At 42.9% G+C, this 72089-nt stretch overlaps 1 protein-coding gene and 1 long non-coding RNA gene across 3 annotated transcripts; both read right to left on the reverse strand.

The window, feature by feature from the left end:
- Positions 1-27581: 27581 nt before the first annotated feature.
- On the reverse strand, positions 27582-29352 carry LOC115152651 (uncharacterized). Its single transcript, XR_003867551.1, has 3 exons — positions 28755-29352; positions 28307-28391; positions 27582-28202 (listed from the first exon to the last, which is right to left on the reverse strand). It is a non-coding gene; the product is annotated as an uncharacterized LOC115152651 (long non-coding RNA).
- Positions 29353-42465: 13113 nt separating this feature from the next.
- Positions 42466-59415, reverse strand: gprc5c (G protein-coupled receptor, class C, group 5, member C). 2 transcript variants are annotated; one of them, XM_029699034.1, is made up of 5 exons: positions 59096-59415; positions 52154-53234; positions 44897-44997; positions 44567-44698; positions 42466-43702 (listed from the first exon to the last, which is right to left on the reverse strand). In XM_029699034.1, the coding sequence occupies exons 2-5, from the start codon at positions 53142-53144 to the stop codon at positions 43670-43672; spliced, it is 1257 nt and encodes a 418-aa protein (XP_029554894.1). In that variant the 5' UTR covers positions 53145-53234; positions 59096-59415; the 3' UTR covers positions 42466-43669. The 2 variants fall into 2 exon arrangements, with proteins under 2 accessions (XP_029554894.1, XP_029554892.1); XM_029699032.1 differs by having other exon boundaries at positions 44567-44704.
- Positions 59416-72089: the final 12674 nt, after the last annotated feature.

Here is a 72089-nt window from a genome sequence, read left to right on the forward strand (position 1 = left end):
AACAAAAAGTGGCTAAACTCTGGTGCCCAAACTCTAGGCATGCCCTGGAGCTGTTGTCAGAGGACAGACTAGGGTCCCCCAGCCACATCATAATTCACACGGGCACAAATGACCTGAGGACCAACAGGAAAGGGTGGCCACAGCAATCAAGGGAGTGATTGAACAAGCATCTTCCACTTTCCCCAACAATTGGTTATCTCCACCCTGCTACCACGAAAATACTTTCACCCTGCCACCATACAGTGGGTGAATGCAAGCATTTCGAGAGACTGTGCCTCAAAACCGAATGTCTACCTGGCCCACCACTCCACCCTGGACTTGAACAACCTTTATGACCAGGTCCACCTTTACAAGGCACTAATCCCACCTTTTGCCAGGACCCTGAAGGACGTCACTCTCAAGCATAGCCCCAGCACCTCACACAGGGGCACAACGCAACGGACACCCCGCCAAGACCAGAAAGACACCCTACCAGACCTGCAAGACCCCCTCCCAAAGGACCTGCACCGAGAGAACATTTACATTTAAGTCATTTAGCAGACGCTCTTATCCAGAGCAACTTACAAACCCATGCCAAGAGGACCAACACCCAGACCACAGCATCACCAGCCACACCCCAACCAGCTAAGACCACCCCAAGTAAACCTTGGTCACACCCTATATAGCCCCCCCCCCATATCAGACCTATGCCCCATATGCCCACCCCATGGCAAGGACCTCAACATGACAGCAGGAGATATGCCCAACCCCGCACTATTACACCTGCCCAAGCCCCATCCTGCGGTCTAAGAGGTATGTATCAGATGCTCAACATGCTCTGCTCACACCTACTGTGATGGTCTGGGCATAAACCACACAAAAAAGAACACTAGACACTATAGAACACAAAGCTTTTACTATCTCATCCTGGAATACACAAGGTCTGAGGTCATCTGCCTTTGGCCTAAAGAGCAGGATCCCAGACTTCATTAAAGAAATGGGAAATACAGACATTGTCATCCTACAAGAAACATGGTATAAAGGAGACGGACCCACTGGTTGCCCTCTAAGTTACAAAGAGCTGGTAGGCCCATCCACCAAACTACCAGGTGTGAAACAGGGAAGAGACTCAGGGGGTATGCTAATTTGGTATAGAGCAGACCTAACCCGCTCTCTTAAATTAGTCAAAACAGGAACATTTTACATCTGGCTAGAAATTAATAAAGAAATTATCTCAGCAGAGGAAAATGTCTTCATGTGTGCTACCTACAGTTGAAGTCGGAAGTTTACATACACTTATGTTGGAGTCATTAAAACTAGTTTTTCAACCACTCCACAAATTTCTTGATAAACTATAGTCTATGTCGGTTAGGACATCTACTTTGTGCATGACACAAGTCATTTTTCCAACAATTGTTTACAGGCAGATTATTTCACTTATAATTCACTGTATCACAATTCCAGTGGGTCAGAAGTTTACATACACTAAGTTGACTGTGCCTTTAAACAGCTTGGAAACTCAGAAAATTATGTCATGGCTTTAGAAGCTTCTGATAGGCTAATTGACATCATTTGAGTCAATTGGAGGTGTACCTGTGGATGTATTTCAAGGCCTACCTTCAAACTCAGTGCCTCTTTGCTTGACAAAAATGGGAAAATCAAAAGAAATCAGCCAAGACCTGAGAAATTTTCACTATTACTTGAGTCATTTTCTATTAAGGTATCTTTACTTTTACTCAAGTATGACAATTGAGTACCTTTTCCACCACTGCTGTGTGGTCCCAAGTATGGTTTAAAGGGTCTATTTTCCAAGCTTAAAATGATAAACATTCAACATTGGCCTTGCTGTCAATCCAGCATGAATTCTGCCGCGCTCAAAATAACTGTTCAAATCAAATCAAATTGATTTATATAGCCCTTCGTATATCAGCTGAAATCTCAAAGTGCTGTACAGAAACCCAGCCTAAAACCCCAAACAGCAAGCAATGCATGTGAAAGAGGCACGGTGGCTAGGAAAAACTCCCTAGGAAAAACTCCCTAGAAAGGCCAAAAACCTAGGAAGAAACCTAGAGAGGAACCAGGCTATGAGGGGTGGCCAGTCCTCTTCTGGCTGTGCCGGGTGGATATTATCACAGAACATGGTCAAGATGTTAAAATGTTCATAAATGACCAGCATGGTCAAATAATAATAATCATTGTAGTTGTCGAGGGTGCAACAAGCACGTCCGGTGAACAGGTCAGGGTTCCGTAGCCGCAGGTAGAACAGTTGAAACTGGAGCAGCAGCATGGCCAGGTGGACTGGGGACAGCAAGGAGTCATCATGCCAGGTAGTCCCGAGGCATGGTCCTAGGGCTCAGGTCCTCCGAGAGAAAGAAAGAAAGAGAGAATTAGAGAGAGCATATTTAAATTCACACAGGACACCGGATAAGACAAGAGAATACTCCAGATGAAACAGACTGACCCTAGCCCCCCGGCACATAAACTACTGCAGCATAAATACTGGAGGCTGAGACAGGAGGGATCAGAAGACACTGTGGCCCCATCCGATGATACCCCCGGACAGGGCCAAACAGGCAGGATATAACCCCACCCACTTTGCCAAAGCACAGCCCCCACACCACTAACTGTTAACTCCGATGGGAAAGTTCAAGACAACTGGGAACTCGGGGAAAAAACGAGCTCCGACTGGGAAAAACGTTTTGAACGGTCATCCAACTCGGAATTGTAAGTCGTGAACTGGGGCCTCTTTCTAGAGCTACGACCTCATAATGATTTGACCTTTTTCTGAATTCCCAGGTGTCTTGAAAGCACCATAAATCCAGAGAATGACAGACTTTGATGACAAAGTTTGATGACAAAATTTGCCCATGAAGGACCGCCACTGTAAAGGTCCTGTGTGTAGCTGGTGTAGAGAGTCAGGCGCAGGACAGCAGATATGAGTAATCAACGTATTTTACTCAAAATACACAAATACAAAGCAATATAGCGAGCCCACAATAACAGACCGATTTACAACGAACAATTACTCACAAACAAACATAGGGGAACAGAGGGTTAAATAATTAACAAGTAATTGGGGAATTGAAACCAGGTGTGTAAGACAAAGACAAAACAAATGGAAAATGAAAAGTGGATCGGCGATGGCTAGAAGGCTGGTGACGTCGACCGCTGAACGCCGCCCAAACAAGGAGAGGGACCGACTTCGGCGGAAGTCGTGACAGCCGCACTGTTCAAGTAGGCACAGCACAACAAGGTGAGTCCAAAACTGTTTTGTATGCTGCTGCATAAATAATACTAAGTGTATGTTGTGTTAGTAGCCCATGTTCCTCACCCTAATATTTTGGTCAATTTTCCCTTCTTAATTTCACCTTCTGTGCTGACTTGGTGGTACACATGTAGCCTATAACCTGTTTTAGAGAAATGTAATCATTGAATATTGTAAGAGCTTTCATTGTCTGCTTATATGCCCCCTTTATTTATCCTAGGGTTCTGACTTGGTATACATGGAGAACACTATAAAAACGGCCCATGTTCTGAATTCTGTCGCTGAACATTTCAAAAGTGCTGAACAAATAGTTATATTGACTACGTCCGTCCTAGCTTGCTCATTAATGTCTTAATCGAAATTATGGATTGCCTCTTATCCGCTTGTCATCCCCTTATGCAATAGTTTGTTCATCTCAATTGTCAGTAGAAACAACATTTGTTTAAAAAGGCAGTAAATGAGGCTGAATGAGCTGTTTCGCTGCCAGACAAGGCTCTGCTGATAGCCAGTTGTAGCAGAGGTAAGGTGTTGGGACTCTGCTGTTGGCACAGCTTTATCTAGGCCCTAACAGTTTGTGGGACCGTTTATCACCGTATAGTGCAATTAATGTATTGTTTAGTGTTGTGTAGTGGGTTTGCTGGCATGCATCCCCCCCCAATAATTGTTTTTGCCCCACCAAGATTTACATGCTAAAATTTCCACTGAGTGCACATCAGATTTGGTTCTGGGTTGTGAGATGAGCTGTTCAGGGGATGACACTGTGGTTGTCCGTAGTAGCAGGACAGGGGGCTGTTGTGGTGTTCAGATGGTGCCCTTCCTCAAAGTCCTGCCGTCAGTAGAATTTCTCCCGTGGCCCTGCCTTCCCCTGGCTCTCTTCTCTCACAGGACCAGCTTTGTCCCAGACACACAAAGACCACACTGTTCATCTCATCTCCTCTGGCAGTGGAGTAGCCACAGATCCAAAATGACATCTTAGTGACACCCCAGACTCCTCACCTGTCAGGATGGCCACAGCCCACAGTGTTTAAAGCATGAGGGAGGATAGACAGGATTAGGGGAAGAGGAGGACACAGAGACCTGTCCTGAGGGGATATTTTTGAGCATGTCTGTTCCTACAGAAGTTGGCAGTATTTTATATTTTTTTGCATCTAGAGCATTCGTTTGGATTTTTATACAATGTGTGGGTATCTATTATTCTCATGCATCAAGACCATGCCATAGATATGTTGATATGGTGTAACTCGGTGGTTATCACCCCACAGTTATGGGCTCCCGAGTGGCACTGCATCTCAGTGCTTGAGGTGTCACTACAGACACCCTGGTTCGTATCCAGGCTGTATCACAACCAGCCGTGATTGGGAGTCCCATAGGGTGGCACACAATTGGCCCAGTGTCATCTGGGTTTGGCCGGTATAGGCCGTCACTGTAAATAAGACTTTGTTCTTAACTGACTTGCCTCGTTAAATAAAGGTAAAATAAAAAGATCCATCAATAGTGTGAAACAGTTAACGGTAATGACTGTGGTGGTGATGATCTGGTACAACAAAGCCCTTCTCCACAGAGAGGTAGAGCCCAGAGCAGATAATGAGGTAAACAAGGGAGGGAGTCATCAGAACACTCCAATTAAGCACATGAATAGAGAGACAATCACATGGACAGTTAGTAGTGACTAGAGCTCTCTACCCCCGAAGGGATAGAGAGCAGAATGAAAATCCTCACAGGGATAGGTGTTATATTCCCCTGAACTTCTTTCTCCAAAAGCATCTGGTTGATTACCAAGGGTTTGCTTACAAAAAAGTGGTCTAGCACTTGGTTCTGGGTTCAGAGATGAATTAAAAATAGACTTGTTTTTATTGCTCTCTTTAAAATGAAAAAGCAGTTCAAGCATTTCAGTGTCAACTATACTGTATGACTCACTCGATATCACAGGTTCTAGTGTTGCTATGGTTTCCTCCGTGAATTGACTGTTCATCTCACAGGTGCTTATGTTTGCTGATGCAGTGAGTGGAATGCCCTTGGCCTTGAAATAACCCTACCGTACTATCAACACAATAAGTCAAGTTACATACAGTTGATGTACACAGTAACAGCTTTAATGGACCATAGCCATATACACTGAGTGTACAAAACATTAGGAACACCTTTCCGTGACAGACTGACCAGGTGAATCCAGGTGAAAGCTATGATCTCTTATTGATGTCACATATTAAATCCACTTCAATCAGTGTATATGAAGGGGAGGAGACAGGTTAAATAAGGATTTTTAAGCCTTGAGACAATTGAGACATGGGTTGTGTATGTGTTCCATTCAGTGGGAGAATTGGCAAGACAAAATATTTAAGGAACCTTTGTACAGGGTACAGGGTACTGTACTAAGCCAGGCGCACCGCTTTGAGTGTGTCAAGAACTGCAATACTGCTGTGTTTTTCAGGCTCAACAGTTTCCCGTGTGTTTCAAGAATGGCCCACCACCCAAAGGACATCCAGCCAACTTGACAAAACAGTTAACATGGGCCAGCATCCCTGTGGAACTCTTTCGACACCATGAAGAGTCCATTCCCCAATGAGTTGAGACTGTTCTGAGGGCAAAAGGGGGTGCAACTCAATATTAGGAAAGTTTTCCTAATATTTTGTACACTGAGTGTAGATTTGCACTGTATATGTAACATTTGGCTCTGATATGGACAATTAATTACTGTAGTTGTGAGACAAATGTGTACTCCTATATCACATGCTTCAACAGGTCTCTCTCTGTTTGCCTTGACCACAGAGCTGTTGTAACTGTCACCAGCTTTATGCAAACTGCTGGTAAATCATTCCTGAGGGTGAGAGACTTACCTTCCCTCTAGTTCGTCTATGTCTTTTTTCTTTGACCTTTATTTAACCAGGTAGGCCAGTTGAAAACAAGTTCTCATTTACAACTGCGACCCGGCCAAGATAAAGCAAAGCAGTGTGACACAAACAACAACACAGAGTTACACATGGAATAAACAAACGTACAGTCAATAACACAATAGAAAAAATCTACAGTTGAAGTCGGAAGTTTACATACACCTTAGCCAAATACATTTAAACTCAGTTTTTCACAATTCCTGACATTTAATCCTAGTAAGAATTCCCTGTCTTAGGTCAGTTAGGATCAGCACTTTATTTTAAGAATGTGAAATGTCAGAATAATATAAGAGAGAATGATTTATTTCAGCTTGTATTTCTTTCATCACATTCCCAGTGGGTCAGAAGTTTACATATACTCAACTAGTATTTGGTAGTATTGCCTTAAATTGTTTAACTTGGGTCAAACGTTTAGGGTAGCCTTCCACACTCTTCTCTGTGTCACGGAGGCTCTCCGCACTGCTAAAGCTAACTCTCTCTCCTCTGCTCTCATCCTTCTAGACCTATCTGCTGCCTTTGATACTGTGAACCATCAGATCCTCCTCTCCACCCTCTCCGAGTTGGGCATCTCCGGCGCGGCCCACGCTTGGATTGCGTCCTACCTGACAGGTCGCTCCTACCAGGTGGCGTGGCGAGAATCTGTCTCCGCACCACGCGCTCTCACCACAGGTGTCCCCCAGGGCTCTGTTCTAGGCCCTCTCCTATTCTCGCTATACACCAAGTCACTTGGCTCTGTCATATCCTCACATGGTCTCTCCTATCATTGCTATGCAGACGACACACAATTAATCTTCTCCTTTCCCCCTTCTGATAACCAGGCGGCGAATCGCATCTCTGCATGTCTGGCAGACATATCAGTGTGGATGACGGATCACCACCTCAAGCTGAACCTCGGCAAGACGGAGCTGCTCTTCCTCCCGGGGAAGGACTGCCCGTTCCATGATCTCGCCATCACGGTTGACAACTCCCTTGTGTCCTCCTCCCAGAGTGCTAAGAACCTTAGCGTGATCCTGGACAACACCCTGTCGTTCTCCACTAACATCAAGGCGGTGACCCGATCCTGTAGGTTCATGCTCTACAACATTCGCAGAGTACGACCCTGCCTCACACAGGAAGCGACGCAGGTCCTAATCCAGGCACTTGTCATCTCCCGTCTGGATTACTGCAACTCGCTGTTGGCTGGGCTCCCTGCCTGTGCCATTAAACCCCTACAACTCATCCAGAACGCCGCAGCCCGTCTGGTGTTCAACCTTCCCAAGTTCTCTCATGTCACCCCGCTCCTCCGCTCTCTCCACTGGCTTCCAGTTGAAGCTCGCATCCGCTACAAGACCATGGTGCTTGCCTACGGAGCTGTGAGGGGAACGGCACCTCCATACCTTCAGGCTCTGATCAGGCCCTACACCCAAACAAGGGCACTGCGTTCATCCACCTCTGGCCTGCTGGCCCCCCTACCTCTGAGGAAGCACGGTTCCCGCTCAGCCCAGTCCAAACTGTTCGCTGTTCTGGCACCCCAATGGTGGAACAAGCTCCCTCACGATGCCAGGACAGCGGAGTCAATCACCACCTTCCGGAGACACCTGAAACCCCACCTCTTTAAGGAATACCTGGGATAGGATAAAGTAATCCTTCTAACCCCCCCCCCCTTAAAACATTTAGATGCACTATTGTAAAGTGGTTGTTCCACTGGATATCATAAGGTGAATGCACCAATTTGTAAGTCGCTCTGGATAAGAGCATCTGCTAAATGACTTAAATGTAAATGTACAAGCGTCCCACAATAAGTTGGGTGAATTTTGGCCCATTTTTCCTGACAGAGCTGGTGTAACTGAGTCAGGTTTGTAAGGCCTCCTTGCTCGCACACGATTTTTCAGTTCTGCCCACAAATTTTCTATAGGATTGAGGTCAGGGCTTTGTGATGGCCACTCCAATACCTTGACTTTGTTGTCCTTCGGCCATTTTTCCACAACTTGGGAAGTATGCTTGGGGTCATTGTCCATTTGGAAGACACATTTGCGACCAAGCTTTCACTTCCTGACTGATGTCTTGAAACGTTGCTCCAATATATCCACATAATTTTTCTACCTCATGATGCCATCTATTTTGTGAAGTGCACCAGTCCCTCCTGCAGCAAAGCACCCCCACAACATGATGCTGCCACCCCCGTGCTTCACGGTTTCATCAGACCAGAGGACATTTCTCCAAAAGGTACAATCTTTGTCCCCATGTGCAAACCGTAGTCTGGCTTTTTATGGCGGTTTTGGAGCAGTGGCTTCTTCCTTGCTGAGCAGCCTTTCAGGTTATGTCGATATAGGAATCGTTTTACTGTGGATATAGATACTTCTGTACCTGTTTCCTCCAGCATCTTCACAAGGTCCTTTAATGTTGTTCTGGGATTGATTTGCACTTTTCGCTCCGAAGTACGTTCATCTCTAGGAGACAGAATGCGTCTCCTTCCTGAGCGGTATGACGGCTGCGTGGTCCCATGGTGTTTATACTTGCGTACTATTGTTTGTACAGATGAACGTGCTTCCTTCAGGCATTTGGAAATTGCTCCCAAGGATGAACCAGACTTGTGGTGGTTTCTGAGGTCTTGGCTGATTTCTTTTGATTTTCCCATGATGTCAAGCAAAGAGGCACTGAGTTTGAAGGTAGGCCTTGAAATACATCCACAGGTACACCTCTAATTGACTCAAATGATGTCAATTAGCCTATCAGAAGCTTCTAAAGCCATGACATCATTTTCTGGATTTTTCCAAACTGTTTAAAGGCACAGTCAACTTAGTGTATGTAAACTTCTGACCCACTGGAATTGTGGTACAGTGAATTATATGTGAAATAGTCTGTCTAAACAATTGTTGGAAAAATGACTTGTGTCATGCACAAAGTAGATGTCCTAACCGACTTACCAAAACTATAGTTTGTTAACAAGAAATTTGTGGAGTGGTTGAAGAACGTCAACTGTATATACAGTGTGTGCAAATGAGGTAAGATTAGGGAGGTAAGGCAATAAATAGGCCGTAGTGGCGAAGTAATTACAATCTCAGTAATTAAACACTGGAGTGATAGATGTGCAGAAGATGAATGTGCAAGTAGAGATACTGGGGTGCAAAGGAGAATAAAAAAATAATAACAATATGGGAATGAGGTAGTTGGATGGGCTATGCACAGATGGGCTATGTACAGGTGCAATGATCTGTGAGCTGCTCTGACAGCTGATGCTTAATGTTAGTGAGGGAGATATGAGTCTCCAGCTTCATTGATTTTTTTCCAATTATTTCCAGTCATTGGCAGCAGAGAACTGGAAGGAAAGTCGGCCAAAGGAGGAATAGGCTTTGGGGGTGACCAGTGAAATACACCTGCTGGAGCGCGTGCTACGGGTGGGTGCTGCTATGGTGACTAGTGAGCTGAGATAAGGTGGGGCTTTACCTAGCAAAGACATAAATTACTTGGAGCCAGTGGGTTTGGCGACGAATATGAATCGAGGGCCAGCCAATGAGAGCATACAGGTCGTAGTGGTGGGTAGTATATGGGGCTTTGGTGACAAAACGGATGGCACTGTGATAGACTAGAGTGATAGAGTAGAGTGTTGGAGGCTAGCCTGTTGGAGGCTATTTTGTAAATGACATCACCGAAGTCAAGGATCTGTAGGATAGTCAATTTTTTGAGGGTATGTTTGGCAGCATGAGTGAAGGAGGCTTTGTTGCGAAATAGGAAGCCTATTCTAGATTTAATTTTGGATTGGAGATGCTTAATGTGAGTCTGGAAGGAGAGTTTACAGTTTAACCAGACACCTAGGTACTTGTACTTGTCCACATATTCTAAGTCAGAACCGTCCAGAGTAGTGATGCTGGACGGGTGGGCAGGTGCAGGCAGCGATCGGTTGAAGAGCATGCATTTAGTTTTACTTGCATTTAAGAGCAGTTGGAGGCCACGGAAGGAGAGTTGTATGGCATTGAAGCTAGTCTGGAGGTTTGTTAACACCGTGTCCAAAGAAGAGCCAGAAGTATACAGAATGGTGTCGTCTGCGTAGAGTTGGATCAGAGAATCACCAGCCGCAAGAGCGACATCCTTGATGTATACAGAGAAAAGAGTCGGCCTGAGAATTGAACCCTGTGGCACTCCCATAGAGACTGCCAGAGGTCCGGACAACAGGCCCTCCGATTTGACACACTGAACTCTGTCTGAGAAGTAGTTGGTGAACCAGGTGAGGCAGTCATTTGAGAAACCAAGACTGTTGAGTCTGCCGATAAGAATGTGGTGATTGACAGAGATGAAAAGCCTTGGCAAGGTTGATGAATACAGCTGCACACTATTGTCTTTTATCGATGGCGGTTATGATATCGTTTAGGACCTTGAGCGTGGCTGAGGTACACCCATGACCAGCTCGGAAACCAGATTGCATTGCGGAGAATGTACGGTGGGATTCAAGATGGCCGGTGATCTGTTTGTTAACTTGGCTTTCGAAGACCTTAGAAAGGCAGGGTAGAATAGATATAGGTCTGTAACAGTTTGGGTCTAGAGTGTCTCCCCCTTTGAAGAGGGGGATGACCGCGGCAGCTTTCCGATCTTTGGGGATCTCAGACGATACGAAAGAGAGGTTGAACAGGCTAGTAATAGGGGTTGCAACAATTGTGGCGGATACTTTTAGGAAGAGAGGGTCCAGATTGTCTAGCCCAGGTGATTTGTAGAGGTCCAGATTTTGCAACTCTTTCAGAACATCAGCTATCTGGATTTGAGTGAAGGAGAAATGGGTGAGGTTTGGACAAGTTGCTGTGGGGGGTGCAGGGCTGTTGACCTGGGTCGGGGTAGGCAGGTGGAAAGCATGGCCAGCCATAGAGAAATGATTATTGAAGTTCTCAATTATCGTGGATTTATCGGTGATGACAGTGTTTCCTAGCCTCAGTGCATTTGGCAGCTGGGAGTAGGTGCTCTTATTCTCCATGGACTTTACAGTGTCCCAGAACTTTCTGGAGATGCACATTTCTGTTTGAAAAAGCTAGCCTTTGCTTTCCTAACTGCCTGTGTATATTGGTTCCTAACTTCGTTCCTAAAAAGCTGCATATCGTGGGGGCTATTCGATGCTAATGCAGTATGCCACAGGATGTTTTTGTGCTGGTCGAGGGCAGTCAAGTCTGGAGTGAACCAAGGGCTATATCTGTTCCTGGTTAAATTTTCTTTGAATGAGGCATGCTTATTTTAGATGGTGAGGAAAGCACTTTTAAAGAATAACCAGGCATCCTCTACTGTCGGAATGAGGTCAATATCCTTCCAGGATACCCGGGCCAGGTCGATTAGAAAGTCCTGCTCGCTGAAGTGTTTTAGGGAGTGTTTGACAGTGATGAGTGCTGGTCGTTTGACCGCAGACCCATTACGGATGCAGGCAATGAGGCAGTGATCGCTGGGATCTTGGTTGAAGACAGCAGAGGTGTATTCAGAGGGCAGGTTGGTCAGGATGATATCTATATGAGTGCCCGTGTTTACAGATTTGTGGTTGTACCTTGTAGGTTCATTGATAATTTGTGTGAGATTGAGGGCATCAAGCTTAGATTGTAGGACGGCCGGGGTGTTAAGCATGTCCCAGTTTAGGTCACCTAACAGTACGAGCTCAGAAGATAGATGGGGGGGCAACCAATTCACATATGGTGTCCAGGGCACAGCTGGGGGCAGAAGGTGGTCTATAACAAGCAGCAACCGTGAAATACTTGTTTCTGGAAAGGTGGATTTTTAGAAGTAGAAGCTCGAATTGCTTGGGCACAGACCTGGATAGTATGACAGAACTATGCAGGCTATCTGCAGTTGATTGCAACTCCACCCCCTTTGGCAGTTCTATCTTGTCAGAAAATGTTGTAGTTAGGGATGGACATTTCTGGATTTTTGGTGGCCTTCCTAAGCCAGGATTCAGACACAGCTAGGACATCAGGGTTGGCAGAGTGTGCTAAGGCAGTGAGTAAAACAAACGTAGGGAGGAGGCTTCTAATGTTGACATGCATGAAACCAAGGCTTTTATGGTTACAAAAGTCAACAAATGAGAGCACCTGGGGAATCAGAGTGGAGCTAGGAGCTGCAGGGCCTGGATTAACCTCTACATCACCAGAGGAACAGAGGAGGATTAGGATAAGGGTATGGCTAAAGGCTATAAGAACTGGTTGTCTAGTGCGTTCGGAACAGAGTGTAAAATGAGCAGGTTTCTGGGCGCGGAAGAATAGATTTACATTACATTTACATTTAAGTCATTTAGCAGGCGCTCTTATCCAGAGCGACTTACAGTAGTGAATGCATACATTTCATACAATTTCATACATTTTTTTTTCTGTGCTGGCCCCCCGTGGGAATCAAACCCACAACCCTGGCATTGCAAACACCATGCTCTACCAACTGAGCTACAGGGAAGGCGTAATGTACAGACAAGGGTATGGTAGGATGTGAATACGGTGGATGTAAACCTATGCATTGAGTGACGATGAGAGAGTTTTGTCTCTAGAGACATCATTTACACCAGGTGAGGTCACCGCATGTGTGGTAGGTGAAAGGGCTAGCTAAGGCATATTGAGCAGGGCTGGAGGCTCTACAGCGAAATAAGACAATAATCACTAACCAAAACAGCAATGGACAAGACATATTGACATTAGGGAGAGGCATGCGTAGCCAAGTGATCATAGGGACCAGTGGGTAGCTAGGCGAGCTGGAGACACGGCGATTCAGACAGCTTGCGGTCCAGGGCTAGCAGGCGAGCAGAAGAGCCTTAGGGGGACGTCACGACGAAAGAAGTCTGTTGTAGCCCCCTCGGACGGTTACGTCGGCAGATAAGTCGTGTTGCATCAGCAGGGCTCCGTGTAGGCAGTAAAAGGGTCCAGGCCAATTGGCAAAATAGGTATTGTAGCCCAAGAAATTTGCTGATGGTCCTCTTCAGCTAACAGTCTGATATGCTCAAGACAGCTAGCGGGCCTCGGCTAGCAGGCTAGCAGCTGGGCCTTCAAGGGACGTCGTGACAGAGGAGCCTGTTGAAACCCCTCGGGCGGATTACGTCGGTAGACCAGTCGTGATGGAATCGGCGGGGCTCCGTGTCGGCAGTAAAAGGGGTCCAGGCCAATTGGCAAAATATGTATTGTAGCCCAAGGAGTGGCTGATGGACCTCTTCAGCTTGCCGGGAGATGGGCCTAGCATGAGGCTAGTTCCAGGCTCACTGGTGCTTGCTTCGGGACAGAGACGTTAGCCAGGGGGTAGCCACTCGGATAGGAGTTAACTAGCTGCGATGATCCAGGTGAAAAGGTTCAGAGCTTGCGGTAGGAAACCGGAGACGTGGAGAAAAAGCAGTCCGGTATGATCTGGGTTGAATCGCGCTGTGCAGACTGGCAGGAGTTGACCGGGCTAAGGTTAGCTGATGACCGCTAGCAGTGGCTAACTGACTACTAGCTAGTAGCTAGTTAGCTGACTGTATGTATTTTTAGATGTAGGCCTATTTTAAATGTGTACAAGTACAAACATAACTTTAAGCTACATATTATTTTGACAGAGGTAACACTTACAGAAATCAGGAATGAAGACAGACTCCATCTATCTGAGCTTCTGTGTCCATCACACCACCACTTGTTGCTATGTTGGGCACCTACTGACTAAAAAAGGATGTTATTATGATCATTATTTTTCAATTACATGTATTGCTCTAATAAAGTTTTAAGGAAATACAGGCACGCTCCACATTACTACAAGACAAAACAGCCCAATCAAGCCAGATGGTCTTGTAAGTATAAAAGTAAAGCTTGCTTAGGTAGCGTAATGGGATAATGTCTTACTGTGGTGTGTGAAGGATCCAATACTTGACCTTGTATGTGGTACAAATCACATTATTGTGGAAGCATCTCCTCTACGAGTATGAATTAGGCTCTTTGAGGTTTGAATCCTAAGCATCCTGTCTACAGTGTGAAGTAAAATACCAACATAGCTACTGTAGCAGGTCAAAGCTATGTGCTGGAAAACCTTGGTAGAACATGGGTGGAATTGCTCATGTGAATTTGGGCTGGGTAGTAGCCTAGCAGTTAAGAGGTTGGGCCAGTAACCGTAAAGGTTGCTTGTTTGAATCCCTGAGCTGACTGGGTGAAATCTGTCGATGTGCCCTTGAGCAAGGCACTTAACCAACCCTAATTGCTCCTGTAAATCACTCTGGATAAGAGCATTTGCTAAATGACTAAAAGGTCAAATGTCCTTTCTTTTTTGGCTTCAGACCAATGCCTACTTCTCACTTGAAACCAAAAAATATATAACATTTGGCTCTGATATACACAATTAATGACTGTATTTGTGAGGCAAATCTGTACTCCTATATCACATGCTTCAACAGATCTCTCTCTGTTTGCCTTGACCACAGAGCTGTTTTAACTGTCACCAGCTATATGCAAACTTCTGGTAAAGCCTTCCTGAGGGAGAAAGAGTCGCCTTCCCTCTAGGTTGTAACTGAATTCCAAACCGATCCCCTTATTGTTTCAGCAACTCGCACTGAGGGGACTAAAACTCAAGAGTGTTTTACTAATATTAGTAATATGTTTTTTTTCTCATTCACATCTATTTTTTTTTAAACCTGTGCTGTTGAAGTTTGGAGAATAAGAATTTCACTGTACCCTGTGATTACATCTGCGACCCAGTGCATGTGACTAATAAACTCATCTAATCTAATACAAAATGGCACCCTATTCCCCATGATGTGGCTCATGGACCAATAGCTCCGGTCAAACCCAGTGTACTATATAGAGAATAGGGTGCCATTTGGTAAACATCCTATGTTTTTCCAGTGATGTACATGTTGACTAGTATTGTATATCCTGATTGACCAGTGACCGCACAGCAGCCCTACATAGCAATGCTGTCAGTCGTCACTTCTCACACCAACAGTTAGTTCACCCTCGGGGGCCTCTGGCAGGGCAGGGGCCGCGTGGAGCAGCTAGTGGTAGTGATGTAAGCCTGTTGGTAAACAGGACAGAGGTTCAGGCCAGGTTCATGAGTCCATAATGAGAGGCTTTTTGTTTATATAGAGGGGGAACAGGTTGCCTATATGTTCTGGGTCGACGGTCGACAGTCAACGGTCCCGTGTGGCTCAGTTGGCAGAGCGTGGTGTTTGCAATGCCAGGGTTGTGGGTTCGATTCCCACGGGGGACCAGTATGAAAAAAAAATGTATGAAATGTATGCATTCACTCTGGATAAGAGTGTCTGCTAAATGACTAAAATTTCAAAAAAATGTTCAGGAAGAGCATTTGTCAAACACCACTATATCCCGCTAACCTTGAAATCCAAACTGAATGTGGTATGTTTCACTGACATTTCAGAATTGTTTCTGATAAATAATAGGTAGGATTAGTGGAAAAGCCAGTACTTTTTTTTGTTAATTCATGTCAAAGTATTGGGAAGAAGAGATTTGTAAATCTAAACAATCCTATTACAATAAACAAAAACACTACAATCGATGTCTCACTATCACTGATTCATTAGTCCAGATTGTGCCATTTAGTTTATTGCCTGGCTTTATTTTATAGATCAGTTATGCCCAGGTTTGCAGTTGCAGAGGAGGACTGTTCATCCGTCCAGAATGTTCCGGATATGTTTGCCTTGGATGTGTAGTGTATTAGCTAGTTCCTGATGTTACCACATTCATCAATGGCTGCTGGTGATTCTCAGTTTGTTTGCTGAGGGGCCCTCGGCCCTGGCCTTAGGCCTGGGGCAGTGGACAAGAGGTGGGCTGGAGGCTGGCTGAATGGGGGCTGGCCTGGACGGGACTGTTATTGCACTGGGACAGAGGGGCTTTGATGGCAAGCCTGGTCCTGCACTACCATAGATTCTGTGCGTGTGTGTATGTGCGTGTATGTGCGTGTGTAGAGGTGCAGGTGCCTGTGTGTGTGTCTTACTCTCAGTCAGAGAGATAAACTTAGTTCAGGAACATGTTATCAGGCAGAGCTCTACCTGGGTAAACGTCAGACCACAGAGGCAAAGGTCCTCTCTCACGTAGGCCTACACTCTTAGAAATAAGGGTATGGTATTGTTCCCTGGGGTACAAAAAGTATCACAATACACATAATGTACCTTCAGAGGTACACATAATGATGGCACATGGTACTGTTCGGTACCTTTTAGGGTACATGTGTGGATAAAGAGTATAATGGTCCATTTTTGTAACCCATATTTTGAATATAGTACAATATAGTACAATCATCACACTCTCACTCTCATAAGGTATAATGATGCATTTTTGCTAACTTAAAGGAACTAACAGCTTTGTCACTGGGGTGGTACCCTAAAAAGGGAAATTTGTGCCATAATTATTATCCTCATCATATTACCCAGCATGCTCTACTGCAGGTATATTATTCTGAATTGGTTTTAACATCTGTGTTTTTCTATGTACATTGATTGATTGATTAATCTAATGCTACACAATGATAAATAACATACATTGTTCTAAACTAATCCAATCAGTTAAATGTTTTACACCTGTTACTGAAATGGTTGTTCCAGTTTAAATCCCTTAGTTGGTCTACTCACAATGCTTTCTAACCCTGACAGTCGCTAGGGATGTGGGTTCGCATGCCCGCGCTTCAATGTTAGGCAAGTTTTTCTTGAAAACAATCTCATGGAGAGGTTGGTGGTAAGATGGTGGACATGAGGAAAGTGAAACATATGTGTAAATATGGAGTGGGGGACAAGAAATAAAGGAGGAAAGTGGAATATGTTTTGAGTGAATATGGAATGGAGAGTAACACAGAACTTTTGGAAGAGCTACAGAAGGAAATTGAATGTGGCGAGAGTGAGGTTGAATTAACTGCGGTGGCAGGTACAGAGATGACCGCAGAGAAGGAGCTGAGTGTAGTGGTGCGGTGAGGAAGTTTGGCATCAAGAGCAAAAAGAGGAATGAATACACGCTCCAGTAGCTTAGAGATGGAACCTGACGAGAGTGAGGATGAAATACCTGAGGACCGCCGAGTTTAACTGTAATGATAATATATGCCTAGGAACTCACTACAGGGCTGTATATAAATTAATTCAACAACCATGTCTCTGTCACTAACAAATACAGTCATGGATGGTAACTCTACAGTTATCTTAAAGGCAAGGCATACTGGGAAAATATGTTGGAGGCGTGGCTTTCCGATAATTATTTTGGGCCACCTGCTAGTGGAAGTGTTGTGCCACTTTAATTGTTCTATGATAGAGGTACATTTTTGTCACGATCAAGAAACATAGCTTTGTCACTGTGTTGGTACTCTGTAAAGGCAAAAAGTGTGCTTAAGTAGTTGTGGAGAATGTTACTGTCTGAGAAATGAACTTGGGTACAATTAGTTACATAAAAGTACAAAGGAGGATCCTACACGATACCACCCCAGTGACAAGCAGTTGTACCTCTTTGGGATCTTGAGCTCTGATAAAACATTTTTGTGTGTGTTTGCTGGTGTTTTTCTAAAATGTTCTTAATCAGTTTGTTTCGTGCATTACTACATACACTTGAATAGAACTATTAGAACCATCCACCTGCCTCCCCAAATGTGACTAACCACCTGGATTCGGTCTTATGTTGCAAAATTTGAACTTGGGTTTTTTACATTGGTAAAAAGTAGAGACTCAGAGCTACAAAATGGTATATCATTACACTGTATTTTTGAGGAACAATGGGAAAGTAATTCTGCTTTGAAAGTTGATACACTTGTAAACTCACTTTTGAGAAAAGGGCCTTTAAATGTTTTGGTACCTACTGGAGAGCTCTCCTTTGTCTACACCCATTCAGCATTGTTCACACCCTCTTAAGCCAGCCCCACCCATCTCTTTAACGATTCACATGTGAGGTCATGTGCTAAACAGTGAGTAGTGTAGTAAAGATGAAGACTAAAAGTGGTAGTAGCCTACAATAAGGAAAAATTCCAGGTAAACAGAAAGTGTCCAGATGTAAAGATACCTTAATAGAAAATGACTGAAGTAAAAGTAAAAGTCACCCAGTAAAATACTACTTGAGTAAAAGTCTAAAAGTATTTGGTTTTTAAAAATACTTAAGTATCAAAGTAAAAATGAATACGCTATTGTCCGGTTGGAATATTATCGCATTTTTACATTAAAAATACCCTATAGATTGATTGTAAACAACGTTTGACATGTTTCTGCGAACGGTAATGGAACATTTTGACTTTTCGTGTCTCGAATTACGCTCGCGCATTATGCCTTTGGATAGTGATCTGAACGCACGAACAAAACAGAGGTATTTGCACATAAATATGGATTATTTCGAACAAAAATACAATTTCTTGTGGAAGTAGCAGTCCTGGGAGTGCATTCTGACGAAGATCAGCAAAGGTAAGAGAATATTTATAATACTAATTCTGAGTTTAGTTGACCCCAGAACTTGGCGGGTGTCTGTATAGCTTGCGTTGATGGCGAGCTATGTACTCAGAATATTGAAAAATGTGCTTTCTCTGTAAAGCTATTTTAAAATCTGACACAGCGGTTGCATCAAGGAGTAGTGTATCTATAATTCTTTAAATAATTGTTATGTATTTTGTCAACGTTTATGATGAGTATTTTTGTGCTCATTCACCGGTAGTTTTGGTGGGAATACATTTTCTGAACATCACGCGCCAATGTAAAAGGCCGTTTTTGGATATAAATATGAACTTTATCGAACAAAACATACACGTATTGTGTAACGTGATGTCCTAGGAGTGTCATCTGATGAAGATCGTCAAAGGTTAGTGCTTCATTTAGCTGTTTTCTGTTTTTGTGACACATCTCCTTGCTTGGAAAATGGCTGTGTGGTTATTTTTGTCTATGTACTCTCCTAACATAATCTAATGTTTTGCTTTTGCTGTAAAGCCTTTTTGAAATCGGACAATGTGGTTACATTAAGGAGAAGTGTATCTTTAATGTTTGAGAAATTGAAATTATTAAATTTTTGATGTTTTGTATTTCGCACCCTGCTGTTCTATTCCGCTAGCGGAACGCCTGTCCTCAATTAAACCTTCCGAGAGAGTTCTCAGGGATTATTGCCATGGCTGTGTACATCCAGCACCAAACTAACACCAAAAATGCTCTCTAAGATCTTCATTGGACCCTGAACAATCTGGAGACTGCATTCCCGTGAGGCAGCATTCATTGTTGCGGGGGACTTTATCAAAAGCAATTTTAGAACCGTGCTTCCAAATTATTACCAGCATATGGACTGTCTGACTCGTGGAAATTCTACTCTTGACTACTGCTACATGCCTTTTCGACATGGGTATAAGGCCCTCTCCTGTCCTACTTTCAGGTGAATCTGACCATGTCTCCATCTTGCTCCTCCCCGCCTACAAACAAAAACTCAAGAGGGAAGTTCCGTTGGTCAGGGTTGTACAGCATTGGTCCGACCAATCAGAAATCACGCTCCAAGACTATTTTGATCACGTGGACTGGAAAATGTTCCGGGTCGCCTCTGGAGAAAAAATCTGTGAATACGCCGACTCAGTTACCGGATTCATAAAAAAATGCATAGATGACGTGATACTGATAGTGTCTTTCAAGCATTCCAAAATCAAGAAACTTGGATTGATAGCAGCCTTGTAGGAAAACTGAAAGAGAGAGATGCTGCTTATAAACAGGGCAAGGTGACTGGGGACAATAGTTTTGTTTTTAGTTTTTATTTAACTAGGCAAGACAGTTAACAACAAATTCTTATTTACAATGACGGCCAACCAAAAAGTAAAAGGCCTCCTACTGTAAAAACACAAAATCACGACGAGAGACACCACAACACTACATAAAGAGAGACCTAAAACAACAGCAGCTTGACAGCAACACATGACAAGACAACATAGTAGCAACACTTAAACAGTACAAATACGACCTACACAGATTGATCAACATGGCAAAACACAAGTATAGGGACAAAGTGGAGGAGCAATTCAGCGGGTCGGACCCAAGGCATATGTGGTAGGGGATCCTAACGATCACGGATTATAAAAAGAAAGCCAGTCACATCGCGGTCACTAACGCCACCCTACTAGAGGAGCTAAACACCTTTTTCTCATGATTCGACCACAATGACCCTGAGCTGCCGAGGAGAACCTCCCCGATGACATCGTGGGCTACACACTCAGCCTCCACTGAGAACGAATGTAAGTCATTCAAATGTGTTAATCCTTGAAAGGCAACATTTTTTATAATAATACTAATAATAGTAATAATAAAAACAAATTAAACTTCGCAAGGCTCCCGGCCCAGATGGCATCCCTACCTGTCTGGGCCGGCTAGGGATGCCGTCTGGGCCGTCAGAGCATGTGCAGACCAGTTGGCTGTTGTGTTCTCTGACATTTTCAATCTCTCCCTAGCTCAGGCCGGTATACCTACTTGCTTCAAGATGTCCGCTATCATCCCTGTTCCCAAGATAGGGAAATAAACTGAACTGAATGACTACAGACCAGTAGCACTTACTTCGGTCATCATGAAGTGCTTCGAGAGGCTAGTCAAAGACCATATCACATCCTCCCTTCCCGACACACTCAACCCGCTCCAATTTGCCTACCACCCTGACAGATCCACGGACAACACAATCGCCATTGCACTGCGCACTGCTCTTAGCCACCTGGACAAAAGGAATGCATATGTGAGAGTGCTGTTCATCGACTACATCTCAGCCTTCAATACCATAGTGCCCTATAAGCTCATTACAAAACTCACAGTCCTGGGTCTGAACTCCTCCCCATGCAACTGGGTCCTGGGCCACCCCTAGTTGGTGAAGGTAGGCAACATTACCGGGGACCCCACAAGAATGCGTCCTCAGTCCCCTCCTGTATTCCCTGTATACCCACAACTGCGTGACCTCACACAGTTCCAACTCCATCATCAAGTTCTGTCGACACAACAGTGGTAGGCCTGTTTACCAACAACAACGAGACAGCCTACAGGGAAGAGGTAGGCACTCTGACGGCATGGTGCCAGGTAAACAACCTCTCCCTCAATGTTAGCAAAACAAATGAGCTGATTATGGACTTCAGGAGGAACCAGGCTGGACACGCCCCCATCCTCATCAACAGTGCCGCCATGGAGACGGTCAATAACTTCAAAGTCCTTGGTGTACACAGCTCAGAGAAGCTGGAATTGTCTAACCACATGGACACCGTGGTGAAGAAGGCACGACAGCAAATCTTCAACCTCAGGATGCTGAAGAAAGTCGGCCTGTCCCCGAGGGCCCTCACAGTGTTCTGTAGGAGCACCATCGAGAGCATACTGTCGGGTTGCATCACAGCCTGGTATTGCAACTCCACCACCACGGGCCGCAAGGAGCTTCAGAGGGTGATATGTGCAGTCAAACGCACCATTGGTTGCAAACTCCCTTCTCTACCGGACACCTACTACACCAGGTGTCGCTGGAAACCCAAGAAGATCATCAGATCACCCAGAGCCACCAAGCCATGCCCCGATCTCCCCGCTTGAATCAGTCAGCAGTACAGGAGCATCATGGCAAAAACTGGAAGACTGGCCAATAGTTTCTACCCTCAGACCATCAAGCTGCTGAATAGCCACCACCAGTCAGAAACCTGCTCCCCCCTCCCCCTGCTACTCCTCCTATGGACATTTCCCCCCCACACCCCATCAAACGTCACTTACCTTACATGCTGCTCTTCCTATGGACATTCCCCTCACCAACTGACCTTTATTCTGGCCCAACTCCAATGACATTCATCACTGTTGCAGTTGTTAATATGTATATTATTGATTTGTTTTTATTATACTTTCTTTTGTTTTTATTTCACTTGGCCCCCACATCCCCTTAATGCTCATGCTGCTCCCCCTATGGTCATTCCCCCCTACCCCCTAAACAGTGCTTACTCCGCCTCCACCCCAATGGACATTTATTTATTCATCAATGCTACAGTTAGGATGTATATAGTGCTATTTGTATTCATATTGTTGTTGTTTTTATTACCATTTTCATTATTTTATTTAACTTAGTCCTGCATGTTGAAGCTCGGGGCCTAAGATTTTCACTGTACCCTGCAATTCTCTATACATGTGACCAATAAACACTCTGAATCTCTGAATCAGAACCTTAACCTTTGTGTGTAGGCTGAAAACAAATATACCATATTAATATTTTTCAATGTGTTTATCCAAACTGTGTCCAATGTGGTGTGTGATATGTTGTCCAAGTGTACCATGTTTGAGGTAATTTCGCAGACACTTTCATTCAAAGTCTGTGTCCAATATGCTGTCAACTGTGGTGTCCAATACGGTGTCCAATGATGGTGGACTCAAATTAGGATATTTTTTAATTTTTTACATTTTTTTATTTCACATTTATTTAACCAGGTAGGCAAGTTGAGAACAAGTTTCATTTACAATTGCGACCTGGCCAAGATAAAGCAAAGCAGTTCGACAACATACAAAAACACAGAGTTACACATGGAGTAAAACAACATACAATCAATGATACAGTAGACAAAAATAAGACTATATACAATGTGAGCAAATGAGGTGAGTTAAGGGAGGTAAAGGCAAAAAAGGCCATGGTGGCAAAGTAAATAAAGTATAGCAAGTAAAACACTGGAATGGTAGATTTATAATTTGAAGAAAGTTCAAAGTTAAAATATAAATAATATGGTGCAAAGGAGCAAAATAATAAATAAATACAGTAGGGGAAGAGGTAGTAGTTTGGGCTAAATTATAGATGGGCTATGTACAGTTGCAGTGATCTGGGAGCTGCTCTGATAGCTGGTGCTTAAAGCTAGTGAGGGAGATAAGTGTTTCCAGTTTCAGAGATTTTTGTAGTTCGTTCCAGTCATTGGCAGCAGAGAACTGGAAGGAGAGACGACCAAAGGAGGAGTTGGCTTTAGGGGTGACCAGAGAGATATACCTGCTGGAGCGCGTGCTACAGGTGGGTGCTGCTATGGTGACCAGTGAGCGGAGATAAGGGGGGACTTTACCTAGCAGGGTCTTGTAGATGACCTGGAGCCAATGTGTTTGGCGATGATTATGAAGCGAAGGCCAGCCAACGAGAGCGTACAGGTCGCAGTGGTGGGTAGTATATGGGGCTTTGGTGACAAAATGGATGGCACTGTGATAGACTGCATCCAGCTTGTTGAGTAGGGTATTGGAGGCTATTTTGTAAATGACATCGCCGAAGTCGAGGATTGGTAGGATGGTCAGTTTTACGAGGGTATGTTTGGCAGCATGAGTGAAGGATGCTTTGTTGCGAAATAGGAAGCCAATTCTAGATTTAACTTTGGATTGGAGATGATTGATGTGAGTCTGGAAGGAGAGTTTACAGTCTAACCAGACACCTAGGTATTTGTAGTTGTCCACAAATTCTAAGTCAGAACCGTCCAGAGAAGTGATGCTGGATATAATTAACATATAAGATATAAGATAAGATATAATTAACATAGACAAAGATTGTATCCGTATGACCTCTTTGCATGTGTTACAGTGAGTTGTGATGTAATACAGTATGCTGACACCTTACATTTCATGGGAACACAGACATTTGCACACAGTAAAAAATCAATTTAACCAATTGCTTTATCAGCGTTATTCTGTGAGTTGAGTGGACTTCAAAAGAACAAGAATTTGAGCTAATGTGTTAAAGTTTGTTTACTCAACAAACTCTGCTCGAAGTGAACTGAATTTGAAAAAACGTGTGTAGTAAAATTACAAATTCATGTTTGCCTTTGGAAGGCAACACTGTAAAAAAGCCAACTCAACCAATTGCATAAAAGCCCTGTGTTTTACATATATTTCCACACTATGAGGTTGGAATAATACTGTGAAATTGTGACAACGATGATAATGCTCTTTAAATGTAAGGGCTGTTTGAAAAGACCCTCTGAAATTTCAGCCTGTTTAGTAGGATGGAGTTTTTGCCTGCCTGGTGATGTCACCATGAGTTAATAGACCAATAAGAAAGAGAGTTTTCCAAACCTCTTTGCTAATAACAGCTAGTTTTCAGTTTTCCCCTCCCCACTTAGATCACTCCCAGACAGTCCTAGCAAAATTCTTGCTTGAGAAATTTCTCTTTTCTAAGAAGCTATTTTGGTTTCTTTATGAAAAGTTGAATTGAAAACAATCACAGTAAGGTACTTAATTGTAACCCAGAAATGATTTGATATTGAGATAAAACGGCTGCATTGGACTTTTAATCCGCATTAATATGCGAGTTGAGTGTAATTCATAAGGACAAGAGTTTTAGCTAATTTGTTCCAGTTTGTTTACTCAACAAACTCTGCTCGAAGTGAGCTGAACTTGAACAAGCTTGTTGAGTAAAATTACAAATTCATGTTTGCTCAAAACTACATCCATCATCATCATATTTCCCAGCATGCTGTATTGCAGGCTGATTTTCAGAATGGGTTCTTTCAATACCTGTGTTTTTGCATTTACATTGATTGGTTGATTAATCATATGCTACACAAACATAAATAACATACCATTTTCTAAATTAATCCAATGTGTTAGTAGATGGAAATATTGCACCCATTACTGAGAAGGTTGTTCCAGTTCATATGATAACTTAATTTTCCCTGGCAGTCATTCTCAATGTATGTTTCAGGGCCTGGATTTACAAAACCATCTTAAGTAGAAATGTTTTTTGTAAGTGCTGTTTTTTCCTAAAGTTAATGCTACTCCTCAATTTAGTTGTTGGAAATGATCTCAAGTTTTTTTCATATGTTTATATTTAAGAAAAAGCAAAGAAATGGGGTTCTTGAGAATAATGTTTGAGGATTTCTTCTTGGAGATGTACTTAAGTTTAGGACAGGTAAACCCTTTTCTTCTGCAGACTGGTGTCAGTAGGTGAGCGTTTAAAAAATACATAACTAAAAACATCAATGTAAACCTTCATTTGAAAAACTTTTAATTACAAATTTGACTAAATAATGAATATTATAATAATAATTGTTGAAATGGTCATAAAATCAAATGATGACAAAGCTGAATGTATTGATTATAAATGTTTATTAAATTACAATAGTCAAACAAAACAGCAATAGTCAAAAATAATGATAATCAAACAGGAATATTTTGTGATTCAAAGCTTACTATGATATTGTAATTAAAGGATGGAAGTTATTTGGGTAGTTGCTAGAGAGGGGGAGAGAGAGAGGGAGAACCCACAGAGACACCTCAGAGATCAGACGGATCCTCTACATGTCCCTGAGCATGTTCTACTGAGGCAATATCGACTACCACGACACTCTATTATGTACTTGGCTGACCTTCTAAATGAAAACTTCAAAAGTAAGACCATGAGATCATGACCTTTTTCAATCATCCTAGAAATCATGATAGCCCTGAGATTCCTAGCATCGGGATCCTTTCAAGCCTTGCTTGCAGGGACAGTGGGAGTTAGAAAGTCATCTGTGAGTCAGGTGGTTAGGGCAGGTAGGATGCACTGTGTCATCATGTGCAAAGAGTTATCAAGTTCCCATCAACTGTAGCTGAACAAATAAGCACCAAACAAGCGCTTTTTGAGGTAGCTAAATTCCCCAATGTCCTTGGTGCAGTGGATGGGACCCATGTGGCAATAAAGGTCAGTGACGATGACAAGCTTCTGTCAAAACATGTCTACATAAGTAGTTTGCACTCCACCAAAATGTATTATTTCAGCAGGCCTTATAAGTAGCTGATGTAGTCTTACCATTTCTCCTGATAGGGTCCACGTGATGAGGAGGAAATGTATGTTAATCGAAAGAACTTCCACTCTATCAATGTGCAACTAGTCTGCAATGCCACACTAGCCTTCACAAATGTTTTTGACAAATGGCCCAGGAGCACACATGACTCCTTCATTGTATCAAATTCAGCCCTGGGAGTTTGAGGAAGGTCACATTGCAAATTTTTTTATATATTTTTTTTTATTTAACCAGGCAAGTCAGATAAGAACAAATTCGTATTTACAATGACGGCCTAGACCGGCCAAATCCAGATGATGCTGGGCCAATTGTCCCTTTGGGACACCCAATCACAGCCAGTTATGATACAGCCTGGAATCAAACCAGGGTGTCTGTAGTAATGCCTCCAGCACTGAGCTGCAGTGCCTTAGACCGCTGCGCCACTCGGGAGCCCCCAAATGGCTGGCTATTAGGTGAAGAAATCTTGAAATCACTAACCCTTTCCTTCCTTTACCTGTTTCCTGTGTAATTGTTTTGTAGTCCACAGCATACTTAAAACAGTGTTGCTTTTTATGATATCAATTTACTACTTTGTATGTTTGGGGTTTCAAGTGATCAATCAATTAATCAAATGTATTTATAAAGCCCTTCTTACATCAGCTGATGTCACAAAGTGCTGTACAGAAACCCAGCCTAAAACCCCAAACAGCAAGCAATGCGGGTGTAGAAGCACGGTGGCTAGGAAAAATTTCCTAGAAAGGCCGGAACCTAGAAAGAAACCTAGAGAGGAACCAGGCTATGAGGGGTGGCCAGTCCTCTTCTGGTTGTGCCGGGTGGAGATTATAACGGAACATGGCCAATATGTTCAAATGTTCATAGATGACCATCAGGGTCAAATAATACTAATCACAGTGGTTGCATGGGGTGCAACAGGTCAGCACCTCAGGAGTAAATGTTAGTTGGCTTTTCATAGCCGATCATTCAGGGTATCTCTACCACTCTTGCTGTCTGTAGAGAGTTGAAAACAGCAGGTCTGGGACAAGGTAGCACATTCGGCGAACAGATCAGTGTTCCATAGCCGCAGACAGAACAGTTGAAACTGCAGCAGCAGCACGACCAGGTGGACTGGGGACAGCAAGGAGTCATCAGGCCAGGTAGTCCTGAGGCATGGTCCTAGGACTCAGGTCCTCCGAGAGAAAGAAAGAATGAAAGAAAGAGAGAGAGAGGGAGAGAAAAAGACAGAGAGAGAATTAGAGAGAGCATACTTAAATTCACACAGGACATCAGATAAGACAGGAGAAATACTCCAGAAATAACAGACTGACCCTAGCCCCCCGACACAAACTATTGCAGCATAAATACTGGAGGCTGAGACAGGAGGGGTCGGGAGACACTGTGGCCCCGTCCGACGATACCCCCGAACAGGGCCAAACAGGCAGGATATAACCCCACCCACTTTGCCAAAGCACAGCCCCCACACCACTAGAGGGATACCTTCAATTACCAACGTACTATCTTGAGACAAGGCCAGGTAAAGCCCACAAAGATCTCCCCAACGGCACGAACCCAAGGGGGGGCGCCAACCTGGACAGGAAGATAGTGGCTATGGACAAAAAACGTGGCTCATGACACCAATCCTACACACTAACAACGATGCAGAAGAGATCTACAACCATGCTCAGATGAAAATTAGGAGTTTAGTAGAGAGATCTTCCCTGTGGCTCAGTTGGTAGAGCATGGTGTTTGCAACGCCAGCATGGTGTGTGCAACGCCAGGGTTGTGGGTTTGATTCCCATGGGGGGCCAGTACAAAAAAAATACAAATAAAAATCCATGAAATGTATGCATTCACTACTGTAAGTCGTTCTGGATAAGAGTGTCTGCTAAAATGTAAATCTATTGGATTCCCAAAATCCAGATACAGATGCATTGACTGCTCTGGGGGTGTTATTTCATACAGACCAGAAAAAACATGCAAGATCATAACCTCAGCATGTATTGAGCACTACATCTGCATACAAAACAGGATGCCACATCCCAATACACCTGACATTCCACTAGCTGTACCTGATCAGGATGTTGCTGCTGACCACAATGCCACTGGTAGATGCAGTGATGGCCTACAAACAAGAAATTACCTCATAAGGAGGAGATTCACATGACAAAAAGGTTTGTATGATATTGAAACAGAGTTATTTTAGGATATTAATCTTCGAGTCTTCTTCGCTTCTCCATGGCAAACTTCTTCTCCAGGGCTAATCTCTCGCCTTCCACCTTTAGCAGCTCCTCCTGCACCCTGCGCAGGGCTGTGACCTACCCCAGGAGCATCCTCTGGACAGCCACCATCTCCTCCACACCACCAAGCCTCCTTGCCCGGGGTGGTACTGGCTTGTACATTAGGGTGTCATGATGGATAAGGATCCGAGACAGGCGCATCTCTTCTGTGTCTTCAAGTGATATCTGTTGAGAAAATACATTGAATCTGTTATGGAAATTATATGTGTTGTAGTCCTATTATAGAAGAATAATAAACTTGTGAAATTAGAAATCAAACAAACACCTACCTCTGCTTGTTCTTCTGTCATATGATCATGATGATCCATGGCACCCACATCTGAGCACAGATGTGGATGAGGTCCAGTGTTATTTCTGGAAGGTCAGACACATCATGTCAGCATGACAACAACGTTTCAAGAACTGTAGGCTTGATATGATGAGAGAAGTAACAAGTGTAACGTTAGCTGCATGACTGGATACTTTTGTAACCATTAACATTTTCTTGTGCCGCAGACAGTTAGCTACCGGACATTTAAATACAGCAAGAAAACTAATTAAAGTGCATTATCTGGCTAGCTAGTAATTGACAATATATTACAAAATCTAGAAGTGTTAAATAGCTAGAGTTAACTTGTCAATTTGCAAAGAAGAACTTGGCTAACTTAGCTAACGTTGACGCCGTTAGCTATGTTGGCTAATTAGCTAATGTTGTTACGCGCTAGCTAGCTAACTTACTGGTCGCGCAGTCCGAGTCCACAGTCCCTCTACCGCGTTCTCTCCTGTCAAACCCTTCTCCTACAGCTGGTCCACATGAATGGTCGATACCCCCCTCCAGTCTTCTTTAACTCTCTGCTTCTCTCAGGTCCTTTCTTCTTAGCAGCTGACTTGATGTCGGAACACTTATTTTTTATGGTGTCACTGTCCCTTCAAAGACAGACTTGGCCATTCTCGCCCATCCTCCCCAATAGCAACCTTTTCCTGGCTGCTATTTCCTCCACCATCACTTCAAGCTCTTGGTTGCTGAAGTTTTTATTGCGCTTTACTTATTTATCCATTTTGTTTTTGATATAGCTAGTCTGATGGCTAAGATGTGTGAAAAAAGTTTTTTATGTTTGTATAAAGGGTTCGCGAACCAACAAAAAATGTTTTATTCTCGAGACATAAAGCAGACAAATAAATGTAATAAAATGGAAATATCAACACTTTATTATAGTGGCCCAAATCCTATCATCCCTGTCACACAGGCTCATTTATTGGTTTCAAGCACATCACTAATGTCAATGCCACATAAGAAGATATTTACGAAGTTCTTAAGAAAGATATTTACGAAGTTCCTAAGAAAACTATGAATTCCTAAGAACAATTTGAGGAATAGCCGTTAAGAAGTATCTTATGAACTTCTTTTTTTTTCTTTAAGAAGCTTCTTACGTTTTTACGGAAGTGGTGTTTTGTGAATCCGGGCCCAGTTGATTAAAAGTTACAGTTGTTGGATATCCTCATTCTGGCTGGATTCCAACAGGAATTACACATCACTTTGATAAAGTGGCTTGCTGTGGCCTCTAAACCAGGAGTTTCAGACCACTGTGTTAGGGTGTAACTAGGACTTCAAATAAATGCCTTACAGTCCTTTCAAAAAGTATTCACACCCCTTGACTTTTTCCACATTTTGTTGTGTTACAGACTGAATTTAAAAGAAATTACATTTAGATTTTTTTTGTCACTGGCCTACCACATAATGTCAAATTGGAAATATGTTTTCTGAGATTTTTACAAATTAAATAAAAATGAAAAGCTTAAATGTCTTGAGTCAATAAGTATTCAACCCTGTTGTTATGGAAAGCCTAAATAAGTTCAGGAGTAAATATTTGCTTAACAAGTCACAAAATAAGTTGCATGTACTCTGTGTGCAATAATACTGTTTAACATTAGTTTTGAATGACTACATCATCTCCGTACCGAACAAATATAATTAACTGTAAGGTCTCTCAGTCGAGCAGTGAATTTCAAACACAGATTTAACCACAAAGACGAGGGAGGAATTCCAATGCCTCGCAAAGAAGGGCACCTATTGGTAGATTGGTATAAAATAACAAGCAGGCATTGAATATCTCTTGGAGCATGGTGAAGTTATTACTTTGGATGATGTATCAATACACCCAGTCGCTACAAAGATACAGGTGACCTTCCTAACTCGGTTGCTGGACAGGAAGGAAACCACTCAGGGATTTTACCATGAGGCCAATGGTGACTTTGAAACACTTACAGAGTTCGATTGCTGTGAGAAGAAGAAAACTGAGGATGGATCAACAACGTTTTAGTTACTCCACAGCACTAACCTATTTGACAGAGTGAAAAGAAGGAAGCATGTACAGAATAAGAATATTCCAAAACATGCATCCTGTTTGCAAAAAGGCACTAAAGTAATACTGCAGAAATGTAGCAAAGCAACACACTTTTACAATGTGGCAAGTAAATGTGTTATGCTTGTGGCAATCCCAATACCACACATTACTGAGTACCACTCTCCATATTTTTTCAAGCATAGTGGTGGCTGTGTCATGTTATGGATATGCTTGTACTCGTTAAGGACTGCAAAGTTTTTCGGGATAAAAATGAAAGGAGCAAAGCACAGGCAAAATCCTAAAGGAAAACTTGGTTCAGTCTGATTTCCACCATTTACATTTACATTTACGTCATTTAGCAGATGCTCTTATCCAGAGCGACTTACAAATTGGTGCATTCACCTTATGATATCCAGTGGAACAACCACTTTACAATAGTACATCTATATATTTTTTGGGGGGGAGGGTAGGGGGGAGGGTTAGAAGGATTACTTAATCCTATCCACCAGACACCGGAAGATGAATTCACCTTTCAGCAGGACAATAACCTAAAAACACAAGGCCAAATCTACACTGGAGTTGATTATTAAGAAGACATTGAATGTTCCTAAGTGGCCAAGTTACAGTTTTGAATTAAATCTGCTTGAAAATCTATGGCAAGAACTGAAAATTGTTGTCTAGCAATGATCAACAACCAATTTGACAGAGATTGAAGAATTTTCTAAAGAATAATTGGCAAATGTTGCAAAATCCAGGTGTGGAAAGCTCTTAGAGACTTACCCAGAAAGACTCGCAGCTGTAATCGCTGCCAAACGTGTATCTAACATGTATTGACTCATGAGTTTGAATACTTATCTTATCAAGAGGTGTGTTTTTTCAACAAAAATCTTTTTTTTTACAAACATCTGAATTTTTCTTCCACATCACATCACATCATCAGAGTAATTTGTGTGGATTGTTGACAAGAAATGACAACTAAATCAATTAATCCAACTTTGTAACACAATAGATTTGGAAATAGTAATGGGGTGTGAATACTTTCTGGTCAGAAAGAGATTACATTTAATGATGCAATCTTTACTTTGGACACACTTGGTGAAGGCTACAGTTTTGAAAATTGTAGAGTAGAACAACCATGTCTCCATCGCTAACAAATACAGTCATGGATGGTAACTCCTATTTAATTGAAAGGCAAGGTACACTGGGAAATATGCAAATAAGGTAGAATAAATTCTCAAGTTGAATTACATGTTCAATCAATCTAAAATGAAAAGTTAAGTGAACATACAATTCAACTTGAGAATGTATCTTGGTTCAGCTTCATGCCCAAATGTTGAGCAAACTCGCAGTCCTATTGCAGCAGGTTGCCTTACAATTGTACATTGAATCAACATCCTTTCTGTTAATGTTGTTGTGAGAGATATTAAGGCTTCAGTGACCAGAATACACATAGTCACTTCTGATTCCTAGTAACATAAGCTTATCCAGGAATGGTGTTGCTTTTCCCATTGACGTCATATTGTTGTCCACTAGGGTTGAGGAGTAACTTATTTCATGTAATCAGTTACATGTAATCTGATTACAAAACAACTGTAACTGTAATCAGTTACATTACCAGCAAAAATATTGTAATCAGATTACAGATACTTTTGAAAAACTAGATCATTATTTTATAGATCACTTTTATGTTATGTTTTCTCAAATACATTTTATTCAGCATTGAAAATAGGCGCAAGTTTAAGTTTGTTCCAACTGAGTGAGTCTGACCACAAGTCAGAGACCGCTATTGCTTTGGCCCAGGCATGCTGAGATAAAATTATGATTAAAAGCATCACTCATCCCATTCTTTTCAGTTATGATGCCATATTTAGAAGGATCACCAGCAGAGTCTGAGATAGAGCTTAAAAAGTAGCTTGATTTAGCTTTCTTAATTGAGATAGTAAATCTGTTTCTCAATTGTCTGAAAGATTGCCAGTCCACAACAGAGTCAGTTTTCCTTACTTTGGCCCAGGCCTGAGCAAGGAATGAGCTCAGATAGCTGAAGCTCAGATAGCTAAATAGCCCTGAAGAAAACCAAAGGTTTGATCTATCTTTGCCTTTGAATTGTTTAAAAGTGTCTTGTTTATCTGCCAGAGGAATAAATAATGGAGAACACATTTTCTAGAGCCAAGTCAGAGTCAGGAATACAGGAGATGGTGGCTAAATCATAGTAGAACACATTTTAAAATGTATCTTCTTAATTAAACGAGGATTCGTATTTTGCTGTTTGGTATCTATAATACATGCTATGGGACAATGATCACTGAGATAGTATGCAAATACTCCACTAGACAAATATTTTTGGGGATTACTAGTAAGAATAAAATCAATCAACGAGGATTTCTACAAAAGTTTTTTTTCTTCACATTTAGCCGTATGGGTTTTGAGATCAACTGAGAGATTAAAATCAATGCACATAGTCTTAAATTGATCTGAGGCCGGGGATAGCCAATCCAGATTCAAATCGACCTAAAATGACGAATTCCGAGGACAGAAAAGCTGTTAAACACTCGGAAATAGCACCAATAGCATCCGCCATGGCAGAAGGTCTGCAGTAAATCCCAGCAATGTGTATTCTGGTTTATGGATACATCCACAACCAGGAGCTCAGATTTCTTGGGAAAAAAACTATTTCAAGATTGGGATGCCATGAAATTTGATTTTACATACAGTACCAGTCAAAAGTGAATGGGTTTTTCTTAATTTTTTACTATTTTCTACATTGTAGAATAAAAGTGAAGACATCAAAACTATGAAATAACACATATGGAATCATGCAGTAACCAATAAGTGTTAAACAAATCAAAATATATTTTATATTTGAGATTCTTCAAAGTAGCCACCCTTTGCCTTTATTACAGCTTTGCACACTCTTGGCATTCTCTCAACCAGCTTCATGAGGTAGTCACCTGGAATGCATTTCAATTAACAGGTATGCCTTGTTAAAAGTTAATTTGTGTAATTTATTTCCTTCTTAATGTGTTGGAGCCAATCAGTTGTGACAAGGTAAGGGTGGTATACAGAAGATAGCCCTATTTGGTAAAAGACCAAGTCCATATTATGGCAAGAACAGCTCAAATAAGGAAAGAGAAATGACAGTCCATTCATTACTTTAAGACATGAAGGTCAGTCAATCCAGAAAATGTCAAGAACTTTGAACATTTCTTCAAGTGCAGTCGCAAAAACCATCAAGCGCTGTGATGAAACTGGCTCTCATGAGGACCGCCACTGGAAGGAAGACCCAGAGTCACCTCTGCTGCAGAGGATAAATTCATTAGAGTTGTCAGCCTTAGAAATTGCACCCCAAATAAAAGCTTTAAAGAGTTCATGTAACACACACATCTCAACATCAACGGTTCAGAGGAGGCTGCGTGAATCAGACCTTCATGGTCGAATTGCTGCAAAGAAACGACTACTAAAGGACACCAATAATAATAAGAGACTTGTTGGGTGAAGAAACATGAGCAATGGACATTAGACCGGTGGAAATCTGCACTTTGGTCTGATGAGTCCAAATTTGAGATTTTTGGTTTCAACCGCCGTGTCTTTGTGAGACGCAGTAGGTGAACAGATGATCTCTGCACGTGTGTTTCCCACCATGAAGCATGGAGGAGGAGGTGTGATGGTGTGGGGGTGCTTTGTTGGTGACACTGTCAGTGATTTATTTAGAATTCAAGGCACACTTAACCAGCATGGCTACCACAGCATTCTGCAGCAATATGCCATCCCTTCTGGTTTGCGCATAGTGGGACTATCATTTGTTTTTCAACAGGACAATGACCCAACACACCTCCAAGCTGTGTAAGGGATTTTTCACCGAGAAGGAGAGTGATAGAGTGCTGTATCAGATGACCTGGCCTCCACAATCACCCCACCTCAACCCAATTGAGATAGTTTGCGTTGTGTTGGACCACAGAGTGAAGGAAAAGCAGCCAACAAGTGATCAGTATATGTGGGATCTCCTTCAAGACTGTTGGAAAAACTGGTTGAGAGAATGCCAAGAGTGTGTAAAGCTGTCATCAAGGTAATGGGTGGCTACTTTGAAGAATCTCAAATATAAGATATATTTTGATTTGTTTAACAATTTTTTGGTTACTACATGATTCCATATGTGTTATTTCATAGTTTTTTTTAATAGTTTTTTACAATGCAAAAAATAGTAAAAATAAAAGCTCTTGAATGAGTAGGTGTGTCCAAACTTTTGACTGGTACTGTATATGGTCACTCCTCCATCTTTCTGTAATCTGTCACATCTAAATATTTTATAATCATTCACTTCAATGTCTTTATCAGAGACAGAACCATTTAACCATGTTTCAGAGGCCAGAATGCCAGGACAAGAGTCCTCTACCCAAATTACAGTTGTGTAAATGTTTTTTTTTATCATAGCCCAAGCCCCACACGTGATTTAAAGTCAAATGGGATATTTAGCTCATTCCTATAAGTGCTGACAGGCATAGGGTCATCTGCAGCTATTTGATGAGAAAGTTTAAACTTTGCCAAGGTCCCTGGCCAACCACGTGAGAGCAGAGCAGGCTAAGCATTTGACAGACCTCCCTCAAGTCGCTGGATGCAGGGGCTCGGGCGGGAACTGGTGAGAGCAGTGTTGCCAGAGCTCAGTTCACCCAGATGAAACTCCCAGCTGGCGAAGTGCCAAACTCTCAGCATATGAGTGCTGATGATGTGAATGATAGTGTACATGGTGTGGACTGCAACATGTGGTCCACTAACCATCGACAGTGTTTGCCAGACCCTAGGGTAATGGTTATTGCTGTGTAGAGATGGGCTAAGTTGAGGTGGGACTGGTCTGGTAGAGCTGTGCTAAGATGGCCCGGATCTAGTTGAGCTGTGCTGTGATGGGCCAGGTCAAGTTGAGCTGTGCTGTGATGGGCCGGATCTGGTAGAACTGTTCTGAGGCAGGCTGGGTCTGAGCTGTGCTGAGGCAGGCCTGATCTGGTAGAGCTGCGCTGAGGCGGGCCTGGTCTGGTAGAGCTGTGCTGAGGTGGGCCTGGTCTGGTATAGCTGTGCTAAGGTGGATCTGGTCTGGTAGCATGGGAGGAAGGTTGTAGGGGAAATTGAAGAGGGTGGTGTGGAGGGCAGTGTGGCCATTGAATGCTCCAAACTCTGCGTAGGACCTCTTTGACTGCGTACTGCTTGGGCATAGCTCAGTGTATCTGCATGCAGGTCCTGGGAGAGAAGTGGTGTGGAGAGCAGTGTTTGCTGGCTGTTCTCCAGTCTCTGTTAGGTGTCACCGGATGCCGTTCCAAAGGAGCATCTTATTTGTCTCTGGGAGTTGGTGGCTGGTTTGCTGCTCCTGTGGGGTGAGATGGACTGGCCACCTAGAGCAACATCCTTTAACGTCCTGGCAAAGGTGGAAACTGTACTCTTTGTACAGGTGTACATTGTCATAAAGACAGTCCAGATTGGAGGTAGGATGGTGGGCCAGGTGTACGTTGGGCCATAGCACACAGTCCCAAAGAGAGGCTGGCATTTACCCTCTGGATGGTGGCAGGGTGGAAATCTCTCCTCTGGAGCAAGGACCTTGTGAAGATGCTGGAGGAAACAGGTACAAAAGTATCTTTATCCACAGTAAAACGAGTCCTATATCGACATAACCTGAAAGGCCGCTCAGCAAGGAAGAAGCCACTGCTCCAAAACCGCCATAAAAAAGCCAGACTATGATTTGCAACTGCACAAGGGGACAAAGATCGTAATTTTTGGAGAAATGTCCTCTGGTCTGATGAAACAAAAATAGAACTGTTTGGCCATAATGATCGTTATGTCTGGAGGAAAAAGGGGGAGGCTTGCAAGCCGAAGAACACCATCCCAAACGTGAAGCACGTCGGTGGAAGCATCATGTTGTGGGGGTGCTTTGCTGCAGGAGGGACTGGTGCACTTCACAAAATAGATGGCATAATGAGGAAGAAAAATTATGTGGATATATTGAAGCAGCATCTCAAGACATCAGTCAGGAAGTTAAAGCTTGGTCGCAAATGGGTCTTCCAAATGGACAATGACACCAAGCATACTTCCAAACTTGTGGCAAAATGGCTTAAGAACAACAAAGTCAAGGTATTGGAGTGGCCATCACAAAGCCCTGACCTCATCCTATAGAAAATTTGTGGGCAGAACTGAAAAAGCGTGTGCGAGCAAGGAGGCCTACAAACCTGACTCAGTTACACCAGCTCTGCCAAGAGGAATGGGCCAAAATTCACCCAACTTATTGTGGGATGCTTGTGGAAGGCTACCTGAAATGTTTGACCCAAGTTCAACAATTTAAGGCAATGCTACCAAATACTAATTGAGTGTATGTAAACTTCAGACCCACTGGGAATGTGATGAAAGAAATACAAGCTAAAATAAATAATTCTCTACTATTATTCTGACATTTCACATTCTTAAAATAAAGTGGTTGATCATAACCAGCCTAAGACAGGGAATTTTTAGTAGGATTAAATGTCAGGAATTGTGAAAAACTGAGTTTAAATGTAGTTGGCTAAGGTGTATGTAAACTTCCGACTTCAACTGTATAATTTCTTACCCTTTAGTGTGTGTACCTTACTGTATGTATAACCCAATGGACATAGAACACAGACTAGATGAGTCTAGCGATGCTTTTCTTAATGCGCTGACCACAGAATTAAAAGGAACACTACTACATCTCTATGGCTCCCCTGACCTTGTGTTCACAGACACGGTTTGTTTTTCACATTGATCAGAATATTCCCTCTCACTTCCTCTGAGCCTATGGTCTGATCTCAAGTTGAGGTTTTTCCAATAAATCTATCCCTGCATCACACACCAGACAATATGGAGGAGACTCCTCTGGGCGTTAGAAAGAGAACGTAGTGCACAATATAGGGGATAGCGTGCCATTTGGGATGCGCACATTGTGTAACAGAGTCATTTGAACTTGACCTATGTGTGGGCGCTAACACAAAGAACCACATCTACCTATTTAATCTACCCACCCTTACATAATATATCAAGTCTTTGTTATAACCACATTCCTGTACATACATCACAGAATGGGTTTCATAACCCTACATTGTTTTCATCACAGAATGGGTTTCGTAAGCCTACAACCATTCCGTGACCCTACATTGTTGAGGTAGGATTGTCCTAGAAAATATCCTGTTCTCCTTCTTCTCTGCCAATCAAAGAAAATATAGCTTTTCCTCCTCCTGAGCCAGCAGCATTCAACAACACTTGATAGAGATAGTTTAGACATGTGTGGGGGAGCCCTTCCCTAGCTATTTAGCGCTTGGAGGTTATCAAGGTCAACCTTCTGTAGTTGGAATCAGACATAAATCACATTCAGCCACCCTGACGCCCACTTACAGGAGAGAGAGCGAGAGCATGAGACAGAGAATAGGGGCTATCACAATGGAAGGTTTGCGTTGATTAGCTTTAGTTTTCATGGTTGCAAGACTGAGGAGGCAGCAGTCGGTTTATGCCACGATGGCATGGGGCCAAGGCTTGAGGGTAGGCAGCTCATACACATGTGCTTACTGACAGACTTCAACAGATGCACAACACATTCAAAGCATACCCTCCTCTCAGTCTATCCCTATCCATTACAGCCCTAGGATTATAGCCCTGTATAGGGTGTTGCCAGCACCAGCAGTGGTCATCATAACAGACCTGAATAACCCATCCCAGATATACAGACCTGAATAGCCCATCCCAGATATACAGACCTGAATAGCCCATCCCAGATATAGAGACCTGAATAACCCATCCCAGATATACAGACCTGAATAGCCCATCCCAGATATACAGAGCTGAATAGCCCATCCCAGATATACAGACCTGAATAGCCCATCCCAGATATAGAGACCTGAATAACCCATCCCAGATATACAGACCTGAATAGCCCATCCCAGATATACAGACCTGAATAGCCCATCCCAGATATAGAGACCTGAATAACCCATCCCAGATATACAGACCTGAATAGCCCATCCCAGATATACAGACCTGAATAGCCCATCCCAGATATAGAGACCTGAATAACCCATCCCAGATATACAGACCTGAATAGCCCATCCCAGATATACAGAGCTTAATAGCCCATCCCAGATATACAGACCTGAATAGCCCATCCCAGATATAGAGACCTGAATAACCCATCCCAGATATACAGACCTGAATAGCCCATCCCAGATATACAGACCTGAATAGCCCATCCCAGATATAGAGACCTGAATAACCCATCCCAGATATGCAGACCTGAATAGCCCATCCCAGATATACAGAGCTGAATAGCCCATTCCAGAGAGTGGAATCGCTCCAACTAACACTGGCCAGGATAACAGATAAACATCTGCAATGATAACTTAGTAAGATAGTATGATGTTTGATTTGTACAGTATTATGCAAGCTCTATAACAAGGCACAAGTGGATATTCTGGACCACTTTAGGGCTCTCTTATGTTGTCAAAATTCAACCAGGGAGAGAACTCTAGATAGATATACTGTCTTACTTTTGGCCTCTCTTGTGTTGCCATAATACAACCAGGGAGAGAACTATGGATACATACTGTATACTGTATCTTTCAAATAAAATAATAAAAAAATAGATTATACAACAAACATAAATTAATTATTTCCATCCCCTTTGATGACTGGTATCGTTCCATCGATCTAATGTCAGTCAGTGTAACTGGGTACAATATTACCATGATCACACACATGATCTAATGACATGCTATTATGAAAATAAGCAGAACTGTTTTTGGGTGTCTCCCAATTCTCAGTCCACTGGTGTATCAGAATGTCTGAGTATTAGAAGTATAGGTGTTGTCAGACACCTATCAAATAATGGCATCATAGTAAACTATTTAGCCCAAATAATTATTCTATCATTTTTGATTATGTGAACAGTTTATTTTGTCCTTTTCCACAACAACCTAACAAAACCAAATTGCCCATGGAGTGGCCAGCTACTCTATAACACCTGATTTATCTCCTCTAACACACAACGGGCCTTTGTGGGAGCTTTGTGGTTTAGTACACGCTCTTATCCAGAGTGACTTACAGTAGTGAGTATATACATATTTGTACTTTTTCCCGTACTGGTCCACCGTGGGAATCGAATCCACAACCCTTGCGTTGCAACCACCATGCTCTACCAACTGAACCACACGGGACCCCGTGATTAGTAAAATGATAGGCAAAACAAATGAGGGGTGTGAAAGTCAACACACCAGTCTCACTCATGAAACAATAGCACATTCTTGGCTGTGAATGCAACACACCACTCTACATCCTTTTAGCAATCTCACTATACCACTCTAATAAAAATAGTACTTAAAAACTGTGTTGTTATCCAACTTGTAACCCTGGCCTTAACTAACCTGTTGTTGTACTCTTAGATCCCCCTGTGCGTCCCAAATGGCACCCTATTCCCTACATGGTGAACTACTTTTGACCAGAACCCTATGGGCACTATAGGATAAAGGGTGCCATTTTGAAAGAACACTCAGTGTGACACATAGAGACCCTGAGGGGAGTTCCACAGAGGCCCTTATCAAAGGTGGCTATGGAAATAACCCATGCAACAGGGAGCGAGAGAGCAGAGAATTAAGTACTTTTCCACCACCAATAAACTGTGTCCTTTGAGATGGCATCTGTCTAGAACTGGGAAATCCCATACCTAGGGCAACAGTATGTTGGAACATTGTTAATGTGGGAGGCAACCCGTCTGCAGAGGGAAACTAGCATTTTTCCAGAGAGATCCTATTAATTTACTAATTCCTTATTCTATTGATGTCTACAGTCTCTTCACACAGCGGCAACAGACCAGTGACCTGACAACCCTGGGTTACAGCTTTGCTGTGCTATTTCCCCGTCACATGAATTTGCATGCAACACATTGTAATAGCAATGTTGACAACTATAGTATAATATACACTGAGTGACCAGTTTATTAGATACACTCATCTAGTACCAGGTCAGACCCCTCTTTGCCTCCAGAACAGCATGACTTATTCAGGGCATGGAAACAGTGCTCAATTTGTATCAAGGGACCTAATGTGTGCCAGGAAAACATTCTCCACACCGTTAAACCACCGCCACCAGCCTGTACCGTTGACACCAGGCAGGATGGAGCCATGGACTCATGCTGCTTTCACCAAATCCTGACTCTGGCATCAGCGTGACGCAACAGGAACCGGGATTCGTTGGACCAGGCAATGTTTTTCCACTCCTCCATTGTCCAGTGTTTGTGATCAAATGCCCACTGGAGCTGCTTCTTCTTGTTTTTAGCTGATAGGAGAGGAACCCAGTGTGATCGTCTCCTGCAATAGCCCCTCTGTGACAAGGGAAAGGGGAAACCTAGTCAGTTGTACAACTGAATGCATTCAAATGAAATGTGTCTTCCGCATTTAACCCAAACCGTTGGACCAAAGTTATTTGCCTGTTTGTGGCTAGCTGTTAGCTTGCATGATTTTTGCCTTTCTCCTTCGACCTCTCACCAACAAGCTGTTTTTGCCCACAGGACTACCGTTGACTGGATGTTTTTTGTTTGTCACACCATTCTCGGTAAACCCTAGACACTGTCTTGCGTGAAAAGCCCAGGAGGACTGCCGATTCTGAGATACGGGAACCGGTGTGCCTAGCACCAATGATGATACTATGCTCAAACTCACTTAGGAGAGTGCCCATTCTAACGTTCAGTCAAACAGTAGCTGAATGTCTCAATGCCTGTCTGCCTGCTTTATATAGCAAGCCACAGCCACATGACTCCCTGTCTGTAGGGGCGAATCATTTTTGTGAACAGGGTGGTGTACCTAATAAACTGGCCACACAGTGTATAGTATATTATGTAGTCTCTGATATGGTCATTTATTATAGTATAAGGGTAATTAACAGAATAAGATATTAGTGGAATTAGGGTTTTATTTATGACAGATTCTCTTCGGACTATATGTATTTCACCAGTGAATCTTTATTATTTGGGACATCAATGGCTGTTGATACAGAATGTGCAATCAATTAATTAATTGTGGTTTTTAAACATCATATTAGATTTATATTTCAGGATTGCAATTACAGGTGTAGGCTCAAATCTGATTTGATAAAAAAGTAAGTACTGTAAATAGCTATATTAAAAATATATTTCAAATCCATACAATAGTTCATACAAGTGCTTCCATACGTACAGTATGTAGTGAGGAGACATTCATTGGCATGGTATTTACATGAATTCATTCAACACCCTTTAGCTACAACTGAAATAGCTATGTGAACTTTATGAAAGTGATATCCACAAGCTAAGCACTAAACATTGACATTTTAGGTATTTTCTTAAAACTGCACTGTTGGGAATGGGCTCGTAAGTAAGCATTTCACTGTAAGGTGTTGTATTCTACACCTGTTGTATTCGGCGCTCGTGACAAATAAAATTAGATTTGATTGGATTTTGATTTAATAATATCTGCCCTTACTTCATTGAAAGCATGAAAGTGCACACTATTTGAAGGCTAAACCTATAACTAAGTGTATTCATATTAGGTAGGTATCCCAGTGACAGAAGAGTCCTTTCCCAAGATTCCATGGAACCATAGAGATGTTCCAGATATGGAATTTTCCACTCTTAATGAGTCCTCCACTGGGAACCCTGGGATGGCAGGTAAATCCCATGACACCGTCATACCTGTTGGCCCCTCACTTGACTGATCCTGTCGTTGGCTGCACTTCCGTGTGTGTGTGTGTGTGTGTGTGTGTGTATGTGCGCACGTGCGAGCAAGCGCGAGCGTGTGAGAGAGAGTGTGTATGTTTACTATATAGCCACCTTTGTTGCCAAAATACCCCCCCCCCCATGCTAAGAGAAAGTCTGACTATTATTTTCCACCATTCCAGCATGCTCACAGTTCATCTGTCAAAGTACATCCAGCAGAGAGCTTAGCTCAGCTCACAGTGAGAGGAATGGTAACCTTTGCAAAATATATTGTTCTCTCCCTAAGCCATGGGTATACCGTCTGCTCTGTGGGTTGCTTTGACTGCAGGTTGCTTTGATCTATAGAGGGTTATGTCAAACACACACAGCAAATTGGCCAGTGTTGATTTTTCAGTGTAACATTTCTTGTGTTTATTCAGGAGATAAATTCACTCTGTAAGAGTGAAAGTAACACTCAGTTGGGTAAAACTGAGTATTAGCGTTAATAAGCAGAGTTATTGTTTTACACTGTAGACAGTAAAACAGTCCCATCAAAAGCATGCCTATCATTATCATATTTCCCAGCATGCTCTACTGCAGGTTGATTTTTTTAGGATTGCTTTTAATGTCTGTGTTTTTACATGTACATTGATTGATTAATCTTAAACTACACAAAGATAAATAACATACATTTTTCTAAACTAATCCAATCACTTAGTCAAATTTATTGCACCTGTTACTAACATTGTTGTTTCAGTTTAAATGGTTTAGGTAGTCTTATCAATTTTCAAAAGAAGAAGAACCCTGACAATCATTCTGAATGCAGGTTGCAAGTGAATAACAATTTTAACTGTAGGATATCCCAACTTTGGTTGGATTTCAATAGGAATTACACATCACTTCGAGAGCCAGCACAATGTAATTTGCAGGCCTAATTTGGTGTGCAAACCATCACTTTCTTAACACCACCGTTTTAGGATGAAACTAGGTCACGATACATGGACTATCATAGAGTCATAGTTTTAGATACTCAGTAGGTGAAAGCCACAGGCCTGTTAAATGAAAGAATTCAGTAAGTATGTCTCTATCGTTAACAAATACAGTCATGGGTGGTAACTCTACAGTTCACTTGAAAAGAAAAGGCACTCTGGGAAATAAGCAAATTAGTCAAGTGTTACGTTTTACTCTGTAGGTGTTGCGTATTACTCTACAGTAGAGCTATGCAAACACCACAATCAAGTTCCTATGAACAGTTTACGAGTTGAAAGGGGAGCACTGCAACAGAGTTCAATCTTTAACAGTTTCAAAAGTGTTATATTAACACCAGTTCAGTGGGACTCATATGTTCACTGAAAATAGTGTACATTTAACATTTTCAGAGTTAAATGTACACCATTGATTTTGCTGTGGAGGACTGTCCATTTATAGATGGGCAAATTGTTTGTATCGATCACCCAGACGTCACCTCTGGAGTCTGATAGGCTGGTCGCTTTAGAGCCAGCTCATATTAAGAATCCAATGGACAACAGCAAATAGAGTCAACAGATTTGAATAAAATCGATGAACAAAAATGTCTTGAGGAGAGAGGTGTAACATAAAGTCTGTGTTCACCACTGGGATTTCTTGTGCAGTCCATTACCCTGAAAAAAAAGAGAAATGATATTGTTAAAAACTGTTTAGGGGCAATTCCATGGTAACGGAATTACGCTGGGACTCAGATTTTTCACTTTAAAATGTATGCCAAACAAAAAAACATTGATTTCAAAAGCTTAACAAACCATTCAACTCCATGCAGAAGGACTACCTTCAACAAAGAAGTGAAGAATCTGAGTCTCACCGTACTTCTGTTATTGTGGAATTGCACATGAGGCTAATGTCATAAATATGCATAGTGTAAGGATAGTCCTAACGCAATGTGCATGTGAAAAAAGACTGAATTGATAAGAGGACTGTCCATAACACCAGAAAGAAGTAAGAAACCCACAGGACGAATGAAGTGAAAGATAAGACAGGCCCAAAATAGGAACATCACAATAAGAGAAAAATATGAAAAGAAAGAAACAAAAACAATATATTCCCTGGGAATGTAGAACTAAAAAACATCCAATGGGAATGTAGAACTAAAAACCATCCGATAGGAATGTAGAAGTAAACACCATCCAATAAGCGTGTACAAGAGCAGGAAGAGAATACACATGCTCGCCAAGGTGAAACATAGACAAAGAGAGAATTCATCAGGAGGAACCTGTAGGTAGAACAAGTTGCTATGGATACAGGTATACGGCAGAGTTGAGAGGATTGCTTGTGCTGTGTGCAGACAGAGGCTAGAGAAAGGTGAGGAGAATGTGTCCGAGTACAGCAGGTGTTCGTCCCAAATCGCACCCTATTCACTATTCAGTGCACTACTTTTGACCGGGCTCTGGTCAAAAGTAGTGTAATATAAAATGAATACTGTGCCATTTGGGACGCACTCCAGAGGACATGGGCTGTCTATCTCCACCTACACTGTGGCCCTGTTGTGTCTGCGTGTCTGCGGCCTCGTCGGTGCATACTGACAGGGCACTGCCCCCTCTGTGGGCCGGGGAGCTGTTGTTGATGGAGGCTCGGGGGATGCGAGACTCATAGGACATTTCCTGCTGCAGCTAGCGATACACATGGGCCATGACATGCACATCAGCATCCAGACAAAAGAGAAGTGAAGAATATTTAAACAAATGGATATTAATAAGGGTCCTCTTTCTTTTTAAGAGATAATTGAAAAACAAAACAACAATCTGAGGGTGTATGCGTGCGTGCGTGCGCATATAGACAAACAACTGATGGCCAGTACTCACATTCCCCATTCCCTTGCTAATGATAGCAAGCTCTGTGGGCTGGTAGACAGAACTGCGGAGCTGACCACTGTAGCCGCTGTATGGGGACACAACCTTTGGATCTGAAAGGTACAACAAGAAAACAGACAACATCTGAATAATATACGTAGGGACAATGGATACTTTCTTTATATAAATACATATTCAACTTCTAATCTCAATCAATCCAACTTAGTCAGATGTTCAGCTCTCAAATGTTGTCCTCCTCTAGGTCAGAGGTATTCAACTCTTAATCTACAAGGGCCGTCGGCTGCTGTTTTTTTGTTCTACCTGATAATTAATTGTGCCAACCTGATCAGTCCCTGATTAGAGGGGCACAATGAAAAACTCAGTGGAACTAGCTTTGAGGTCCAGAGTTGAGTTTGAGGGCTCTAGGTATTCAGTGTTCCCAAGCAACCAGTCCACCCTTATAGCCCAAACCACTGATTTAGGCTATAAGGGTGGAATTCAGACCCAAGTTATGTGCGCGTCAATGGAACTTAATTCCCATTTCATGCAATTTTCTCTCTGTGCCTATTCTGACAATTTATGCATGGGGAAATTCATGTGCCAGCCATGTATTCGTTTAGGGTGGAGATCACATAAATGGAGGTGTGGCAGAGGTGTGACTACAGATGCACCATAATTAGACCTTGACTTAATTCCCTCATAATTCCACCACCCTTATGCACGAGGAAACCACGAATAAGGTCTAGCTAACCTTTCAGTTCCAAGTAGAAAAACAGCTACTTTCATTTTCCCGATAGTATTAGCACCGTTCTCCATGCACTGTAATTTATAAAGTGATGAGAACTATTGTTAAGAGTTGGTAAATGAGTGATGATTGCTGGAGACAAATATAAATCAGTCATATGGCGCTAAACTGAAAAGTACATCAACATGACAGGCATTTATGCCTCTTTGCCATCGAGAAGTATGAAATGCTGTGCCGTTATGCAGAATTGAAATTGTATGGCCTTATAACTTTCAGGGATGAAGTTGCACGGCATATCAAGATGCACGGCATATCCGAGCAGAATGACAGTTGTGCCAAATTTAACCTTTGCGCACTCTAGAATATTTAATTATATTCCCCGACTTTTCCTGTTTCCTACAATTTCCTATTATGTTCAATGTTAAAAGCCAGTATCGGTAGCGACGGTAAGTAATAACCACACATATTTAACTGCCAATTTAGTGTTAGTTCCTTTCAGTTGGTAGGCTTACCCTACATTTCATTACATTGTTTGATTTAGACCATTTTTATTTGTTTCCTCTGTAAACACTGTCACGTCCATGTGGTTGTTGCTAGCAATAACGAATAATATTGAATTACAAGTTACAAGGGACATGTAGCCTATTTGAATCATGATGTAACGAAGACAAAATATGGCAGTTTAAACCTGAAGCCTGGAGCACGGTTCACGACGACTGGACCGTTGTCATCACAGTTCCATCATCAGTGAGGATTAAGGTAGATTTATATGACTCTTGTTCAACCACTATTGTACACTTTTCTCCCCTTCCAATATTTCATGGATTGAACTGAATATGGCAACTTTCAGGATGATCTGTTCTTTTTATGAAGTAGATAGATAAATACTCTCCTAAATCAGGGTTTCCCCAACATGGGGGGGTCGCCTTATTTGAGAATAGGGTCACTGGAGAAACAGGTTTATACTCAGACTCAGATGCAGCTAAGCGATCAAGCTCAATTTATAAGATGTCAGTTTCGCTATCATCCATGTATATCTGGAATATTTACAATGAAACAAATACTAAGGGTGCAGTTCAGTTTTCAGTGGGAAACTAAAGCTGTCGCGGTCATCAGGTTTATATTTGGACTCAGATGCAGCTGAGCGATCAAACTCAATCTGTAAGACGTTACTGTCAAAAATACTGTCAGACTGACTTGTTATACTGTAATTGTCATAGCCACAAATCAAAAAATAAACACTGACTGTTGATTACATTACCTTTTTTTTACATGGTGGGGTCGCAATACTTTTCTGATATCAGAAAAAAAATGTATCAACTAAAAGGAGATTAATATGCATATTTTGATGGCTTTCTTTATTGATCCCTGTTCTCTCAATATATTCTAGTGAGTCTGTTGAGAAAATTAAAAGGTACGCCGTATTTAAAGGGATAGCTTTAGATAAATGTACTGAAAACCCTACAGAATGAAAATTCCATCACTAAATCTGTTGGCCAACAAGTGGGAAGATTTTTGGCGGTTTAACTAAATGTATTCAGTGCGCATAAGGGAGCCACACACAAAGAGCTCGTTACGCACTTGCATAAGGTAAGTCTGAATACCAAATACTGTGAAGTGCTTAAATCAAAACATGTAAAAAAATGTATAGATTTCCTAAGTCTGAATTGGCCCCTAACTCTGTTATCTCCATTGTGCATTCAACTGTGCATCCTCTATAAACAATGGTAGTGCAAATCAGACCTGTGCAGGAAATAGTTATATTCTGTAGCTTGTTTGAAAATGCCAACTTTTGAAATACTCGAGGTAGTCGAATATAGAGAATCAACTATTGGCAACTATTTCCTTTGATATTCAAATACAGGTCTCAGAAAACCAAATAATACTTGAAGATATTTGAATATATGCAAGTTATTTGAAAACAACCAAAAATGATTCATTGGCTGCTAAATATTTGATGAAGAACCAAAAACTAGAACAGGTAGTTTAATTAGTCTAAATATATTATCATTAACACGTGGTATTTATCAATCGAAATAATGGAAATAAATAATGGAAAGTAATACAAACTGATTTTGTTTTATTGGTAAACATTTATTTTTCAGGATTTTTTTACATCATGCATTACATTAATGTTTACATCATTGTCATAGCCTATGGTTCTTTAACAGTCATTTTAGATCTTGGTTAATCATTTAAGGTGTTGATTGCATGTGATGAACATCAGCGTATCAAATGTTTTGTCAATCATTGAGCAACGGTCAGGCCTGAACGTTCTTCCAGTGATGCTGAAACAAACATCATTTCCTTATTCTGTCCAATGCCATCAGTTATGTAGGTTCAGGTACATCCCTCATTCCCAAATTAACGGAAAAGATAAGCACAGAATGAACCAGGGAATTACATAGCACTTATCTTTCCATTTAGCATTGAAGGAATATACATGGATCTATCTACCGTAATTTCCGGACTATTAAGCGCACCTGAATATAAGCCGCACCCACTGAATTTAAATTATTATTTTTTTTGAACATAAATAAGCCGCACATGTCTATAAGCCGCAGGTGCCTACCGGTACATTGAAACAAATGAACTTTACACAGGCTTTAACGAAACACGGCTTATAACAAAAATAAATAGGCTTTAACGAAACACAGCTTGTAACAAAAAATTTGCAGTAAGCTTTAGTTGTCTTTTTGCACTGAGTCAATTCCTCACGCTGCTGTTTCCAACGTCTTATCATCGACTCATTAAGACCAAGCTCCCGTGCAGCAGCTCTATTTCCTTTTCCAACAGCCAGATCAATTGCCTTCAACTTGAAAGCTGCATCATATGCATTTCTCCATGTCTTTGCCATGATGAATGTGACAAAATGACTACCGTAATCAGAATGATGGGAAGTTTGAGAGCGCTCGATTTAATCTAAACAGTAAACAAAAAAGTTGCTTGACCTTAACCCGTTCGGCAATTTCATTGGTCTAATGAAAGATTCATGCCGGCAAAAAACTGAGCACGTCACAAAATGTGTTTTTTTGGAAGAAAAAAATTTGAAAGCGGGGAAAAGCCATATATTAGCTGCGTCATTGTTTAAGCCGCGAGGTTTAAAGCTGGGAAAAAAGTTGCGGCTTATAGTCCGGAATTTACGGTACACAACAAATGACCTGGGACATGGACTTATAAGACACATTTTTGTGTTAAAAAATATAATTAATAATAATAACAAACACTGACAGGGTTGAATCAACACTGAAAGTGTGGAGTTTGTGGACCCATATAGACACCAGAAAAGTAATAAATTAACACACTGCTTAGTGTAAAGCCTTATTGAAATATTTGACAGAGTGCCTTTCGAGAAAATCGTACTGTTACCGTCCATGACTGATTTGTTAGTGACAGAGACATGGTCGTTTTACTCATACAGTACATTTTAGGTCCTATGGACTTCACAATGTGAGATCCTAAGTGAGTATGTTATCATTAAAAAAACTTTATTGAACCCAATACCATACGTATTTCATCGGGCCTTTTGCGAGCCTACTTTCACCGTAATAAATGGGTCTGAAACGCATACACATAACTTTGCCCATCATTATATTATATTTCCCAGCATGCTCTATTGCAGGTTGATATTTAGAATTGTTTGTTTCAATAGCTATGTTTTTGTATTCACATTGATTAATCTTATGCTACAGGAAGATACATAACATACATTTTTCTAAACAAATCCATTCAGTTAGATTTTTTGCAACCTTTACTGAAATGTTTGTTCCAGTTTAGTTGGCTTAGGTAGTCTCTACCCAATATTTCTAACCATGGTGCTCATTCTGAATGCAGGTTGTAGGTGAATAACAATTCTAACTGTTGGATAGTTTATCTCCTGCTGGATTCCAGTAGAAATTAGACACTCCATTTGCAAGCCTGTATAATACTGTATGACTTGCAGTTAGGATTACAAACTCTGCGAAATTCTGAGATTTTCCACAAGTCTTCTTTGGAAGTTTTCTGGAAATAGAAGCAGGATATCCAAAATCCTTCAAACAGGATTTTGCGAGCCTACTCACATGCCAATTATGCACTCATAACTAAAGGTACAAAGGATAACTTTACTGGGTAGTGTTTGTACCACTTTAAGAACAAATCTAAAAATATATATATTAGAGCGCTATACAACAGCCTGGAATTCATAGTTTACAGGCCATAAAGTGATGTGTAATTCCTATTGTAATCCAGCCAGTGTGGGGACATCCACCTATTGGATGTTTTATTACCAGCAACCTGTATTCAGAATGACTGCCAGAGTTGGGAAGACTAAACTGTGAGACTACCTAAAGCATCTAAACTGGAACAACCATTTCAGTAATGGGTGCAATAAGTCCAAGTAACATATTGCATTAGTTTAGAAACTGTTTGCAATATATATGAGTAGCAACAGATAAATTCATGAATTAATTAATATATGTACATGCACAAACATAGATATTGAAACAAACAATTCTAAAAATAAACCAGCAATAGAGCATGCTGGGAAATGTAATAATGATGGGTGTGGTTTTCGTTCAAAGTGATGTGTATGAGTTTCAGGCCACTGTATTTGGGTAAAACAAATAAGGCCTTATGAAATAAGCATGCTATTTCGTTAACATTTTAAACAAACATTTTTTTTTTGTCCATCGGACAGAAAATGGATGAATGCAACAACCATTTCTCTGTCCTTAACAAATACAGGGCACTTGGGGAAATACTTGAATAAGGCTTTACACTAAGTAGTGTGTTAATTTAACACTGTTCCGGTGTCTATACCGATCCACAGACTCAACACTTGATTTAACACTGCTTAGTGTAAAGCCTTAAAAATGATATATTTTTTAAGTAATACGCAGTACAGTGTCACAACTTATTTATACTTATCTGTACACAATATCATTGGTTGATTGGTTTGACTTGATTATCTACACCTGGGGCCTGTTCAAGAGAATGTAAATGTACAGAAGGTTCAGATGTTCTAATTCAGAGGGGTTGGGTTAAATGCGGAAGACACATTTCAGTTGAATTCATTCTGTTGTGCAACTGACTAGGTATCTATGGAGACGGCACAGTAACGCAAACACAAGCATTGATATCGGGATTGAATCAGAGCTGAGGAGTGTGCTGTGTAAACATTTATGTATGCATGGGACACTGGTTAAGTCACTGTTCTATTCTAGACATGTACTAACGTGTGAGTAATGACAAACTCCCATTGAATCACCCGGTAGATCGGTGGTAATGGAACGTGTGTGTGGGAGAGGCGACTCGGTAGCTTAACTTTTAAATAAGTCCTCTGGCTAAACATAGACAGCGACTGACTCTTTCATGTTTTCATAGCTCTCTCTCATCATGAAGGACATCATCCTTTGTTCTCAGTCTCTACCAGAAAAGGTGAATTTGTTGAAAAACAAACATTCCCCTTTACTATTTAATATAATCGCCAAATATGGAAGGGTTATTTTTCTCCCAACATTCTCCGTTCTCTTCTCATTATTAGTTTGATGGGCTAGGCCAAATGTTATTTTGTTTAATTTATTCAAACATGATATTCCAGTCAGTAAAAATGGTGTCCCTCTATCTTCTAATATTGTCTTGATAGGGCGTGGTGCCAGCTGATCTCTCAGCAGACCAGGACATACAGTAAGCTAATCTCTCAGTCAGGACAGAGCTGCTAACTCATAAGGCGCCATCCGCCATCCACATTACCATGTGCTATTATCCCTCCCTCCCACTTTAACCTAAGCCATGGGATGCGTCCCAAAGGGCACCCTATTCTATATATAGTGCACTACGTTTGACCAAAGATCTATGTGCCCTGGTCAAAAGAAGTGTATGCACTACATAGGAAATAGGGTGCCATTTGGAATGGAATGCAACCCTTGTGGTGATGAGATGAGGCTAGGGCAGGCTGAGGGCAGGTAGAGCAGCATCAAAGAGATAGAGTGGGAGGAGGAGGGACACAGTGTCCTGTCTGGCCCGGCTGCATCCTACTAGATCAGATACGGGTCACCAACAGGATTAAAACCATATCAGCATATCAAATTCTGAAGAGTTTGGAGAACGTAAACTGGGTGTGAAATTCATTACCGTTTCGATGCCGTTCATCGTTACTTCTTCACTGATAGTGTGTGAAGATCACTCCATGCAGACAACAACGTTCCCTTATTTATGTGCCTGACTGTACTGATGCAAGCTTCAGTAATGAACCTCCCCCTCTAATGTTTGCTAGGTGTGTTAGAATCATCCACTGTATGTGATGTGCCAGCAAGAGGACAAAACATCCTGTCGTCTAGTGAAGTGTACTAATTAGTGAAGCCAGGTAATTAGTGGGTCAACACGTGTCAGTGTGTGTTTGTGAATGTGTGTGCAGCTTGTGTGTGTGTGTGTGTGTGTGTGTGTGTGTGTGTGTGTGTGTGTGTGTGTGTGTGTGTGTGTGTGTACGTGTACCTGTGTGTACGTGCACCTGTGTGTGCATGCATGAATGTATGTCTACATACCTGAGTTCTCATCCATAGAGAAAGCCTTGTTCTCCATAAACATATTCTGAGCTCCTTGATCTTTCAGGATGGTCTCGTAGCCCACCCCTCTACTGGGGTTCAGGTCCTCTCCAAACCCCGGCGCCCCCCCATCCTCCTGAGTCAGAGTGCAGATTTCTGGGATGGTGTAGAGGACCAGGAACACCCAGGCGTTGCTGACCAGGGCGATGGCCAGGGTAGGGTCATCCCAGCTGGGTCCACCAGTCATCAGGTTCCCCCAGACGTACATGGTGATCCAGGCCACCCAGATGAACACAGAGAGGAGACCCGTGATGAGGAGAAAGGCTCCCTCCTGGCGTCTCTGCTTGTGTTTCCCGCACAGGGAGGGTAAGGATGCCACTACGACAGCTAGGAGAAGATTCAGTACGTAGATCAGCGCCATTACGAAGTCCTGGTTGGCGATGTTACAGGGCACGTTGGCGGCCGTGCCTAATGCTGTCCCTGTAACATTGAGCGGTGACAGTGGGTAGCGAACAATGGTAATGATCAGCCACTCTGTGTTGATGACCACCTCCACCAGCCAGAGCCCCAGGGCTCCCAGACACAGAACCCAGGCCTGGGGCCCCTGATCCCCACTGCGGGCCAGGAGGTTCAGCCTCACACACTGCATGAGAAGACACGCGAAGCACCCGGCGAACAGCACCCCGAAGAGGAAGCGCCGCGAGGCACAGGTGGCGAAGTCCTTCCCTACGATGAAGGAGAAAGTGAGGCAGAAGAGGCCCAGGGTACAGATCAGGAAGCAGGCATGGAGCCCCACGGATCTCCTCTTGTTCTTGTCTGTGATGAAGGGTAGGCTGGCCAGGAGGACGATGAGGAGGATGATGGAACCCACCACGCCGGCCGCCGCGAATGACTCCAGTACGATGCCCCATACGGCACTGAGGTCACACAGGCTATAGTACAGGGAGCCTACATTGGAGCCACACCCCCCTGGGGTCACGCTGGCGGCCATAGAGAAGGGGAGAGACCAGAAAGTGACAGCGATCGGGAGCAGAAGGAGATGAAGCCTCTCGTGTGTCCAATCAATGGAATTCAGAAGAACCTGTTCACACAGAAAGAGAAGAGGGAGAGTCTGAGTGTGTTGGCATCCGAGAAGGTTATTTAAGAGGATGAGAAGTGAGAGACTAGTGACTTTGTCATCCCTTCAAAAGAGTCACTCTCAATACACCCAACCAGCTAAATCTGAGACAGGAGCAAACAAATAAAATCATACTGTAATCAGGATGTAATGGTGTTTAGCCACATCACACAAGCAACTGATGGAGAGATTCTGTTTCTGTTCAAAATGGCTAGATTTCAATGTTTTCTGAGAAATCCTCAGGAGGTAAGAATAAGCCAGCAACACAAAAACACAAGTGGTGAAGCTGGCATTGATCCCTTCTAAGAATCATTGAGTGACTTGCAGGATAAATTAGGGTTAAGTGCCTTGCTCAAGGGCACATACAAATATTTTTCACCTCGGAGAAACCAGTGAACTTTTGCTTAATGGCCCAACACTCTTAACCACTAGGCTACCTGCCGCCCCAGTGATAACGCTTAGGAATGTCAGTTGAGACACTCTTGTTGAGTCACACTCATTGGATAGCATAGTACATGAAACACACTCACAGCACATATTGTATGTGCTGCTCTAACTAGAAGTTGAACTTGAGATGAGGTGCCCTGAGCCTTTCGAGGTTTTCTATTTTTATACCAAGACTTCTCCTCGTGAAGAGTTTGTCAAACCCATCTAGACAACTGCCAAATTGTTTTATTAAGCATCCCTACAGTAGTCCCAGACGTCTTTTAGTGCTGTGCCATGCCGTTTGTCTCTGTCCCTGTCAGATTACATAATGCTGAGTTGACGACAGCCATCTTATAACCAAATAGATGAAGTTGTTGTGGTGTTTAGTTTCCTGCCATGGAGCCACTGCTTAGCCATAAGATAAATACTTTCCAGGTGCATTAATTCAATAACCCTCATCTAATAACCTTTTCTGGCCGCAATTCTGCCAATAATGTAACAAAGCTGATGTTGGGGACTAGGGAGTAAGTAGCACAACATCCGTCAATTGTTTATGGAGGGAAGTGAAAGACAATTGTTTTGGACCTCTTGATCTCACACATACAAACACGTGCACAGGCTAGTGCCACACACACTCACTCACACACGCACTCTCACTCACACACTCACTCACTCACTCTCTCTCACACACACACACTCACACACACTCACACTCTCTCACACACACACACACACACACACTCTCACACTTAACTCACACTCTTACTCACACTCTCACACTCACGCTCACACACACTCACACTCACATGCACTCTCACCCGCACACTCTCACTCTGTCTCACTCATACTCACACTTTCTCACACACACATTCACACAAACTCGCACTCTCACTCTGTTTCACTCTCACTCACACTCTCACTCTCACACACACACAAACATGGTCTCTGTTCCCAACCTTAAAACCAAGAAAAAGTATGGATATGTTAACCACTCTTCTTCTGTCATTAACTCTTTCAATCACCAACTAAGGTCATTCAACCTTAAACTGAATACCATGAAGAACGTTTATTTTTTATTCTTTTTTTTGCCATGTATCAGTTTCACTCATTGGTTGATACTTGTACTCCCTCTATATAGCTTCACATTGATCTGGTACTGGTACTCCCTCTATATAGCTCCACATTGATCTGGTACTGGTACTCCCTCTATATAGCTCCACATTGATCTGGTACTGGTACTCCCTCTATATAGCTCCACATTGATCTGGTACTGGTACTCCCTCTATATAGCTCCACATTGATCTGGTACTGGTACTCCCTCTATATAGCTCCACATTGATCTGGTACTGGTACTCCCTCTATATAGCTCCGTATTGATCTGGTACTGGTACTCCCTCTATATAGCTCCACATTGATCTGGTACTGGTTCTCCCTCTATATAGCTCCACATTGATCTGGTACTGGTACTCCCTCTATATAGCTCCATATGGATCTGGTACTGGTACTCCCTCTATATAGCTCCACATTGATCTGGTACTGGTACTCCGTTTATATAGCTCCACATTGATCTGGTACTGGTACTCCCTCTATATAGCTCCACATTGATCTGGTACTGGAACTCCCTCTATATAGCTCCACATTGATCTGGTACTGGTACTCCCTGTATATTGCTCCACATTGATCTGGTACTGGTACTCCCTGTATATAGCTCCACATTGATCTGGTACTGGAACTCCCTTTTGGCCTTTCTAGGGAGATTTCCTAGCCACCGTGATTCTACACCTGCATTGCTTGCTGTTTGGGGTTTTAGGCTGGGTTTCTGTACAGCACTTTGATATATCAGCTGATATAAAAAGGGCTATATAAATACATTTGATTTGATTTATAGCTCCACATTGATCTGGTACTGGTACTCCCTCTATATAGCTCCACATTGATCTGGTACTGGTACTCCCTGTATATAGCTCCACATTGATCTGATACTGGTACTCCCTCTATATAGCTCCACATTGATCTGGTACTGGTACTCCCTGTATATAGCTCCACATTGATCTGGTACTGGTACTCCCTGTATATAGCTCCACAGTGATCTGGTACTGGTACTCCCTGTATATAGCTCTACATTGATCTGGTGCTGGTACTCCCTGTATATAGCTCCACATTGATCTGGTACTGGAACTCCCTCTATATAGCTCCACATTGATCTGGTACTGGTACTCCCTGTATATAGCTCCACATTGATCTGGTACTGGTACTCCCTGTATATAGCTCCACAGTGATCTGGTACTGGTACTCCCTGTATATAGCTCCACATTGATCTGGTACTGGTACTCCCTGTATATAGCTCCACATTGATCTGGTACTGGTACTCCCTGTATATAGCTCCACATTGATCTGGTACTGGTACTCCCTGTATATAGCTCCACAGTGATCTGGTAGTGGTACTCCCTGTATATAGCTCCACATTGATCTTGTACTGGTACTCCCTGTATATAGCTCCACATTGATCTGGTACTGGTACTCCCTCTATATAGCTCCACATTGATCTGGTACTGGAACTCCCTCTATATAGCTCCACATTGATCTGGCACTGGTACTCCCTCTATATAGCTCCACATTGATCTGGTACTGGTACTCCCTCTATATAGCTCCACATTGATCTGGTACTGGAACTCCCTTTTGGCCTTTCTAGGAAGATTTCCTAGCCACCGTGATTCTCCACCTGCATTGCTTGCTGTTTGGGGTTTTAGGCTGGGTTTCTGTACAGCATTTTGATATATCAGCTGATGTAAGAAGGGCTATATAAATACATTTGATTTGATATATAGCTCCACATTGATCTGGTACTGGTACTCCCTGTATATAGCTCCACATTGATCTGGTACTGGTACTCCCTCTATATAGCTCCACATTGATCTGGTACTGGTACTCCCTCTATATAGCTCCACATTGATCTGGTACTGGTACTCCCTGTATATAGCTTCACATTGATCTGGTACTGGTACTCCCTGTATATAGCTCCACATTGATCTGGTACTGGTACTCCCTCTATATAGCTCCACATTGATCTGGTACTGGTACTTCCTGTATATAGCTCCACATTGATCTGGTACTGGTACTCCCTCTATATAGCTCCACATTGATCTGGTACTGGTACTCCCTGTATCTAGCTCCACATTGATCTGGTACTGGTACTCCCTGTATATAGCTCCACAGTGATCTGGTACTGGTACTCCCTGTATATAGCTCCACAGTGATCTGGTACTGGTACTCCCTCTATATAGCTCCACATTGATCTGGTACTGGTACTTCCTGTATATAGCTCCACATTGATCTGGTACTGGTACTCCCTCTATATAGCTCCACATTGATCTGGTACTGGTACTCCCTGTATATAGCTCCACATTGATCTGGTACTGGTACTCCCTGTATATAGCTCCACAGTGATCTGGTACTGGTACTCCCTGTATATAGCTCCACATTGATCTTGTACTGGTACTCCCTGTATATAGCTCCACATTGATCTGGTACTGGTACTCCCTCTATATAGCTCCACATTGATCTGGTACTGGAACTCCCTCTATATAGCTCCACATTGATCTGGCACTGGTACTCCCTCTATATAGCTCCACATTGATCTGGTACTGGTACTCCCTCTATATAGCTCCACATTGATCTGGTACTGGAACTCCCTTTTGGCCTTTCTAGGAAGATTTCCTAGCCACCGTGATTCTCCACCTGCATTGCTTGCTGTTTGGGGTTTTAGGCTGGGTTTCTGTACAGCACTTTGATATATCAGCTGATGTAAGAAGGGCTATATAAATACATTTGATTTGATATATAGCTCCACATTGATCTGGTACTGGTACTCCCTGTATATAGCTCCACATTGATCTGGTACTGGTACTCCCTCTATATAGCTCCACATTGATCTGGTACTGGTACTCCCTCTATATAGCTCCACATTGATCTGGTACTGGTACTCCCTGTATATAGCTTCACATTGATCTGGTACTGGTACTCCCTGTATATAGCTCCACATTGATCTGGTACTGGTACTCCCTGTATATAGCTCCACAGTGATCTGGTACTGGTACTCCCTGTATATAGCTCCACAGTGATCTGGTACTGGTACTCCCTCTATATAGCTCCACATTGATCTGGTACTGGTACTTCCTGTATATAGCTCCACAGTGATCTGGTACTGGTACTCCCTCTATATAGCTCCACATTGATCTGGTACTGGTACTTCCTGTATATAGCTCCACATTGATCTGGTACTGGTACTCCCTCTATATAGCTCCACATTGATCTGGTACTGGTACTCCCTGTATCTAGCTCCATTCTTTTATTTTATTTGTATTATTAAACTCTGCCTTGTTCGGAAGGGCTCATCAGCAAACATTTCACGGTAAAGTCTACACCAGTTGTATTCGGCCCGTGTGACCAATACAATTTGATTTGATTTGAAAAGTCATTTTTCCTTTTACCGGTATTATTCTCAATCCATCACCAATACGAATCTCAAAACCTCGCTGAAGACTTGACAGGCAGCAGCGCTGACAAATCACTCCAGAATATCACTCTTTCAAACAAATGAAATTACAGAGAAGGCAGGAATATAATGTTGCAGAAAAAAGGGCTCACCTGCTCAGGTGTGTGCTGTGCATGCAACAGAAGTGACAGTCAGTGCTGTCTTCATCTGAAAATGTAAGTGTATATAAGCAGTGGTTCCTGGGGAACCAAAGGGGTGCATATTTTTGTTTCTACCCACATGTACATACTGTATTACCTCAATTACCTAGCACACCTGCACATTGACTCGGTACTGGTACTTCTTGTATATAGCCTCACTGTTGTTTTTATTGTCTTACTATTTCCATTAATTTAATTGAGCAAATATTTGTCTTACATTTTGCACTGTTGGGAATGGGCTCGTAAGTAAGCATTTCACTGTAAAGTCTACACCTGTTGTATTCGGCACGTGATCAATACACATTTTATTTTATTTGATTTCAAGGGTAAACTCGTCATCAGGCTTTGATGATTTGAATCAGGTGTGGTAGTTGTTTTGTAAAAATGTACACCCTGAGGATTAAGAAACACTGGGCTATATAGTGTTAATATTCCATATTTCGGGCATCTATAAAAAAATATGAATTTAACCTTTATATAACATGACATACATAACGTTTGCATGTGCTTCACCAAAGTTCGAATTGCAAAATCTCTCACAACAGATACATGAAGCTCAACTATAGGCTTTTAACAAACTATTACATCTTTTTTGGAACAATTTTGAGTGTCACTATTAGACCGTGCGTATTGGTTGTGTTACTAAACACTTAACTGGAACCTCCATCTCTTCACAAATGAAATTAATCTGTTGAGGACCTTACCTTTAGATGTCTGACTGTTGTAAATCTTTGTTGTTCTTGGTGGTCCTTGAAATTGTGCTACTCGCAATTCACCTGTTCCAACCCACACTGAAAAAAAAACGCGCTCTACATTGTCCACAGGTAGCCTACATCCAGTGGGCTAAAAGTTGATAGCTCTTTGAAAATGTTGCCTATATTCCGTTTCTAGTGGATTTGAATTACACTGCAATCTCTGCTTTTGGTCAATTCTGAAATATTGAAGTCGGGGTTGGATCTCACAATACTAGGCTTCTAGAGCTGTTCATGCGGAGCGATTGGTCCCTGGATAGCCACTGCCTACTCTCTCTCTCTCTCTCTCTCTCTCTCGCGCTTTCTCTCTCTCTCTCTCTCTCTCTCTCTCGCTTTCTCTCTCTCTCTCTCTCTCTCACACACAAACAAACACCATTTTGATTAATACTAACATGGTCGAGTGTTACTGTAAATAGAATAATACATGGAACTTTTTGTCTTGTTAACTCTACGAAGATAACAAATACAATGCATTACTTCGAAGGGAAGGGGGGATGTGTGAACAACTTTCTAATTGACAATTTACAAAGGTGTCTGATTCGAATAAGTAAGCTTGCACCTAAATTACTGCACTGCCAGGAAAAGTTTTTGCAAAGTCTATTTTCAAGGTCTTTGCGCCAGTCGTGAGTTCCATGTCCAAGTTGCTGCATTTGACCGTGGTGACCTCGAAGGTATTCAAAGTGTCTTTTCCCCGCTCCATGGATTGAACATTTATATGCAATTGGGTCATCAAGACTAGATGTAGACCATTGTAAATAAATTAGGCTATCTATTCATGCCTCTCCTCAGAACATTTATAGCCTATGATGAAATAGAGACCCCCAATGTGTCAATAGCCTAGTTTTGCATCTGCACACACAGATTATCTTTCTTAATGAGATCTAAAAAAGTAGGTATGAGGTGACACCTGGTGGTAGGGCAGTGTTTACTGGGCAGTGGTTACTAGACTAGTAGGCCTAGTCCAACTGTTGATCATTTTGATGTCAAAGCCACAAGGTGGCGGCACACTCCATGAACTAGAATATGTCACAAATGGCTATTTGAAATGCAGCCCCTTTGCTTTTGATTGTGATAATACCATTGTTTTCGTCTTCCTTCTAAACAGTCAATTATCAACTTTATTATTGCCATTAGATTGTGAGAAAAACACTTCCACCCTCCTGTGTAAAAAAAAAGCATGTTTGTTAGACAGTGTTGTTGCCTGGTTGATACCTTCTCTCTGGTCTCTGTAAGCTGCCCACCCGTTCCCGCCACACCACAATGACACAATCAACGTGGCCTCTAAAAGGACACATAGAAGAATAGCTGATTGCCTCTGGTTTCTTTCCTCCGGTGGTTGTTGCTGTTGTTGCCCGTAACTTCATCCAAAAATACATCACCTGGCTTTCCATGATGTGTGTTGTGGTACAGACACAGCTATATGAATGTGACATATAGATAGAGACACTATTGGAATAGGCCAGTATGTAGTGGCTATCCATGATGTGTGTTGTGGTACAGACACAGCTAAATGAATGTGACATAGAGACACTATTGGAATAGGCCAGTATGTAGTGGCTATCCATGATGTGTGTTGTGGTACAGACACAGCTAAATGAATGTGACATATGTACAGAAACACAATTGTGTTTTACTTCTGTGCCTGGGAATAGCCTTTAAAGAACAGCCTTCTTTAAAATCATATCCCCATTTAATCCACACTGTGGGCTAGGGTCGGCCCTTGCCTTTTGGGGCCCCCCACCTTGCGGGCAAACATTTAAGTGGCCTGAGCTCATTTCCTAAAATTCTACACATTTTGCCATTAGGCAAAGAGAAAATATTGCAGTTTTAAAGCAAGGTTGCTGGAATTATATATATTTTTGCTATGGGGCGGAGAGAAGTTGTAACGGTTGTTGTCGGATAAAGCGGACCAAGACGCAGCGGGGAAATGTGCACTCATCTTTTTTATTTAGTTGGCAAAGAAGGTGAACCAAAAATAAGCTATACATAGAAACAATCTCCCACAAAACACAAACCTATATATAGGACTCTCAGAGGCAACTAAAAACACCTGCCTCCAATTGAGAGTCCAACACCCAATTACCTAGAGATAGAAATACTAAACTAGAGAGAACATAGAAATACAAAAAACATAACCCAAAACCCAGAAATAATAAATCAAACACCCTTCTAAACAAACCACCACCCCGAACCACATAAAACAAATACCCCCTGCCACGTCCTGACCAAACTACAATACAAATAACCCCTATTACTGGTCAGGACGTGACAGTACCCCCCCCCCCCCCCCCCTCCAAAGGTGCAGACCCCGGATGCACCACACTTAAATAAACAAATACCCCCCAAAACCCCCCAAAATCCCCCTAAACTAAAGGGAGGGTGGCTGCCGTCACCGACGGCACTCGTGCAACACCCCCCCCCCCCTCCCCAACCCACCTATACTGGAGTTGGCTCAGGATCCGGTCTACTACCCCCACCCAACCTGTCCACCCCTGCAGAATACTCAGGGCTGCAGAGCTTCTCTGGGGGCTCCGGACTGCAGGCAGACTCACTCGGTTCCGGACTGGACACTGTTGCCGGATACTCTGGACTGGACACTGTTGCCGGATACTCTGGACTGGACACTGTTGCCGGATACTCTGGACTGGACACTGTTGCCGGATACTCTGGACTGGACACCGTTGCCGGAAGCTCGAGACTGAGCTGACGCACTGGAAGCCTAATGCGTGGGGCTCGTAGTGGAGCTACCAGACTGGAGACACGCACTTTAAGGCTAGTGCGAGGAGCGGGAACAGGCTGAGTTGGACTGGGCTGACGTATTGGAGGCCTGGTGCGTGGTGCTGGTACTGGATATACCGGGCCGTGGAGAAGCACTGGCGGTCTCGATCGCACCTCCTGCACAACCCGTCCTGGCTGGATGGAACTAGTAGCCCTGTACGAGCGGAGTGCTAGTACAGGGCAAACTGGGCTGTGCAGGGGCCTGATGGTTGCCGTGTGTAGAGCGGGCGTAGGGTAGCCTGGACCTAGGAGGCGCACCGGCGGCCAGATGCGCTGTGCAGGCATCCTCCTACCAGGCTGGATGTCCACTCTAGCACAGCATTTGCGAGGGGCTGGGATCACTCACACCGGACTGTGCGTGCGTATGGGCGAGATCGTGCATACTTCCGCATACCTAGGCGCTCTCCACTCCATACATCCTTCCCAAAAAGCACAGGGAGCTGGCTTAGGGCTCACCCTTGGCCCAGCCAAACTACCCGTGTGCCCCTCCCCCCAAATAAATTATTCAGGGTGCCTCTCGTGCTTCTCCCTCAGGACATACAAAGCCTCGTACCGACGCCTCTCCGCCTTGGCTGCCTCTATTTCCTCCCGTGGGCGACGGTATTCCCCAGCCTGATGCCAAGGTCCAGCCCCGTCCAAAATTTCCTCCCATGTCCAATTCCCCTGATAGTCCATATAATTGTTCCCTTGCTCCTTACCCCGCTGCTTGGTCCTTGGTTGGTGGGAGATTCTGTAACGGTTGTCGTCGGATAAAGCGGACCAAGACGCAGCGGGGAAATGTGCACTCATCTTCTTTTTTATTTATTTGGCAAAGAAGGTGAACCAAAAATAAACACGTACACAAAAAGAAACAACAACGAATAACAGTCCTGTAAGGCTTGCCGCTATACACAGAAACAAAACACATACCTATATATAGGACTCTTAATCAGAGGCAACTAAAAACACCTGCCTCCAATTGAGAGTCCAACACCCAATTACCTAGACATAGAAATACTAAACTAGAGAGAACATAGAAATACAAAAAACATAGAACATAACCCAGAACCCGGAAATAATAAATCAAACACCCTTCTAAACAAACCACCACCCTGAACCACATAAAACAAATACCCCCTGCCATGTCCTGACCAAACTACAATACAAATAACCCCTATTACTGGTCAGGACGTGACAGAAGTTTCAACAATTTTATAAAACATTTCATGTGTGTGTTGAGTGATTGTCAGTGACTGATAAAACAAGCGATAAACTGCTGATGCACAATTACATTTTGAATTACACCTTGGGTATTCTACTATTCTAACACTCAAGCTAAGGCGTCCATTGATCGGGCCCCTATGTGACCGCTTATGTTGTTTATGCCTAGGGCTGGCCCTGCTGTAGGCTATTTTCTCCAGAGGTATCTCTCTCTCCACAGAATCCTCACTGTGTGAACATAGAATCTCTGGAGGTTTATAGGTTATTATCAATAAGTGTCACAGTAAGGTGCAGAACGTTCAATTCACCTAGTGGGCAGGGAGACTCCCAGCTCCGCCATTGACAACTGAATGTTGCTTTCAAGGGATTGTCAAATACATTTTACAACTATTTTGTTGTAATACGATCACCTCTTGAAGAGCAGTTAGATTCTTCCGATTACTCTATGCAAAGGACAACCATCTCTGCAGCACTCCACCAATCAGGCCTTTATGCTAGAGTGGTCAGACGGAAGCCCCTCCTCAGTAAAAGGCACATGACAGCCTGCTTGGAGTTTGCCAAAAGTCACCTAAAGGACTCTTAGACCATGAGAAACAAGGTTCTCTGGGCTGATGAAACCAAGATTGAACTCTTTGGTCTGAATGCCAAGCGTCACGTCTGGAGGAAACCAGGCACCATACCTACGGTGAAGCATGGTGGTGGCAGCATCATGCTGTGGGGATGTTTTTCAGTGGCAGTGACTGGGTGACTAGTCGGGCTCAAGGGACAGATGAACGGAACAAAGTACTGAGAGATCCTTGATGAAAACCTGCTCCAGAGCGTTCAGGACCTCAGACTGGGGTCAAGGTTTACCTTCCAACAGGACAAGGACCTTAAACACACAGCCAAGACAGCGCAGGAGTGACTTCGGGACAAATCTCTGGATGTCCTTGAGTGGCCCAGCCAGAGCCCAGACTTGAACCCAATAAAACATTTTTGGAGAGACCTGAAAAAATTGTGCAGCAACGCTCCCCATCCAACCTGACAGAGATTGAGAATGGAAGAAACTCCCCAAACACAGTACAGATGTGACAAGCTTGTAGCGTCATACCCAAAAAGACTTGAGGCTGTAATCGCTGCCAAAGGTGCTTCAATAAAGTACTGAGTAAAGGGTCTGACTACTTAAATGTGATATTTCAGTTTCTAGAATAAGGCTGTAACGTAACAAAATGTAGTAAAAGTCAACTGGTCTGAATACTTTCCGAATACATTGTAGCTAGCTAGCTAGCTGAACAAACAACTTGTGTAATTTATCTTGACCCAACAAATCTCTGTAGCTCAAACATTGTGTATTTGAGCTACAGACTTCAGGGTAGTACCAATGGATTTGTCTATTACCGCTAGTCTGTGTGATTAATGGGGACTACGCTAGTAGCCGGGTCTTTTTACAAAAACGTCTGTAGAGTCAGAATGGTTTGAGCTGCAAACTATTAAAATCTATCTATGAAAAGCTGAGACTCTCATGAACATACACGTTTTGCTCTATGATGCTTCGATAGAATGTTAAGGGTTCTTCTACATAGAAGATCATAGGAAATCCCAGGACATAGTCTCTATAATACTGTAGTAAGTTCACATAGCTGTCACAAACTCCATACAGTTGTCAATGACTATTTGGATATTCATTTCCTTGTGAGCAAACCATTTCTGTACTTACAGCATTAATATAATAACCTTTTTATCAGGTTTTTGCTTTGGCTGACCTTTTTTTTTATTGACTTTTGTCATCAAAACTCATGAATGCAGCTGTTTTTGGTTTTGTAAAGTAATAAAGAAGTTGAAATATTTTGGTAAAGATGTTCCTAAAACTGACTGGTACTATACACGGAGGAAAATTATGAGGTTATGAAAAGGCTTGTTCATTCACATGTCAGGAATTCACTATAATATCATAATATTTGTATATGTTTTTTAAATTATGTATTAGATCATACGGGTTGAAAAGTGTCTGAGTGTTGGAGTGTGCCCCTGGCTATCTGTAAAGTCAAAAAAACATGAAAATGGTGCCATCTGGTTTGCTTAAACAATCTGTCTGTATAATGTATATCTTATACAATCTGTCTGTATATGTCTTATACAATCTGTCTGTATATATCTTATACAATCTGTCTGTATATATCTTATACAATCTGTCTACATATGATTTTATCCATAACATGGCCATTGTCCATTAAGTAAATAAGTAAGCCTTGGACAAGTAAACTTTGTCAACCGCCCATCGGGGCAAGAGCCCCAGCCTATCTTCTGTTTCTGTAGCGTGAAGCTGCTTGATGTACAAGTACACCCCCTGGACAAGATGCTCCATCTCCTTAATACTGAGTACCTAGCACAGGCATCTGGTCCCCCTGGACAGGGAGCTCCATCTCCTTAATACTGAGTACCTAGCACAGGCATCTGGTCCCATTTTTAGTCTTTGGTAGGACTCGACGGGGGATTGAACTTCCAATCTCAGGGAAGACACCACAAGGCCACTGAGTTGTTTCCAGGTGTCTTTTATGTGTCAAAAATGTCCAGTTGTCAATTTCTATAACTTACATGAAAGCATTTTTAAGGCCAAAAGAACATTCTTTGATACTATAACGTGTTTATGTATTCATGAGTGTTTCCCAGTGGGGACAGATGTAATTTCAACATCTAGTTTTGGTTTACATTTGGTTGAGTTGTCAACTTTACTGATTTATTTATTTCTATTTAACCTTTATTTAACTAGGCAAGTCAGTTAAGAACAAATTCTTATTTAAAATGACGGCCTACCAAAAGGAAAAAGGCCTCCTGTGGGGACAGGGGATGGAAAAAAATAAATATATATATATATATATATATATATATACACTGCTCAAAAAAATAAAGGGAACACTAAAATAACACATCCTAGATCTGAATGAATGAAATAATCTTATTAAATACTTTTTTCTTTACATAGTTGAATGTGCTGACAACAAAATCACACAAAAATAATCAATGGAAATCCAATTTATCAACCCATGGAGGTCTGGATTTTGAGTCACACTCAAAATTCAAGTGGAAAACCACACTACAGGCTGATCCAACTTTGATGTAATGTCCTTAAAACAAGTCAAAATGAGGCTCAGTAGTGTGTGTGGCCTCCACGTGCCTGTATGACCTCCCTACAACCCCTGGGCATGCTCCTGATGAGGTGGCGGATGGTCTCCTGAGGGATCTCCTCCCAGACCTGGACTAAAGCATCTGCCAACTCCTGGACAGTCTGTGGTGCAAAGTGGCGTTGGTGGATGGAGCGAGACATGATGTCCCAGATGTGCTCAATTGGATTCAGGTCTGGGGAACGGGCGGGCCAGTCCATAGCATCAATGCCTTCCTCTTGCAGGAACTGCTGACACACTCCAGCCACATGAGGTCTAGCATTGTCTTGCATTAGGAAGAACCCAGGGCCAACCGCACCAGCATATGGTCTCACAAGGGGTCTGAGGATCTCATCTCGGTACCTAATGGCAGTCAGGCTACCTCTGGCGAGCACATGGAGGACTGTGCGGCCCCCCAAAGAAATGCCACCCCACACTATGACTGACCCACCGCCAAACCGGTCATGCTGGAGGATGTTGCAGGCAGCAGAACGCTCTCCACGGCGTCTCCAGACTGTCACGCCTGTCACATGTGCTAAGTGTGAACCTGCTTTCATCTGTGAAGAGCACAGGGCGCCAGTGGCGAATTTGCCAATCTTGGTGTTCTCTGGCAAATGCCACACGTCCTGCACGGTGTTGGGCTGTAAGCACAACCCCCACCTGTGGACGTCGGGCCCTCATACCACCCTCATGGAGTCTGTTTCTGACCGTTTGAGCAGACACATGCACATTTGTGGCCTGCTGGAGGTCATTTTGCAGGGCTCTGGCAGTGCTCCTCCTTGCACAAAGGCGGAGGTAGCGGTCCTGCTGCTGTGTTGTTGCCCTCCTACGGCCTCCTCCACGTCTCCTGATGTACTGGCCTGTCTCCTGGTAGCACCTCCATGCTCTGGACACTACGCTGACAGACACAGCAAACCTTCTTGCCACAGCTCGCATTGATGTGCCATCCTGGATGAGCTGCACTACCTGAGCCACTTGTGTGGGTTGTAGACTCCGTCTCATGCTACCACTAGAGTGAAAGCACCGGCAGCATTCAAAAGTGACCAAAACATCAGCCAGGAAGCATAGGAACTGAGAAGTGGTCTGTGGTGACCACCTGCAGAACCACTCCTTTATTGGGGGGTGTCTTGCTAATTGCCTATAATTTCCACCTGTTGTCTATTCCATTTGCACAACAGCATGTGAAATATATTGTCAATCAGTGTTGCTTCCTAAGTGGACAGTTTGATTTCACAGAAGTGTGATTGACTTGGAGTTACATTGTGTTGTTTAAGTGTTCCCTTTATTTTTTTGAGCAGTATATATACAGTACCATTCAAAAGCTTGGGGCCACATTTGGTCCATTAAAATAACATCAAATTGATCGGAAATACAGTGCAGACATAGTTACTGTTGTAAATGACTATTGTAACTGGAAATGGCAGATTTCCTATGGAATATCTACATAGGCGTACAGAGGCCCATTATCAGCAACCATCACTCCTGTGTTCGCTAATCCAAGTTTAGCATTTTAAAAGGCTAATTGATCATTAGAAAACCCTTTTGAAATTATGTTAGCACAGCTGAAAACTGTTGTTCTCACATGGAATAGCATTCATTTCTCAGAACAAGAATCAGAACAAGAACAAGAATAGACTGATGCTGATGCTCCAGATACTAGACTAGTCTAAAGAAGGCCAGTTTTATTGCTTCTTTAATCAGGGCAACAGTTTTCAGCTGTGCTAACATAATTTCAAAAGGGTTTTCTAATGATCCTTTTAAATGATAAACTTGGATTAGCGAACACAACGTGCCGTTCGAACACAGGAGTGATGGTTGCTGATAATGGGCCTCTGTACGCCTATTTACATATTCCATAAACAATCTGCCGTTTCCAGCTACAATAATAATTTACAACATTAACAATGTCTACACTGTATTTCTGATAAATGTTATGTTATTTTAATGGGCACAAATGTGCTTTTCTTTCAAAAACAAGGACATTTCTAAGTGACCCCAAACTCTTGAACGGTAGTGTATATATGTAAATATAGGACAAAACACACACCCCAACAAGAGAGTCAACACAACATAAAGAAAGACCTAAGACAACAACATAGCAAGGCAGCAACACATGACAACACAGCATGGTAGCAACACAACATGACAACAACATGCTAGCAACACAGCATGGGAGCAGTACAAAACATGGTACAAACTTTATTGGGCACAGACAACAACACAAAGGGCAAGAAGTTAGAGACAACAATAATATGTAACTAACGTGAATTCAATGTGAAATCAATAAAAACTGCCGCCATGTCGTTGGATTTAAGTTAAACATTGGTGTAAAAATATAAAATTCCCTTACATTAATGACTTCTTGCATCAGTTTTCCACATTGATTCAACGTCAAAAAATTACTTTTTTTTTAAATGACGTGAAAACAACATTGAGTTTAGGTCCATAACTGGCCTCTTTCTCCTTAGATCTCATTCATGGTTTCATTTAGCATTTATTTTTGTGCCAGGGACCGGCAAGGCATGGCCTTCTTTCTCTGGGGAGCCAGTGCAATTGAAGAGCCAGTGCAATCACAAACATGATTTTCCAGTGTTTTATATACATTTCCAAAATACTGTGCAATTGTTAAAGTTATGATAACCCCCTTTAAGTGTAAGGGCTGTTTGGAAAAAAACACCTGAAATGTCTGCTTGTTTAGGTGGGATGGAGTTTTTGACCTTCCATGGTGATGTCCTCATGCGATAAATTAGTTAATAGACCAATAAGAAAGACAGTTCCAAATCCATCTGCCAAAACCAGCAAATGTTCAGTTTTTCCCTCCCCACTCCCAGACAGTCCTAGCTAAATTGTTGCTTGAGAAATTGCCCTCTGCTAAGAAGCTATTTTTTTCTTTGTTAAGTAAGGTATTTAACTGTTAGCCAGAAATGTAATACTTATATATAAAAATGGCTGCATTGGACCTTTAAATAGTAATAGTGTGTGTGTGTGTGTGTGTGTGTGTGTGTGTGTGTGTGTGTGTGTGTGTGTGTGTGTGTGTGTGTGTGTGTGTGTGTGTGTGTGTGTGTGTGTGTGTGTGTGTGTGTGTGTGTGTGTGTGTGTGTGTGTGTGTGTGTGTAGCCTGCAATCGTGGTCGTTCAATCGTTTTCTTGTTTTGTTTAATTTTGTGTTCAATAAAAGTCACTATGAGCACTCGACCCGCTGTGCCTTGGTCCACTACGTACGACGACCGTTACAGAACTTCCCACCACCAACGGACCAAGCAGCGGGCCCAGGAAGAGGAAGGATCCTGGGCCAGGGAGAGAAGGGAGTGGAGGACATTTTGGACATGGGAGGAGGTAATGGCAGGGGACAAGACCCTGCCATGGAAACAGGTGGAGACAGCGAGGGAGGAACGGCGAAAGTGGAGCGAAGAGTGGGCCCAAAGTAGGATGCATGAGAGGCAGCCCCAATACATTTTTTTTGGGGGGGGGGGCACACGGGTAGTTTGGCTGGGCCAGGGTTAAGCCCCAAGCCAACTCCCCATGCTTACCGGAGGCAGCAGGTTACTGGTCAGGCCCCGTGCTATGGGGTGATGCGCACGGCGTCGAGGCCGAGCATTCACAGGCCGGGGTGCGCGGTGCTAGCGTCCCGCATTTGCCAGGGGGAAGCGGGCATCCAGCCAGTAAGGGTGGTGCCAGTACTGCGCTCAAGACCGCCAATGCGCCTTCACGGCCCAGTGTATCCTGTTCCCGCTCCTCGCACTAGCCCTGAGGTGTGTGTTTCCAGTCTGGCACATCCAAAGCCAGCACCACGCACCAGGCCTCCAGTGCGTCAGCCCAGTCCAACTCATCCTGTTCTTGCTCCCCGCACTAGCCTTGGGGTGCGTGTATCCAGTCTGGCATCTCCAGTACCAGCCCCACGCACCAGGCCTCCAGTGCATCAGCCCAGTCCAACTCGTCCTGTTCCTGCTCCCCGCACTAGCCTTGGGGTGCATGTATCCAGTCTGGCATCTCCAGTACCAGCCCCACGCACCAGGCCTCCAATGCGTCAGCCCAGTCCAACTCGTCCTGTTCCTGCCCCTTGCACTAGCCTTGGGGTGCGTGTCTCCAGTCTGGTACCTCCACTACCAGCCCCACGCATCAGGCTTTCAGTGCGCAGTCCCCGTCCAGAGCTTCCGGTGACAGCGCCCCGTCCAGAGCTTCCGGCGACAGCGCCCCATCCAGAGCTTCCGGCGTCAGCGCCCCGTCCAGAGCGTCCGCGACAGCGCCCCGTCCAGAGCGTCCGGCGACAGCGCCCCGACCAGAGCATCCGGCGACAGCGCACCGACCAGAGCATCCGGCGACAGCGCCCCGTCCAGAGCGTCCGACGACAGTCCGGGACCGAGTGAGACGGCCCACAGTCCGGGACCGAGTCAGTTGCCCTACAGCCCGGAGCTCCCAGAGTCGCCCTACAGCGAAGTGCTTCAGCCCGAGGTCTACAGCGAAGTGCTTCAGCCTGAGATCTACAGCGACGTGCCTCAGCCAGAGGTATTCAGCGGGGGTGGACAGGTTAGGTGGTGGACTAAGGCCAGAGCCTGAGCCACCTCCACAGTAGGAGGATTGGGGAGGGGGGGTGTAGCACGGGAACCGTCGGTGACGGCAGCCACCCTCCCTTCCCTCCCTTTAGTTTGGGGGGTTTATTTTGTGTTTATTTTTGAGGTGCATCCGGGGTTTGCACCTTTGGGGGGGGTACTGTCACGTTCTGACCAGTATAAGTGGTTATTGTAGTTTGGTCAGGACGTGGCAGGGGGTATTTGTTTTATGTGGTTTGGGGTTTATGGGTTATGTATTTATGTAAGAGGGGTGTTTGATTTATGTGTTCCGGGGTTTTTGGGTAATGTTCTTGATTTGTTTTTCTATGTTGTGTATTTCTTTGTTGGCCTGGTATGGCTCTCAATCAGGAACAGTTGTACATCGTTGTTGCTGATTGAGAGTCATACTTAAGTAGCCCTGTTTTCACCTGTCCCTTGGTGGGAAGTTGTTTGCATAGCTGTGTGTGTAGCCTGCAATCCTGTTCATTCGATCGTTTTGTTTAATTTTGTGTTCAATAAAAGTCACTATGAGCACTCGACCCGCTGTGCCTTGGTCCACTACGTACGACAACCATTACATGGACAAAATAACACACAAAGATATTTCAAATGAGGAATCCCACATTTTTATCTGAAGGATTCATGGTTTGTATTGAGTGAATAGTGCTCTGCGATTAGTGCTTTTTGAGGTCAGTTCGGTTTCAGTTAGATTATTGAAAAAATGATCATGGTTTTCAATTTCGGTTTCAATTTTTTTTTGTAAACATTAAATGCATTATTAAATAACGAAATTCAAATGATTTTAGAGCTTTTTAATGGAAATTCCAAGCCCAAAATAATGAACGTCAAATTGCCAAAACATTGAAAATATTTCATTGTCTCTGTCAGGTCCACACTGGTTAGACATCAATAGAGTAACAGGAAATGACTATGAAATAATAAAACATTTCAGTTGTGCATATTACTATTTGATGATTTTATTTTTCACTCCTTGAAGTGATCATCTCATCTCTGCTCAGGCAGTTGCAGCCAGACCATCTGACGCTGTCTCTGTGCTCCCCATACTGTACTGTCTTTAGTCATCCTATTTAGCTAGGCTAGCCTGTTTAAGTATGCTGTAGAGATTTCTGACAAAATAATTGTGCTAGTTCTTCAGAGTAGATAAGGCAGACTTTCACAAGCTGTCTTTATCTCTCTGGTTGTTGTGTTGTGTACATTCCTCTCTCATGTGGTCTATGCGGTTTGTAGCAGGCGTAAAAGTGTGTCCAAGCTAGAAAGA

Source organism: Salmo trutta, chromosome 18, assembly GCF_901001165.1.
Source record: "Salmo trutta chromosome 18, fSalTru1.1, whole genome shotgun sequence".
In the NCBI taxonomy this organism is placed as follows: Eukaryota; Metazoa; Chordata; class Actinopteri; order Salmoniformes; family Salmonidae; genus Salmo; species Salmo trutta.

Coding starts and splice junctions, on each gene's coding strand:
- gprc5c (XM_029699032.1), bottom strand. CDS start 53,144: ATGGCCGCCAGCGTGACCCCAGGGGGGTGTGGCTCCAATGTAGGCTCC. Junction 44,705..44,896: donor TTAGCAAGGGAATGGGGAAT/GTGAGTACTGGC, acceptor GTGTATCGCTAG/CTGCAGCAGGAAATGTCCTA. Junction 43,703..44,566: donor AGACACAACAGGGCCACAGT/GTAGGTGGAGAT, acceptor CTTTTTTTTCAG/GGTAATGGACTGCACAAGAA.